We start from the raw sequence: 72089 nt of genomic DNA, 5'->3' as shown, positions 1-72089 counted from the left end.
AATAAAGATAATAAAAGTACTAGTAATAATAATAAAAATAATAATAATAATAATAATAATAATAATAATAATAATAATAATAATAATACTAGCAAAATAATAGTAAAGTACTAATAATATAGGAAAATAATAATAATAATAATAATAAAATAAGAAAATAAGAGGGGACCCCTTGTTCTATTTGGCTAGGGCAAAAATAGGGTGTCTACAAGGTGGTTCATACATCATATATACAATTTATAACGAAAGCACACTAACCTGTTTTCATTCCACCAAACATTTAAGCAATTCCCATATTTTCAAAAACTCATTAATTCATCAACATTACCAGGCATTTACGGCCCTCAGTCTTAAACCGGCATCTCATTTTCCACAATTCCTAAAAACAATTTGGAACTCCAGTTCCCATATTTCATACTAAATATTCCACAAGTTCAATCCATCACCATTTAACATCTCATGTCACATTTATTTGATTAAATATGTTGTAATATAATAAATGGTTTGTAAAACTACAATTTACATAAAACAAGGTTTCAAGCATCTCCAACTGACTCATTTTAAAAAATGAGTAGCTCGAAAGCTATCCCAAATATAGGAATTCTATCGTGTAATATTTAGCCCAAATGCCAGATCGTCTTCTCAAGGAATGCAATTTAATCTCAAATTTTACATAATTCCAATCAAAAAACAAGAAAAAAAAAAAAAAAAAAGCACTGAACACAGTTCAGATTCAGGTTTTCTAGATTTTTGAGATTTCTTTTGATAAATTAAACGAGCATGCAATTTAAATTCTAATTCCTAACACACACTAAATTTAACAACGAGAAACGAAAAACCTATGTTAACATCCGAACAAGAATTGAAACACGCATTGAACTTCGGAATAAAAACTAAAGATGATAACTTTCCTACGTAATTGAAATATGCAATAATAATATTAAAAAAAACTCAATCAAACACAAACGCAAACAAGAAAACCGAACTTTTAACAAAATCAAGAGCTTGAATCAAGATCAAAAATTAAACACAAACGACAACTTGAACAAAAATTAAAGCTTTAACAACTTAAACAATAACTAAATACGATAAAAATGGGAACTTCAATAAGATTAAACCTAAACTAAATCGAACTCCAACAAACAAAATTTAAAATTTAAGAAGAACTACAAATTTAACTTCTAAAAAAAATATTTTTTTTTATTTTTTGTATTTTATTTTTTTTTCAAGAACCAAATCAGAATTTAATCAATTAACTAAATAACTCCAGTAATAATAAAATCTAATGCTGAAATTAATTGAGAAAAAAAAAAGCTTTAATAATGATAATACCCCAAACAACGATTCAAAGTTTAAAACTTTAACTAAAACTCAATTAAAAAAATAACAAGATTCATTTAAATATTTAAAATCAAAAATAAAACAAAAATTAAATAAAAGGAAAGGAAAGAAAAAAAGAGACAGAAGCGAAAGGAGAGAGATCAGCTGGAGGAGTGGAGTGGCCGTAAGTGGCTGTGATGGCAGCAGGGCTTCATGGATCTTTCAGCGCAGTAGACACACAGCAACTTGGGAAGCATCTCGGCACTGGGACAGCAACAGGAAGAAGAAGAAGAAGCAGCTACAGTAGGGGTTCGGTCTCAGCCAACAGCAGCAACCACATAGAGAGAAGGAGAGCTCGGGTTGGTGGACTTCAGCCTTGAGTCTCCAATAACAGTAGGGATGGAGGTCTCGGTTATGGCAGCAGCAGCACAATGACGAAGGAGTTGTGCATGGCCAAGAGAATGAAGACAGTAGTAGTAGCGGCGGCTGTGGATGCTCACGGGTAGAAATAAAGGGGAGTAAACCGAGAAGGAAGAAAGGCGAAGGGAGAGAAGGATGTTGCAAGACAAGAGAGGTAGAAGAGCCTAGAGGGAGAGAGGAAGAGAAAAGGGAGAAGCTTCAGAAGGAGGAATGGAACAGGGGCCGAGAGAGGGGATAGGGAAAGAGAAAGGAAAGGGAAGGAAGAGAGGGGGGCCGAGTGGAGAGGAAAGGAGAAGAGCAATTTAAAAGGGGAAGGGGGAGCTACCCTAGCAGCGCATGGATGGATCCGGACTCAGCTGCATGGTCGGGTCACATCAGGTAAAAAAAAATTTCTTTTTTCTATTTCTCAGTTTTGCTTCTCTTTTATTTTTTCTTTGCGAGCAAGACCAGTTTTGACCCTCCTGGAGCCCGTATCTCTCAAAACTTAAAACACGAAAGTCATAGAACACTTTCTCGGCTTTCCACATAATTTTGAATCGTCTCGATCAGAACTCGAACGAGAAAATTACGCATATTTAGCTTCCAATAATTGTCTTGCGATAAAAAATACCAAAAATCCATAAATTACTCAATAGAACCCAAATATTATAAATAGGACACCGTGCTAAAATATTGAGAGTAATTAGGTATTAAATTAAAAATATAAGTCTCAAAGCATGAATTAAAGCACCTAATTATGTAGTTTAAGTGCGTAATCACCAACCTTTAATATAATAAGAATATATAAGTTTAAAGAAAAATGGAGACCATACCCCAAAACCCTAATTTCCCCGAAATCATAAAATACAGTTTAACCAGTTCAGATTTCAAAAATAACTGATGTAAGACAAATCCCCTTACCTGACTTACAAGAAAGCCCACTCGAAACCCCAAACTCCACGCCTTACGACGTTTGCAGTTCAAAATCCTGAAATCACAATTTTCCTAGATAAATCAACACAAACTCTAGATCAACAACCATTAATCATTTCCTAAGCCTTCCTATAGTTCACAACAACAATAAAGCCTTAAAAACCTACTTACCCTAATTTTGGAGTAACGCCCGAAAGGCTCAAATCTAAGATTTGCTCTACTAGACTTGTAGAGAATCTCCCCTAGATCGTCGTCGTAACTTCCGTTTGCCGAATTTGTCAACGAGTGGCAAGAAATCATAGAGAGAGAGAGAGAGAGAGAGAGAGAGAGAGAGAGAGAGAGAGAGAGAGAATTATGTTTCTTAATGAAGAAGCAAACAAAATTTCTATTTATAGACCCTTTGACCCGGTCAAATTCATCGACAAAAAAAGGACCTCGTCAACGAAAGAAGGACCTCGTCGACGAACCCTAAGCCTAATATTTTCCAAACGTTCTAGATCTCTTCATCGATGATGCTGTGAAATTTGGCGACGAACCATTGAAGGGTCTTCGTCGACGAACACAGTGGACTCGTTGACGAAGCCTAATGAAATCCTCTTTTTATCTTCCTTTTCCTTCTTTTCTCATTCATTTCTTTATTTTTCGAATTCGAGTCTTTGCATAAAAACTCTTAGCAAGATACAAGAAATTATAATGCAATATAAATATAAATCATGCACAAGACATAAAATAAAGAGTGTAAGAAAGAGAAAGAACAACATCGGTATTTTTACGTGGTTTGGCACCAAGCCTACGTCCACACCTTAGCGCCAAGCCAAGGATTCCACAATCTACTAAGGATACTTCTTCACCGTCAGAGAAGCCTTACAACTTGGGAATGAATCCCCACTGCGCTCACCAAGAGCGTTCGCTTTGGTTTACAAAGAACCTTACAAAAATGGTTCACAAAGAACCTTAAAAGAGATTTGAAAAACAAATTAATGCTTCTTAAATGAGCCAATATGAAATACAACCAAATCCTCACTCTATTCTCTCAAGGAATGAATCTTACAAGATAAGTGAGTAAGAGAGGATTGAGCACTTGTGAAGAATAACTAAAATGCAAAGTGCAAAGTGCTTAGGTTTTGGATAAAATGATATTTTTCACAAATATAATCAACAATGCTTAAAACCATGTTAATACAAGTCTAATAACTTGTATTTATAGCCCAAGATCTAAAGGAGCCATTAACTAGCCATTGGGGGGAAGAAAAATTATTTTATTTGGTAAACTAGCCGTTTTCCGCCCGTTGGAGCGATTCTGCTCGTTGGACTCGTCCACGAGTCCCCTGCTCTCATTGACTAGTCACAAACTGCCACGACGAATCAAAAAATGTCATCAACATGAAAGTAATTTTGTCTTAGCTTTTCAAGGACACCAAGTTTGTCCTTTTTGAACTTTTCTAGAAAACTTTATGCCCCAAATACCAAACAGTATTTGGGACTCAAAGCTACACTACGTTAGTGACGATTGCATTGTTTTTCCTTATTAAAAAGCCTTTTAATGACTTAAAACATTCTTGGACAAAAGTATATAAAATATATTAAGTCTAATGAAGATTAAAACTTGTGCAATTGAGTTTCCCCATGAATATAAGATATCTTGTTTTATGAAAACATATTTGAAAACTCGTTTCGATACCTTATATGCTTAGTAACTCCTTTATTGAAAATATACTTTACTTTCTTTGCACCCTTAGGAAATAAGACTCATTTTGACACATTTGGGACCAAGTATGAAAATGTTTGTAAAACCAAGATGTTAAAAATTTGTCCCTTTGAAAACTGTATTTGAGTTTAGGATTCATTTAACAAACTCTTTAAGTTTAATTTTGAAAACCATGAAAGGTGAGTTTGTGTTTATGACTTTAGTGCAATCCTATAAACTCATGTGTTCTAGTATGCATGTACATTGCTCAACCCTTACTCAAAAATCATGCAAAAACAAAACACAAGAGTTACAGACTAAACCTACCACTCACACAACCCTTATTACAAATAATTCAACAATTATAAAACATCCGGTTGTGCTTGGGTCCTTGCGGGTACGTGTCCATTTGATCTTTCCTTCTTGACGCCTACTCAGTCCAATCTTTGCCTCTCCCTCGGTACTTCAAGCATTTTCCACTTGTACCTTCACTAACCATAACTGCAAAGATAGGAGAAATACTAAGAACACACAAATAGGTTAATATCATCAAAACATATTAAATATGATATTGCAGCCAACAAGGCTAACACTCTGGTATTGTATTGTATTTGGTTGGTATTGTATGTTGGGCTCAGTTATGATATGTATTCCGCTGCATGTTTATTGTGATTCTAGATGGACTGATTACCCAAAATTCCATTTTGGGTTGGGTTATGGATGATATATGGTATAAGAGTTGTTTGATAGATAATTGAGTATTGATGTTATAAAAAAATAATAGCATGAAAATCGAGTCGTCACATTACGAATCTTATTTTGATGATAACAAATCAAGGAAACTTAACATGTTTGGTTAAGTGATGATGTTTCATGTAACTCAAGTATCAAGCTCAAGTGACCCAAGTGACTAATATCAAAGTGCTTGACAAAGTCTGTTAAAAGATTGAACTTAATGACACAAAATCTTATGAAGTTAAAGATGAAGCTTAAATCCAAACTCAATATGAAGAATGGAAGTTATACATGAAGACTTAGTGATTAGAAGAGTCATAGTTTTTAAGAAGTCTCATGTAAGTACTTCATACATTTCAATATAAATGAATGAAGCTCTTAGAAATCTTTTATTGACTTAGAAACCACTTTTTGAAAACCCCAAAAAATGTTTTTTTAATTAAGTTATATTGAAGTTTTTCAAAAGTTGAAGGATCAAAGTCTTGAAAATTAAAAATTGTGGAAATTTGCTAGTTCAAGTGACTAACCAAAATAGATCAGTCAACTGACATTTTTATGCTGAATTAATTGAGCAAACAAAATAGGCCCAATAAACTGACCCTCTAAGATCAGGCGACTAATCTTATTCTGAGTTTGAATTTTTTGCTGAAACAGAATAAGCTCAGGGGACTGACCCCGATAAATCAGACGACTGACCTTCGTAAAATTCAAAATAAAACAGTGAGGAAATGTTTCCAAAATATATTGCTTGGCCCCCAAACTTTATGAAAACTTGGGAAACACTCCAAGTAACTTGGGTAATACGAAAATTAAACTTTTTCCATTTATAAATATATACTAAATCTTGGATTGAGTTGGGAAAGACTTAATAAAAAAAGATTTATAAAGAAATTTAAAAAAAAAAAAAAACCCAATTTACCCCCCTTTTGGGAGTACACCTTACTTCTCAATATATATCATGAATGCATACTAACTTAGTGTATATTTTAAAGATCAATTTCAATATTATACCCATATATCAAGATTACTATCAATATCATACTTAATATCGTGTCATATTAGAATTTAGGATCATGCTCAGCAATATCATGCTCAATATCACATCATATCAGAATTTAGGATCATACTTAATGCTTAAACTTAATGCTCAATACGACCAAGTCGTTGATCCAGTGAAGAGTAGTTAACTTGAAGAGATGCAAAATTGTCCTAAAGTGTGCTAAGTACAAAACTCATTTCTCCAGTAAAATTAGTGAATTGTTGATGATAAGCAAGGAACCATGAAGGTGCATCACCAACTTGAGGAGCAGGTTGCGGAGCTGGTTGCTAAATAGGTGGTTATGGATCAGGAACTTGTCTTTGTCTTCTACCCAATTTAGGAAACCATCCTTCCTCATATTTCTCATAACCCAGTTGCTTAAGAGTAGTGGATGAAAAGAGATCACAATAGATTTGCTTAATGAAGAGTTTAGATGGAGAAGTGATGTTTAGATAAGCAAATATGAGATTCTGAATGCCACCATGTGGAAGAATTACTCTACAGGCTTCTGCTCTAGAGATCATCCATTTGAGAATTAAGCTTGGTAAATCAAACTTTTTCCCTTTGAGTAAGCACCACATGACAAAACAATCTAAATATAACATGTAGTCGTGTGATCCTACTTGAGGCAAAATGTAATCAACTTGTATAGGATTTGTGCCTAAAGATTAAGTTATTTGTATAATGAAGGATGACCAAAATAGATAGGTTCTACAGACATGATTAGTGGTAGAAATTCTTCAGGGGTGAAATCTTGTGCCATAATCCAAGATTGTCCAAAATATGGACACTCAAACTCACCTTGTCTAATATTGAAAATTGTTGCTAAGGTTTGTGGTGTAAGGGCAATTGCTTTTCCTATGACTTCGGTAGTGGTTACTGTGTCTCCTTTAACCATATTTGCATAAAAATTTTTGACTAAGTTTGAATATAGTCCTTTAGCCTGATAAGTAATAAACTTTTTCCATCGTAGGGTTCTAAAAATGGGTAAAATATTGGGAAAGTATTCTTCAAAGAAAGTCAGGTCTAAGACCTTACCAAGAATAGATTCAGTTGAACGAAGATGCTCTCTGTATAGCCGCTTCACATTTGGAGCTACAAGCCATTTCTCAATATTGTTGCTGTCATCCTTCCCCGAAGTAGAATGTTTTGCGCTGTATTTTTTGTTCTTGGCATGATGAAATATGAATAATGAAATCCTTTAAAATTTGATGAGAATGAAGTAGGATAATGTTCTTCAGAAATTAAACGGAGGATTTTGAGTGAAGGAGCACTTTTGATCGAAGGAGAATAGGTGTATGAGATGTGAGAAATAGAGTCAGGAGCCTGAAGGATTGAAAAGTTAGGGTTTTGCACACATTTGGTATTTAAACTGCCGTCAGTCAGTCAACTAATATCGAGGGTCAGTCACTTGACAATTTTAGCACATTTAAATTTACCCAGATAGTAGCGAGTCAGCTGATTGAGGCTCAGAGTGTTAGTTGCTTGACCTTACTAATCTTAAAAACTAAGAAAGTCATAGAGAGTTCAGTCGACTGCAACTTATTTTTCAGTCACCTGACCTCACTCTCCTTCCTATAATTTATTGGCTTCACATCCAATTTTCTCTTTAAACAACTTCTCTATTGTGCAATAAGCCTAGTTCAAGTCTTGTAAAGATAAACCTATCCTCTAGATGAGGTTTTGTAAATATATCAGCCCATTAATCCCCTGTATTCACAAATTCAAGTAAGATGTCTTCTTTTTGCACATGATCTCTTAAGAAGTGATGTTTTATGTCTATATGCTTGGTTCTTAAGTGTGATATGGGATTTTTGGAAATATTTATGGCGCTGGTATTATCACACTTTATAGGTATAGCTGAATATTCCAAATTGAAATCTTTTAATTGTTGCTTCATATAGAGAGTTTGTGCACAACAGTCACCTGCTACCACATATTCAGTTTCAACAGTAGATAGGGCTACGAAATTTTGTTTCGTGGAGAACCAAGACACAGGAGATCTTCCTAGAATGTGGCAAGTATCACTTGTGCTTTTTCTATCAATTTTACATCTAGCATAATTAGCATCTGAATAATTGATCACCTCAAAGCTAGTGTCCTTAGGATACCATAGACCCAAGTCAATAGTACCTATTAAATATCTTAAGATTCTTTAGATGGCTATTTGGTGAGATTCCTTAGGGGCTGCCTAAAATCGGGCACATATACATACACTAAACATAATGTTTGGTCTACTATCTGTCAAATATAGTAGACTTCCTATCATGCTTCAGTAATATTTCATATCTACCGGTTTTCCTTTTTCATCCTTACCAAGATTTATAGACGTACTCATTGGGGTTCCTATAGGTTTGCTACCTTCCATATCAAACTTCTTAAGTATATCCCTTATATATTTTGATTGATTTATGAAGGTTCCATTTTTAGCTTGCTTAATCTAAAGTCCTAGGAAGTAAGTCAATTCTCCCATCATACTCATTTCAAATTCATCTTGCATAAACTGTGCAAAGTCTTTACATAGATCTTCATTTGTAGCACCAAAAATGATATCATCCACATAGATTTGAATCATAAGCATATCTTCGTTTTTAGATTTAATAAACAATGTGTTGTCCACTTTTCCTCTAGAAAAAACCATTATCCAATAGAAATCCACTCAACCTTTCATACCAAGCTCTGGGGGCTTGTTTTAGTTTGTATAGAGCTTTTGTTAATCTAAACACAAGATTAGGGTTATGAATATCCTCAAAACTTGGAGGTTGTGCCACATAGACTTTTTCATTTATAAATCCATTTGATAGAGTTTGAATTCTTTGTGAGATGCATAGGATAATAACATTCTTATGACTTCCATTCTAGCTACGGGGGCAAAGGTCTCATTGTAGTCTATTCCTTCTTCTTGATTATATCATTGAGCTACAAGTCTATCTTTATTACGTACCACCATACCGTTTTCATCCTTTTTATTCCTAAATACCCATTTGGTTCCAATTACTAAATGATCAGTGGGTCTATGAACTAAATTCCATACTTTATTTCTTTCAAACTGATTTCATTCTTCTTGCATAGCTACTATCCAAGAATCATCACTTAAGGCTTCTTCTATATTTTTGGGTTCCTCTTGAGATAGAAATGTGTAATGATTATATAGATTTTTCAATGAGGATCTAGTGAACACACCACGTGAAGGTTCACCAATGATTTGGTCTTTTGGATGATTTCTTACAAACTTCCAATCATTAAGTAGTTCAAATTTATATGTTGGTTCATCATTTGAGGTTCATTCATTGTTCTCATTTTTATTTCTTTAATTTCTAAGTTTTCTAGTTTTTGTATTGTTTCAGCTTCCTCAATGTCAATTGTTTTAGTGAATGAATTTGCCTCATCAAAGGCTACATGTATTGATTCTATGATTGTGAGTGTTCTTTTGTTGTAGATTCTGAATTCTTTACTATGTAATGCATACCCTAGGAAGATTCCTCTATCTGTTTTGTATCAAATAAGATATGTTAGGTTGTCTTCCTTTCCATAGTTCATAGGGGGTCTTATCTAGGCGTGATCTTATGGAAACTCAAAATACATAGGTAATTTATGCTCATTAAGCATGGTCTTAGCCATTTCTTGAAGAGACCTATTCTTCCTTTCAACAACTCCGTTTTGTTGAGGAGTTTGAGGTGCTGAAAAATTGTGATTTATTCCATGTTTATTACAAAATTTATCAACTTCTTTATTTTTAAATTCTCTTCCTTGATCACTTGTGATATTTAGAACTCCATACCCTTTTTCATTTTGGAGTCTCTTGCACAAGTTAATTAACATCTTGCAAGCTTCATCTTTGGAGGCTAAGAAGAGTACCCAGGTAAACCTGAAGTAGTCATCAACAATGAAGAAAGCATATTGCTTTCCTCCTAGACTTTGTGTTCTAGTAGGGCCAAATAAATCTAATTGGATAAGTTCTAAGGGCCTACTAGTGGAAATGTGTTTCTTCTTTTTAAAACTTGAAAAGTAAGGTGTACTCCCAAAAGGGGGGTGAATTGGGTTTTTAAAACTTTCTTTGTAAATTCATGTTTTACAAATTCTTTTAGTTTAGTATTAACCCCCTTTTCAATTTAAGTTAATTTGCAATCACACTCTACAACACAACAACTTCACAAGTACAATTGATTTGTAATAACCAACACTCAATCCAAGATTTAGTATTGATTGAAGAATGATGATGATGATCAAAACTTCAATATTCAAATTCTAGCTTTTCATTATCATTCCAATCAATAAGGTAATCAACCAAGCTTCCAAAATTCAAATATTGATATCAAATAAGTATCTTGAATTTAAGTATGTAACCAAACAATATATTAATGAGCTTTGGTATTAATCAATCAACGCACTCCCCTGCAGTTTCCGCAATATAATATTGATCAATCAACGTACTCCCTTACGGTTTCCACAATTCTCAAAAGCAAATTAATTTTCAGCAAATTAAGTACACAACCCCGCAGTTTATATATACAGAAAATTAAAAAGAATAGGGAAGAGAGTGACACCGAGATTTTTACAAGGTTCGGCTATACCTGCCTACGTCCTTGCCTTAAGTTCACCACCCAAGGATTAAACTATACCGCTCCCTTGATCAGGCGGAGCAAACCTCTTACACACTCCTTCAAGTAGGATGTAGCCCTCCTCTCCAAGCAATAGTCCACGCTCGGTAATCCAACAATTTGACAAACCTGAAATGTTAAAAAACAATAAGAATAAGACCAATTCTTGTGTACAAAGACACTCTCAAAATAAGTTGATTAGTAAAAGTTTAAGCAAAGCTAATATACTTCAAATTAAATATCAATAAAGAATGAATTTGAAGCTCACGAAATTAATCCCTGGGTTCTTCCTTTAGATTGAAAATCTCAATAAAAACACAAGAACCGTGTGGTTGTATCAATAGAAACTCAGTAAAACTTCAGCAAGAATGTGAGAGCAAGAGAGCTTTTAAAGAGTATGAGAATTATAGACTTTAATTGCTGATTGTATGTAGTTATCTAAAAATCCTTTGGTTTTCCATGTATTTATAGAGTTCTAAAAGTAATTTCGTGTTGCCCAAGTTTACTTGGAGTATTTCCCAAGTTTATACAAAGTTTGGAGTCTAAGCAATCATTTTTGGAAAGTTTCTCATGCTGCTTTATTTTAAATTTTACGATCACCTGTCAAAAAGGTGTCAGGCGCCTATCCCTTTAAAAATCCAGCGAATTTCAAAGTCAGTACTGTGTTAGATGCCTGAGAGTGTTTAGTCAGTCGCCTGACTCAACCTTAGAAACCTGTCAGTCGCCTGAGAAGGATCTATGAGGCGCCTGTCATGGTTCTGTTTGCGTTTGTTAAAAACCATATAAAAGGTCAGTCACTTGAGAAAACTTAGTCAGGCGCCTGAGCATGCAATTTTACTGTTTTTAAGATTTTGTTTTTGAAAACTCTTTTTACTTTTAATCTTGGAATCTTTGATTTGAAATTTGAAAAATTTATTTTCCAAGGTTTTAAAAATGGGTCTCTAAGTCTATAATCATTCCTAAAGAGTTTCAAAGCATCCGTATTGACTTTCAATTGAAGTACTTACATAAGACTTTCTTAAGAGTTAATCATTCTAAATGTGATGTCTTCATGTATGTCGTTCTTTGAGTCTATCTTGACCTTGAGCTTAATATTCTTTAAGCTTTTATAAAATTTGTCAATCTTTGATCTTTTGAGCTTTCTTTTGATCACTTGTCTTTGGAATGTAAGCTTTCAATAACTCTTTGTGATCCCTTGATCTTGAACTCTAATACTTGATTCCTGAAACATCATCACTTCAACCAAAGTATGTTAAATTCCCTTGATTTTTTATCATCAAAATAAGATTCGTAAACCTTATTAGGCCAACAAAACTTGTCTTAGTTTGCTTTCCAAGATGGCAAGCATCACAAATTTTGTCTTTTACGAACTTTGTGCTAGGTAGACCTTTGACTAAGTTTTTTTTAGCTAATTTAGATAGCAAATCCATACTAGTGTGTCCTAGTCTTCTATGTCATAACCAGCTAGCTTCATTTATGGCTATTAAGCATGTGATTTCTTGAGATATTAGATTTTCAAAGTTTATACAATATTCCTTATCAACCCTATAAGCAGTGAATAAAACATCATGTTTTTCTCGATTTTCAACTATTTAATGATTATGTCAAAGCCTTTATTTACTTAATTGACTTATACTAAGTAAATTATGTTTTAACCCATCTACTAGTAAAACATCATCAATGGTTAAGAAGGGTGGTTCTTTACCTACTTTTCTGATACTGATAATTTTTCCTTTAGCATTATCGTTGAAGGTGACATATCCACCATCTTTTTGCATTAGTGTGGTAAATTTTGATTTGTCTCCGGTCATGCGTCTTGAACACTCGCTGCCAAGTACCATTTATCTTTTGATAGAGTGGTCCTAAAGCACACCTACAAGAAGGGTTCGAGGTGTTACTTTTGGTACCTAAACTTTCTTAGGTCTTTTTATTCCATGTTTATTTTCAATTTTGACTCTCCATACTTTCTTGATTTTAACATTTTTCCTTTTAAATAGACATTCAAACTTTATATGTTCTTTTTTCTTACACAAGAAGCAAGTAGTGTATTCATAAGCATTTGTGGAAGATGTGCTAGCATAATGTTTTGATTCTTTTACGAAATATCCCATATAGAGATTCTTTTAAACTCAAACTCATAATTTGTTCTTTTACTTCAATCAATGAAATATGATTTTCAAAGATTTGATTTTGTAAAACTTTTAGTTGAAATTACCTTTCAATTGTTTATTTTCAAAAATCAGACTTTTATTGAAAATATCCAACCAACCAACAATTTATAGTATGCTGATTTCAAATAATGATCAAAACCAAGATTCCAGCAATTTCCAAAGTTCAACAAGATATAAAAAAAATCATACAAGCATATAATATTCTTGCAGAAAATTAAAGAGAGTAAGGAGAAGAGCTAAGAACCAGATTTTTTACAAGGTTCAGCCCGCAGCCTACATCCTTGCCCCAAGCAACCGCTGTGAGGATTCCAACTTTCTTAATTAGGCAAACTTACAACCTCTCTCCTTCTCAGGTGGAGATCCCTCTCTAACGAGAATACCCCTTCTTGTTAGGCAACGATCCAACAACCCTGAATCATCGAAAAGAACAATACAAAGAAGCAAGCTTTGTGTCGTACAATAAACACTCTCAGTTAGAGCATATCTGTACAAGTTAAAGATCAAAATACTTTAGCAAAATAACAAGATAATGAATGAAGCTCAAGAAGATATCACCAGGGTTTTATCTTAGATTTGAAAATCTCAGTGAAATAGTAAGAATCGTGAGCTTTTAATAAGCAAAAGTATTTAGCAAGATAGCTTTGAATATATATGAATAAGATTGATTGCTGCTTGTTGGTGTCTATAATTCTTAGGTTTAACATGAAATTATAGATAGAAAAAGTAAACTTTTGTATTCCCCAAATTTCTTGCAGCGTTTCCCAAGTTTTCTCAAAGTTTGGGGGCTAGTAATTAATTTTGGAAACTTTGCCTCGCTGTTTTAAATTTGAAAATATAAAGGTCAGTCGACTGTATTCATAAGGTCAGTCGCCTGATTCTTTATAATTCAGAAAATTTTCAAATATAGAATGGGGTCAGTCGCCTGATTCTATTCTGTCTGCTCAATTTTTTCAGCATAAAAATGTCAATCAACTGATCGAATCAGGTTAGTCGTCTAATCTTACAACTTTCCAAAAACTTTGATTTTCAACACTTAAATCTTTAATCTTTAATCTTGGAAAACTTAAATGAGACTTTAAAATATTTTCCGGGTTTTCAAAATCAAGTCTCTAAGTCAATAATGGTTCCTAAGAGTTTCAAACATTTATATCGAAATTTGCGAAGCACTTCCATGAGACTTCTTAAGACTATAATTTTCTAAACACTAAGTCTTCATGTTTTTGCTCCCATTCACTCTATCTTGACTTTTTTCTTCAATAGACTTTAGTTTTATTAGATCTTCTATTTTTGAGTCTAAGCTTTTAATGAACTTTATCAAGCACTTGATATCTTAAATTTTTTAATCAAAAAACACTTGAATCTTGAAACATCACTTAACAAAATATGTTAAGTTTCCTTGATTTGTTATCATCAAAATAAGATTCTTAAGCCTTGTAGGCCAACAAAATCATTTAAAATAGTTTTTTATTTTAAAAAAATTTTAAAATTTGGGGAAAAAATGTGTTTTTATTTTAGGACAATTTTTATTAAATTTTGAAATTTATTTGATATTTATTATTATTTTCTATTTATTTGAATATTTTAATTAAAAACTTGATTTTTTATTTCTTCATTTTTTTATGGCTCTAATTTTGTAAATTGGTATAGGGAAATAATGTTGATTATGACATAAAAATTATAATAAATAAAAGTAAAAGTAATTTATCAATTAAAGTAGTAAAAGTATTTTGTACTGATCTATTTGTAGTAGCATAAAAATTAACGTTTGATTTATAGAATGTCTATTTATAGGAATAAATTAATTTTAATAGTTTATTTACAATTAGTTATTGTTGACTTTTTGAGTCTAATCCTTGTTTTAATGCTGACAAAGTACAATCATCTTATGTGTGTTATTAAGTGATTGAGTAGGATTCTATTTTAACACACACAAAAGAAAATGGAAGATGAAAGTCAGGACGCTTAAAGTTAGACAATCTGACGCATTCCATAAAGACAAGAAGAGCAAAAAGTAGAGGATGCAAACATATTTGTTTTCAATTGTAATGCATTTAAGTTTTATCTTGTGGGTCTGTAATAATGGTGTGTAATATTTGCATCTCATACATGATTTGGATTTAATGCTCAAAAGGCCATAGACTGACCGTAGGGAACCAAACCTGACTTTGGTCAACCGACGCCAGATTTTTGTGCTTAATTTAAAAGCCTAGGTCGTAGACTGACTCTTGGTCTCCAAGTACCTCATGACAAATCCTTTATAACTCAAGAGTTATAAGCATATGAATAAGGGTGACTACTTATCAAAATTAGGACCAAAATTTAAGCTTGAAAGGGATTTGAGCGACCGAACCTTAGCGTTATAAATGCCTCGATCGACCGAACTAGACTAGGTCAAATTGTTGACTATGGTTTAGGCGAATGAACTGAATGTCCACAATCGACCGAAACTTAGAGCTGTCACTTTTTACCTTCCCCAGACGCCTGAACTTGTAGTTCAAAATTGGCTCGGGCGACCGAATTGTAAGGTTTGGCAACCCAAACCATAGATCAACTGCTCGAAACCAAGAAGGTTGGGAAATCGCCCTGGTGTTCAGCCAATCGGCCTTCTCTCAGCCAACCGAACCTAAGAACAGCATTGTGTCTGTTCGGGCAACCAACCCTAAGGACTGGATGACCAAACCTCTCGAGTTCGCTTAATTTAACCGCGATAATTGAGGTTGAAACTTGATAAAACATTTTTAAAATACCAAATAAGTCCCCAATGACTATAATTTGTGGAGTACCTATAAATACTCATTTATTTGCTTTGATTAGGAATGAGATTAGCAAATATATTAGCAAAAATTCTCTCAAATTTTATATACTCCTATTTTCCTACACTTCAAATTTTCAAGCCAAATATTTCATTCTCTCTCTTACATTCTTTGCTAAAAAAAGAGAGTTTCATTTTCTTATACTCCTCTCTTGCAAATTTGATTGCAAGACTGAAGAGTAGTCTCTATATTGCTGCGAGCATTTCTATACACTATTTTTAAGCTTATGATCTCACATTTCTTACTCATTGAAAAAGCTTGCTTGAGAGTTAGCTTGGTGATTTTCCCTTTTTATTTTCGTATTGATTTATATTCTTGTGGGAAAATCTTACTTTAGCTTGTGAGTCTCTTGCATTCTGATTGCAAGACTTGAAAGCTTACATTTATCTTTGATAAATATTTTTGGTAAGCTATAATCTATAACCTCTATTGTGCTTAATTTGTGAAAAATATTATTAAGGTATTTGCTTAAGGTTGTTTAGATTCTATGATTGCTTAGATTGTGAATACATATTCTAGAAACAAAGACCTTACTCACTTATAAGTATACTTTGATACATATCTTGTTGTGAGTAGATACACTGTTTAGAACAAATCTCACTTGAACATTAATTCTCTATCATACGTGAGTGTATTGTTTACTGTGCTGAATTGTAGTACATATCTGCTTGTGTAGAAGCATTTAAATTGTACACAAAAATTCTTATCATTTGTTGTATTCTAGGTGTGGCCTAAAGGGGTGTTGATCTAACCCACAAGGATTAGGTTGTAAAGGTTGGGGTTAGCCCTGCAAATTTTACCTAGGGTTTTCCCTTACCCAATAAGGAAATAGGGTTGTATTCTGTGTCGCTCTACCCGCAAGTGAGCATTAGTAGAATCCTTATAGCTGGTATGGCTTGATGTGGGAACGTAGACACAGTTGGCCAAACCCGATATCATATCTTGTGTCCAGCTTTCTCTTTCCTTACGATATTTAATTTCCGCACTTATATGCTTTTTATTGATTACTGTGAGTGCTTAGGAAACACTGAGTTGCCTTAATTGTTTAAATTTCTGCTTAGTTTAATTTATTGTCGGAATTAGAATCTGTTTAGAAATACCCTAAGTTGTGAAATACTGCTGTTTATATAAATTGACCTAGGAGTGTTTAAATTTCCAATTCACCCCCTCTTGGAAATACACCAATTCCAATAGTTATACAAAAAATTATATTATTACTATAAAGTAAATTGATGTAATTGGTGTATTCCCAAGAGTGGAGGGGTGAATTGGGTATTTAAAAATTTCTTCTTAGGTTAGGTTCAAATTAGCAATCAGTATTTCACAACTTAGAGTCTATCTAAGCAAATGTCAATTACCTAACAATATTTAACTGAGCAAATATGAAAAACGATATATCAGTCTCAGTATTTCTCTACCATTCACAATATTTAAAACCATGCATAACATTCACTATGCATCAACTATAAACATGCATGTGTAGGAAAATGTAATGCGAAAATTAAGAGTGTAAGGAAGAGAAAATGGACATAGTATTTTTATCAAGATTCGGCCAAACCAACCTACATCCCCGCCTCAAGCTAACCAGCACGAGGATTCCATTGGGTGCTTACTTAACAAGTGGAGCGACACTGATTACAATCTCCTCTCCTTATTAGGCGAGAAATACCCCAGGTCACATTACAGGATAGACCCTAACCTAGCCACACCTTATAGGATGGTGCTTCTAGTTCTCCTAACCAGGTCTAAACCAATCTAGGACTTTTTTTAACCGGGTCTAAGTCTATCCAGTGCACGTTATAGGCCAGTGCAATCCTCTTCTGACCACACATCAGGAATACAACAATATCAAATAATATTTTTGTGTACAAACATAATGCTTCTACAACAAGCAAATGTGTACAAATTTAAAGTACAATGCACTCACATATGATATAAAATTAATCTTAGGTGAGTATGAGTATTTTTCACAAAAAATATTTTCCATTAAGATTGAGAGTGTGAAAATAATTTTCCTCAATGATAAAAAATGTGATACCTTTCAAGCAAAGATGTATACGAATATATGCTTAAGGTACTCTTTAACTTACCCAAAGATTTTCCCAAACATAATATTCAAAAATTATAGTTCGAAGGGAAGCAAGGGTTTTTGCTCAAAAATATCTTTGCAATAAAAGTATAATGAGCTTTGGAAATTTTTGCAATATATGTGCAAAGATCCACAAGCTAAATGAGAGTAAATGTTTTACTCTAAAAAATGAGAGTAAAATGAGAGTAAATGTTTTTAAAAATATATGTCCAAACATAAAAATACTTCTCTCAATAATCTCTTAAAACAATTGATTTGAAAACAAGGGAGTGAAAGAACAAACAAATGCTCTCTTAAAAAATGATTTTGAAAAAGAATGGGAGTAAGAGAGTATGAAAAATGATTTTGAAGATGAAAATTAGCAAAAATATTTGAGAGAAAATTTTTGGCTAATCATTTTAGTAATTATGTTTCTAAAGAAGGTATTTATAAAGTCTGGGAAAAATATGACTGTTAGGGACACACTAGTCATTTTAGAAAAGTTTAATTGAAAAATTGATGACGATTAGCGTTATGAAATTAAGTCAGCTCGAGAGGTTCGATCGGCTGACCCTGCATTGGTCGGTTGACCTCACACAATAAGTTTGAATTTCTAAAGGGCTTCGGTCGACCTAGGGAGGTGCCAGTTGGCTAACCAAAAGGTGATTTCGAATTTTCGTAGGTTCGGTCGACTGTGGCAGAAGGTTGGTCGGTTGAGGCGTTTTTGAACTAAAAGGTCGGTCGGCTGGGCGGTCAAAATGTGTCAATAAACAAAGGCCAATAGGCTGAGGCCAAAGGCCGGTCTATCGGTCCAAGAGGTCGGTTGGCTAGCCGTTCCAATAGGAACGTGGTCGGTCGGCTTAGGCTTTTTAATTAAACCTAAAAAATGCAACGTCAATCGACCAAAGTCTTTGTAAAATTAATTTTAACCCTGTTTTTGCCCCAATTTTGACCCTAAAGATATTCCAAAAATCTTTGTTTGATTTTATCATTTTATGAAAAGGATTTTTTGATTAAATTTTAGATGCCCTAAGGTCTGTCTACGGTCATTTGAGATTTATCATCATACCATGCATGAAATGCATTATTACAAACCAAATTATGAAACAAAAATGCATTTACAATTTAAACCAAATGTCTTCTTCTTCTTTTTTGCTCCTCTGATTTCATAGAATGCGCCAAGTGTATGAGCGTTAAGTCCTTCATGGCTTCCATCAATCCTCTTCCATGTGTGTGATCTGAATCACAAGTCTGTTCAAGTACTAGACATACACATTAGATCCAAGTGTTTTGTTAACATCAAAATAGAGACAAAACTCAAAAAGTCAACATAAATAAAAGTATAAAATATTTTATGAGTCCGTAATAAAAAATTGAGAAGCAATAATTTTTCCCAAATTTCATCATGCAAATGCCTATTACTTTTTTATTACATGTTAAATGAAACAATTAGAAATATATAAAGAATAATAATTTTCTTAATTTTTAAAATTTAAACAATATTTCATTTTATTCTAAGGAATAACTACTTTGCTGAACCAAACAAATTGCGTGACAACTTATAAATTAATTAGACCTCAAAATTAGCCTATGGGTGCATTCGAATTGAGTCGAATCAACGCAGTAAAATAATTCGAACTTGACTCAACATGAAAATATTGAATTGGAAACTTGAGTCGAATGTGATCAATTTCCTAATTATTAAACTCGAGTTCGACTTGATTATAACTTCATAAAACTCGAGCTCGACTCGTTTAAGCTTGAATCAATTATAAATTAATATTAAATACATATATAAATATAAATAATGTATATTAAATATTAAATATATTTATAAAATATATATTAAATGATATATATAATATAAAAATAATAAAATTAAAAAGTTCGATTAGGTTTCAAATTTGACTTAAGTACTATTATAAAAATTTAATTCGACTTATTAAAATAGTGAAGTAGCTTGAACTCTATTTGAATTCGAGTAAAATCAAGTTGAATTGAGTTAACGTACGATCGATTTTGAGTAACTTAGGAATAAGCTTACTCACTTACACTACTAATTATACTCCATTTTAGAAAAAAAAGAAAAAAAAAAAACACGACACAAAGTGCCAATTGGTCCAACCTCATCGCAAATTTGGCCTTTCTCTTTTCAGTTAAAAACATATTTGACGTTTCTCTGCTCGGCAAGGAATGGGCGATGTCACTGCTGCCTTGGATTCCTCTTCTTCTTCTTTCAAGACTCCCATCTGCGACAAGCCACTGATTCTTACGATTGAAGGAAAAGGTTCTGGTCAGGCTTTGAAGCTGTCTGTAAGTTTGAGCTCTTCGCGCATTTTCTGGGTGCTGAGAAATTGGTGGGAAGCAAGCCAGGATGGGAAGAACAAAATTTAGTCTTTATATTTCCTTCCAATTTTCTTTTGTTTTCCTACTCTGATCTTTTGATGACGCGAAAGGATTGGGTTTTAACTTTGGAGTTTGTTGCTTTGCCAGTTTGAAGGACTGGAAATTAGTATGACGCTGCTGAAGCAGTCTGCGCCGAGTTTTCAAAAGCTTTCTATCTCTGACGCCTCTGAAAAGGGTATGTTTTTGGCTGTTGATTTTTTTTTTTTAAGTTTACATTTCATGAATTAGGGTTTATGCCCTTATATTGTACTTGTTTAATGAAAATTAAGTTGAAAGATTGAACTACAAATGAGGAGACTAAAAATAGGAGATTTATTTATAAACTTAGAGTACTTGAAATGAAGATGACTTTAAAAAGATAAAAAGTGGAAAATTTATAGGACCAGAAAACTAACCAATTGAAGTTTGGAAATATTTAGGAGGTAAAGGAAGTATATGGTTAACTAATTTATTCAATATTATTTTAAAAATAAAAAAATGCAAAAACAGAGGTGATATTCAAAATTATAATAACTATTGTGGAATTAAGATTATAAGTCATATGATGAACAAAGAATAAGATTAGAAACAAGGGTTTTAGAGAATCAATTTGGTTTTATGTGTTGAAGATAGCTATTTATTTTTTAAAAAGAATAATGGGAAAGTTTAGGAAAAAGAATAGGAACTTGCATATAGTTTTTATTGATTTAGAGAAAGCAAATGATAGAGTATCTAGGGAAATTCTTTGGTTGGTCTTAGAAAAAAAAAAGGGGGGGTATGGTCATTAAGGGTATGTATGATAGAGTAATGACTAACGCTAGGACTGTAGGAGGGGAATTTAGAGATTTTCCAATCACAATAGGTGTACATCAAGGTTCTACTTTGTGTCCTTATTTTCTTACTTTAATGATTGATAAACTTACTAGAAGTATCCAAAACAAGATCCCTTGGTGTATTTTGTTTGCAGATAATATTATCTTGATTGATAAATGTAGGAGTGAAATGGAATCTAAGTTAAAACTTTGGAGAAATGTTTTAGAGTCTAAAATTTTTAGGATAAGTAGGAATAAAATAGAATATATGAAATGTAATTTTAGTAATGTAAGGGGGAGTAATGGAGAGAAGATTAAACTTGATAATTAATAAATTAATAAAACTTATAGATTTTAATATCGTGGATCCATTATGCTAGCAAAAGGGGAAATTGAAGAGGATGTAATACATAGAGTTAAAGCAGGTTGAGTAAAATGAAGGAGTGTGTTAGGTGTTTTGTGTGATTGTAGAATACTCTTAAAATTAAAAGGAAAGTTCTATAGAATGACTCTTAAGGCCAGCTATGCTTTATGGTTTAAAATGTTGGGCAATTAAGAAATAACATATACAAAAAGTAAAAGTTGCTGAAATGTGAATGTTAAGGTGGATGAGTGGTATAACATTAAAAGATAAACTAAGAAGCGAGCATATATGCAATAATTTAGGCGTAGCATTGGTCGAGGACGAGATAAGGGAAGGGTGGTTTAGATGGTGTGGGCATTTGAAACATAAATTTAATAATGCACTTGTGAGGAGGAGTGTGTTAGTTATTGTTTTTTGGCTTGAAAAAAGGTAGGGATAGACTTTAAAAATAACTTGTTATGGGGTGGTGAGGAAGGATTTCTAGTAGAGGAAAATGCTCTTGATAAAGTGAATTGGCGAAAAAAGATTCATATGGCCAACCCCATCTAATGGGACCCAAGGCTTGTTGTTGTTGTTGTTGTTGTTATTTTATGGTTATGGCCTTGAAGTCTTCAGGGGGGTGTCTTTAAACTCTTTTTTAATGTAGGCATTAAGAACCGTTTCATTAGCATGAGGGGAAAACAGGTCATAGTCCCTTACAAGAGTTCAAACCATAGTAAAAGTAACAAATCAAAATTTAATTTTGCATCACATTACACAGACCTTAACTTCCTGAATTGCTTGTCTTGTCATTTGTACCAGATTTCTTGCATCTCCTTTGATTACCACAGTGTTGCACTATTTTTTAATCTCCAAGTATGACAAACTGCTGCAGCCCACACTACTTTAGCCTTAGTATCTACATTTGAATTCCTCAACCTAGATAACCAATTCAAATTTGCCTTCCATCTAAAATCTTTGTGCTGAATATTCAGTTCCATTAAAGCCCCATGAAAACTATGGCTAGCTACCCGACAATCAAAAAATTAATGGTCCTTGGTTTCCATGCCTCCATTACATAATTTGCACTTTGAATCTGTAGTTTTACCTGAGGAAGTTGGTAGCTTCGCCAAGGGTTGAGTCCTTAACTACCAAAGATAAAATTTATAAATCCCTAGCTGCTCCCAAGTTTGGTAGAACAGTAAGTCAGGTGTCAATCCTTAGGGACTCAATGCAGTGGTGCACAAAAATTGATCTAATTTACTACGCTAGAGACAATAAGAAAAGGTTGAATGTTGGATTTTCTATTTAGAACTACGAAAGCAAATTAATCTATTCAACTATACTAAGACAGGCACAAGGTCTTTACGTGAAGTCCTTATGGAAATTAGTTCCCCGGTTATGAATCCACCCTAAGCCGTTAATTCGCAATAAGTAAGGTTCGTTCAATTATCCATAATGGGCTTCAACGGTTCATCCTAATACGAACGCATATGATGAACTCTAAATAAAGACAAGTAATCCGCTCGAGTAGTATAGCGTACTTGGGTTCGCACCAATTGTCCGGAGCATGATCGGGAGAACCGTATATACCCTATCTAGCGAACACGGATTCCTTCCTATTAATCCCGTTGCATGAACATAGATTAGGCTTGGCCCACTCTAATCTTAGTACTTTGATTATGAAAATTAGTTTAGAAAAATCTAAATAAAATCATGCAACCACACCCTATTATGAACAATCAACTAAACCCTAGCTTTGCAAATCTAACTTAGGGTTTCATCACAACCGGAGAATTTGAGAGATTAGCTAGTCATTATGCACGCAATCAAACACAAAGACAAGATGATAAACACCAATGTAAACATAGCTTTTATTGAAATTCAGAATTTTCACATACAAAACCAAAACTACGTTCAAACTTTTCAATCCTAAGAAAACAAAAATCAATACATGGCTTGACGGCCTACTATTATCTCCTAGAAGTTTTTATTTATAACCCTTAGGGTCTACACACGCTCAAATTCAAATCAGGAAACAATCGGCAACAAAATCGCGAAACAAATTTTTGAAGTCAACCAGCGTCGACCTGATCGCACTGCCAAGTTGTGACTCAGTCGACCATGCTAAACCTGTTATGCCTTTAGTGCCCTTGTCGAACTCTTCCTTGGAACCTTCATCGGCGAGCATCTTCTGCTAGGGGTAGCTCATCACACCATTGTCGTGACCACGGCACGCCATGGTCGACACAATCTGGAAGATCTTTAATTATTTCTTCATGTTCAACCAATGGCATCATCGACCAGGTCGCACTTCCAAGGTCTCCTTGTCGTGCCTTGGTCGAGTGTCTCTGTGAACTTGCTGTTTAACTAGCACTCTGGAATCTTCTAGCTCTACCTGGTCGCCCCTTGTGACTTCTTGGTCGCACCACATGGTCGATTAGGGAACTTCTGCTGCAGTTGAATCAAGGCCATGGAGACCTAGTGGAGTTGTGATTTGCACTTGGTCAAGCCTTGTGCTTTCAAATTGCTGCATTAACTCACTGCGTAACTCTTCAATTTAAACTCTGATTTCCTGAAACATCAAATATATCACGTGTAACTCTAGACAATAATAAGAAGTGGTAATTACGGAGTTAATAGGAACATTGCATAGGCAAATGGGGGACTAAATAAGCATATTTAGGAATACATTACAACCCTCAACTTACACTTTTCTAGTCTTCGAGAAAAGAAAACTAAGAAAAACCTACAAAAGAGAAATAAATTCTTAACTACCTCCTCTTTTATGGGAAACACGATTGCATTTACTTTATATAATAAGACTTTAAACCCCTAGGTGGCCCTAGTGGACAATTTGTAGTCTCATGAGGGTTTCCAGAGCGATTCCCACAAACACCTATCCCAGTGAATAACAATCAAGCTCAAGCAAGTAACGCAGACATACTCCTCCACATACAGGCATATAGCACCATCATAAACATGCCCCTTTACCAATACCTCCATTATAAAGACAACTCAAAGAAAGTCATCCATGCATGCCTCAATAAGATATAGCCATTCAGATATCGTAAACCTTAGAGAATCAATCAACAATTCATATCCAGAGTTAATATTATCCTATAGATATTAGCATAAACAAGCATAATCACAAGGCAAGTGTAAAGTGAACGACTCATTTCACTCTGCTAATCCTCATACACCTATAGAATGGTTGTCTTGACTTAGCCTCACCAATATACTCTAAAAGACACTCATGAAAATGGAGTTACTCCTAGATGTGAGGAAAAACATGCATGATCAAACATCTCACATACATCGAAGAAACAACGAAGAAAATGGAGCGAACTAGTCTCAAGAGAACGAAATCCAGCCTAATATCGAGGTGTCGGGTCCTTCAACCTAGCGCCTTCTCACCTACTTGCCACATCTTACCAAGATCACCCTAGATCGATAATTCATAAACCACGCATAAATCCACTCATATGCATCGAAACACCCGAAGAAACTTGATACTTGCAAGAATATTGTGTACATAACTTGACCATTCTCTTTTCATCAACATTTTGTTTTTGGAGCAGGCATCTATATATTTTTTCATCATTTTCTTCTTTTCTTTCTTTTTTGCTCATCAGTTTTTTTTTTTTCTTTGTTTTTCTTTTCATGGCCAGTAGGGACAAATAATACAACTTTTTATTTTCTTCGTGATACCGATAGAGAAATAAATTCGGAAAAAAAATTCATGAATTATTTTCATCTCTAAGGGTGGCTTAATATTCACATCTTGAGTAGGCTACAAGTCCCTAGATTTATATCTCCCCACTGGACATCACTTCTAGGCTAGCAAGTGCAAATACAGAGACCAGCATTAAAAGAGTATGTGAGGAATGGTGTATTCCTAGGAGAGGGGGTGAATTGGGTAATTTAAAAATCTAGGTCAAGTATATCCTATTTTTACAATCTCAATCTGTATTACGCAAGCCTCGAGTTTTTCAGGCAATCTCAAATCCCCCAAATATTATTGTATGCAAATGTTTAAAATAAATATAACAATCACGACCAATTAAATGGAGGCATACAACTTGCGGAAAAATAAAGAGTATAGGGAGAGAAAATGCAAACACAATATTTTTACGAGGTTCGGCTGTACCCGCCTACGTCCTCGCCTCAAGTCAACCCGCTTGAGGATTCCACTATATTGCTCACATAACCGGGCGGAGTAAAGCCGTTTACAAATCTCCTTACAAGGTGGAGTCCCCCTCTTCAGGCGATACCACACCCTTGGCACACTCCTTACAGGATGGAGCCTTCCTCTTCAGGCGATACCCCACGCCTGGACACAGTTCACTACCTGAACCGCAAGGATACAAAGATGATACAAATTTTCGTACAAGTAAATGCTTCTCAAAATAAGCAGAGATGTACCATATGAAATTCTAAACACTCTCACAAGATATGAAGTAAAGCTCAGTAGAGCATGTGCATTTTTGTCAATAATTTTTTTGCAATCTTTGAATAAGATGTATATGATATATACTTCAAAGATTCAACCCTAATAAAAATTTCTCCAAAGAATATTTTTCAAAATGAAAGCAGGAGATCCTAGGGTTTGGCAAAAATAAATGTAGATGATCTTTTCAAGCAAGGTGTATATCAATATATATATGCTCAAAGCTTTCTTGAATAACTCCCAAAATTTCTCCAAAAATGATTTTTAAAGTGAAAGAGAGAGGAGAAATTTGATCTTTAAAATGTATCACAATAAAGTCTTTCAAGCAATATATATGAGTTGGTATATGCTCAAGACTTTTTAAGAATCTCTTTAAAAGGATTTCTCCAAAAATATTTTCAAAATGAAAGTGTAGGAGAAATATGAAATTGCTCTCAAAAATATTTGTAATGAAGAGAGAGTAGGAGAGTAAATAATCTTTTGAGTGAATATATGTATACAAAGGATACTCAAAGATTTCAAATATAATAAATGATTTCTCCACAAAAGGTTTTTCAATAGAATGAGTGGGAGAAACTTATGCTTGGCTCTTCAAAAGGATTTTGCAAAAAGAGAGTAGAAGAAAGCTTTGAATTTTTGAAATAAATGCCCAACAAATGAAAGAATATAAATCAATATGCTCAACAACCATTTTAAAAGCATTGGGCAAGGTATTTATAGTGTTTTTCAAAATATGACCGTTTTTTGACCGTTGGGGAGTAAAATGATTTTTTAATTTCTAAAATTTCGACTGTTGGGAGCTCAATTTGGCCTAAACCCAAGAGGTTCGGTCGACTGAGGCTTGCTCCGGTCGATTGGTCCAAGGCGATTTTCAAAATCGCGAGCTTTGGCATGCCGGCCATATGATCCAGTTGATTGGGTTTTTAGTGCATGAATAGGCCGGTCGGCTGTGCTTTACAAAACTTGACCAAAATGACTAGTTGGTTGATTGGGGATTATAAGGCATGAAAGGGCCGGCCGAGTGGGTCCTTAACAGAATTGAAATTCTGGCCATGTGTTAGGTCCAGTTGACTGGGCCTTAGAGGCCGGTCGACTGAGCTCTTTTGAAAAATAAAGTTTTAGCCTACTTTTTGATCTCAAGACGATTTTAAAACCTTTGAATGATTTTAGCATTTTAGAAAAAGGTTTTTCATGAAAAGTTTGGTTCCCTAAGGTTAATCTATGGTCCATTGAGCTTTAAACATATCATGCAAGACATGCAAATACAATTTATACTAAATGCATTACAATTCAAATACAATATGTCTTCATCTTCTTTGCTCTTCAAATCTCCATGGAATACGCCAGATTGTATAAGTTTTAAGTTCCTCTTGGCTTCTATTTTACCTTTCCCTTATGTGTGTGTTAAGTTATAAACCTGCTCAAGTACTAAATGCACATATAAGATACAAGTGGTTTGTCATTATCAAAACGGGATTGGACTCAAAAAGTCAACAATCTCCCCTTTTTGGATGATGACAAACACACGAGAGCAAAATAGGTTCAGCCTGAAAAGGCTTCCCCTTACGATATACATCATTTAAAAATAACAATGTAGCTCAAGCATATTTAAGAAAGAAGACATTATAATTTAGCATGCATTTAGATTTTGCATTATAGCTCAGACACTCAACCCATCAATTACTAAAAATATAAGAGGTAGGGCGTATAAAAAGTTTTACCATTTTGCTCATAAATTTCTCCCCCTTTTGGCATCAGAAAAAGGGCTAAGCTAAGTATAAAACAATTTGAGCATTGAGAGAATTCCTTAGCTTAAAAAAGAAAACTCCCCCCCTTTTTATTGCAACAATTGTGCAAAGAAAATAGTTTTATAACTATTTTTTTTCTTAAATTGGTAGTTGAGTACACAAATAGTATAACTGGTCATTTGAGATTAAAAACACATGTTAAACATGGTCAGACTAGAAATATCCACAAACCATGGCAGTTCAAATATTACATAAAACCAGTCAAAGATTGGAGTTCAAAGCATACGGCATATGATAGCTAAATGTCGGTTTGAGCATGATTTCAGTCTAACTAGTTAGCATGTATTTCAACCATGCAATGCCCTTTTTCCCAAAAAAATATATATAAACAATGAAGTCCTTAAGTTTTTCAAACTTCATGACAGAAATTTTAAATCCTAATTCCACATACCATGAATGTCTTTAAGTTTCTAAGTTCTTTGCTTGCCGTCGTTTCATTTTCAAAATGATTTTCCATAGTTCAAGCAAGCTTCATTTATTTCTGGGAGGCATATATTGAATCAATTTTCATTGATCAACCAGAAATAACTTCCATATAGATCTAAAATATCAAAGGATTTAAAAACTCGATCATATGGCTATGAGCAACCTATTTTCGTTTAAAATTTACTCTGAGCAAAGATAGTCATTTTGTCTGAACAAGTATGCCACAGTAAGCTTTTAAGGGAATCTAAGCTAAAAGTAGGGTGAGCATTAGAGATGGAATTTTACGAAATCTCCCCCTTTAGATTTGAATGCTAGCTTAGATGAAATGAACTGCTTATATTAACCAAAGACTAATTTCACAAAGTATACCAAGTTGTATAAGCAATCATTTTAAAACTATTATAACAACTATACTGGATAATTATCAAGCCATTTTATCATTTGACCAGTATAATCGTCCCTATAGACCACAAATGCATCAGAAAATAGATATTAAGGCACAATATAGAGCTCACAAATCTGAGAACAATCCATATCTATTCATAGTGCCATAAGAGCCGGATATGATGTTCAGGACTTTCAGAAGAGCCTCGATATTCAAAAAGCGAAACATGATGCATATGAGTCTTTAAGGTAATTAATTTGATGCCTTTTTCTCTAAGGATGGAGCTCAGCTCCCCTGGATGCACATATAAAGGTTTTCAGCTAAGGATTAAGTTAATTTGTCAAATTATTCACATTCAATCATCCTTCAGAGGAATTTTAGCATGCAGTATGTTTTAAACATGTAGCATATAGTTAATTTGTCAACTATACTGGAATTTTAGCATGCAGTATGTATGTCCCTAAAATGTTCCCAACTCTCGAAGAATTGCTCACCCTCCATCTGGGAAAAACTAGTGTTGGCCTTCCTAAGCTGATTAGTCTTCCCGATGGGGAAGTATTTTTTAAGAAATTCATGCTGCATGGTGGCCTAGGTGGTCACCGAGTTCGGCTCTAAAGAAGAGCGGGAATAGCCTAAGGCGAAGGGCATCATCACCAAAATTGGAGATGCGGATAGTTGAACAAATTTCAAGGAATTCATCAAGATGCTTATAAGGATTTTTAGTGGAATTCCCATAGAAGTTGGGATGCATCGAGATGATCGAGGTTTTGATTTTAAATTGTGCTGCCTCGACATCTGGGAACCAGATGCAAGACGGTGATGTGTATGCATCGGGAGTGAAGTAGTCCTGCAGAGGCCGAAGAGGTTGCTCCACCGCCGCAAGTTGACGGGGAGCGGGAGGGTTCGGATTTTGATTTTTATTATTGAGAGCCGGAACTGGTTGGCGTTTGACCATGACTTTAGAGTCGGAGGACTTAGCTAACTCTGGACTCAAAGTGTACTTCCTAACTGATCTACGAGATCTCTCAATCTCAGGGTCAATAGGCACTAATTCAGGTTCTAGAGATCTTAAACCCTACATACAAGTTAGCATAGGATATCAAGACTTCGAATAACAACAAAAAATGAAAGAACAAAGAAAATAAAAATAAAGATCGAGTAATAAACTACACTAATTTTGGCTCACTACCGTAAGTGAGTCCCCGACAACGGCGCCAAAATTTGGTAGCTTTGCCAAGGCTTGGGTCCTTAACTACTAAAGATAAAATTTATAAATCCCTAACTACTCCCAAGCTCGGTAGAACAATGAGTAAGTCGGGTGTCGATCCTTAGGGACTCAATGCAGTGGTGTACCAAAATTGATCTAATTTACTATGCTAGAAACTATAAGAAAAGGTTGAATGTTGGATTTTCTATTTAGAACTACGAAAGCAAATTAATCGATTCAACTATACAAAGACGGGTACAAGGCTTTTATGTGAAGTCCTTATGAAGAGTAATTCCCTGGTTATGAATCCACCCTAGGCTGTTAATTCGCAATAAGTAAGGTTCGGTCAATTATCCATAATGGGGCTTCAACAGTTCATCCTAATACGAACGCATAGGATGAACCTTAAATAAAGACAAGTAATTCGCTTGAGTAGTATAGCGTATCCGGGTTCGCACCATTCGTCTGGAGCATGATTGGGAGAACCGGGTATATCCTATCTAGCGAACATGTATTCCTTCCTATTAGTCCCGTTGCATGAACATAGATTAGGCTTGGTCTGCTCTAATCTAAGTACTTTGATTATGAAAATTAGTTCAGAAAAGTCTAAATAACATCATGCAACCACACCCTAGTATGAACAATAAACTAAACCCTAGCTTTGCAAATCTAACTTAGGGTTTCATCACAACTGGAGAATCTGAGAGATTAGCTAGTCATTATGCACGCAATCAAACACAAAGATAAGATGATAAATACTAATGTAAACATTGCTTTTATTGAAATTCAGAATTTTCACACACAATACCAAAACTACGTTCAAACTTTTCAATCCTAAGAAAACAAAAATCAATACATGGCTTGATGGCCTCCTATTATCTCCTAGAAATTTTTATTTATACCCCTTAGGGTTTACATGCGCTCAAATTCAAATCAGGAAACAATCGGCAACAAAATAAAACAGATTTCTGAAGTCAGCCAGCATCAACCTGGTCACACTGCCAAAGTGCGACTTGGTCGACCATGCTAAACCTATTATGCCTTCAGCGCCGTGGTTGAACTCTTCCTTGGAACCTTCATAGTCGAGCATCTTCTGCCAGGGGCAGCTCGTCGCACCATCGTCGTGACCACGGCGCGCCATGGTTGACACAATCTGGAAGATCTTCAATTATTTCTTCATGTTTAGTCAATGGCATCGTCGACCAAGTCGCACTTCCAAGGTCTCTTGATCGCGCCCTGGTCGAGGGTCTATGTGAACTTACTGTTTAACTAGTACTCTAGAATCTTCTAGCTTGACCTGGTCGCCCCTTGTGACTTCTTGGTCGCACCACATGGTCGATTAGGGACCTTCTGCTGCAGTTGAATCAAGGCCATGGAGATCTAGTCGAGCTGTGATTTGCACTTGGTCGAGCCTTTTGCTTCCAAATTGCTGCATTTATTCCTTCCACTGCGTAACTCTTCGATTTAAACTATGATTTCCTGAAACATCAAATATACCACGTGCAACTGCAAACAATAATAAGAAGTGGTAATTACGGAGTTAATAGGAACATCGCATAGGTAAACGGGGGACTAAATAAACATATTTAGGAACACATCAGAATTCAGCGTATCTAATGTAGGCATTCTATTTTTAACAACTAGCCAACATATAAATGCATGCCTCGGAATAATTTTCCTTTTTCACATAATATCTGCCCATCCTACCTGAGGATTTTCCTCTCTGATGAGCTCTGAAGCATAAGTGAGATCAAATTTGTGAGATTTAGATGCTTTCTAGCAGATCTTATCATCTTTCTCAGCATTAGGTAAGAATGTAATTGAATAGAACAGAATTTGATGTATACTGACTAATTCTTCTTGGCCATCTCCATTGATTTTCAGCAGTAAAAGACTGTAGTGTAGTATACTTCTGAATTCCAGCACTTGCTGAATGTGACTACCAAAATGTTCAATGAAGGGTGACCAGGTTGCCAATTATCATCTAAGAGATCAATTGATTTTCCACTTCCAATCTCTCTAGTGATATTTTAATAGATTTTTTTGTCCAATTCTAAAAATTAATTTGTGGTGATTCATTTTTCAGTGATTCCTGAGTTGTTGACATCTTTTTTTTCTTCTTTATTTGTGTTCTACTGCTCTATGATAATGTTGATTGTTTGGGTTGTAAAACAATGTAATATGGATGCAAAAAATAAAACAAGTCAGGAAATTTATCAAAATGAGGCATGCAATGTACTGCCTTTAGGGTAGATCTCCACCCCACCCTCCCCCCCCACAACAAAGAAGGCAGGTGACCAACAGCCGTTCTTATTGCACATGCATTCACCAATGAGGAAGAGGAAGCAAGAAAAGTTTTGGACTTGATTAGAGACAATGAGGGTTTTCAGTCGTCATATCTTAATAACCCTAAAAAGGAACACAAAATATAGTAAGAATAACAATTATTAATTGAGAGCTAATTTGCAGCACAAATCAACGAGATGATGGTTGAGTAATTGCTAATAGGAGTGAATCAAGATAGAAAATAATTACCTTTAAACAAAGTCAATAAGAAAAGAGCAGTCACAAGTCAAAAATAGAGAATTAAGAGCACATGGTTGTTCAACGTGGATTGGTGTGGAGTTAGTAGTGATAATGCTAAAGAGTACTTCATAGTCCGTGCCCAATTCACTACCCTATATGATACTTCAATACCCAATCTACTACCCCTATATGACGAAGTTCAGTATTGTTTAGTAGTCCTCTAGTACTCATGTCCCACAACAAAATGAAGTTGCAAAGAGGAAAAATAGACATATCCTTGATGCCACTTGTACCTTACTTTATCATATGAATGTTCTTAAAGTGTTTGGGAGTGATGCCATACTCATTGCCTTCTCTCTTATCAACATAATCCATCCTGTGTTCTTGGTCCCTAATCTTCCATTCAAAGTGCTCCTCTATTCTCTTTACCACCTCATACATTCGATTGTCTATCCTTTGTTCATTAGTTAACTCCTGGGGTGTATAAGTTGGATCCTCATGCTATAAAATGTGTGTGTGTGTGTGTGTTTTCTTTTTTTTTTGGGCTAGTCATTTACTTAAGATGGGATATTGCTTTGAATTGCTTTTTCTTTGCCAATGTTACTTTTCTTTGAGAAGTAAGCCTACTTCATACCATTCTGATTCCTTCAGTGCTTCTTACTTCAATGAGTTCCTTCCTTTGCCTAATTTTTTCGAATTTTGGCTTATCCTCTCTGCCAGTCATCCATCTGCATCTTTATCTAGTTTGAGTCCTCATTGCCTCGATCATCCTAATTTGCAGGTGTATACATGATGGTTGCTCAAAGGAGTCTCCTTAGCTTCTATTGGTATGTCTTTGGTTTCAGTGATCCCATTGCCAAGATGTTGATCTTCCTATTGTTGTCCAAAAAGGTATGTGCACCTGTATACAACATCCATTCTCTAATTTTGGATATACTCGGAAGTTGATAGTCAACCCTGGTTGTTGGATCCCTCAAGGATTTATTCCTGCAAATCTTTTTATGAATTCTTGGTTAGCAACGATTTGTCCTTTCCACTTTACAAAACTATTTGGAAGGCCAAAATCCCTCCTAAAATCAAAGCTTTTCTTTGGTTGGTAGTGCTTAATAGGATAAATAGTTAAATACTATTAACTTGCTGCAAGATTATGAGGCCTTTAAAGGCTCTCTCTCTAGATATATGCGTGCTTTGTTTTAGCTGCTCAGAATTTGCTCTGCATCTTTTTTTCCATTGTAATTTTGCATGGAAGGTTTGGAACAAGTTAGTTATGTTGGAGAAAGTTGGGTTTGTGCAGGGACAGTGGAGGAGTTTTTGGCAATATCTTTTGTTGGGTTTGGTAGGAAGAAGGAAGGAAAAGGATTATGGATTTGTGCTTTATTTGCAGTGTTTTGAGGTTTGTGGAAGGAACAAAACTCATGTATATTTTCAGGGAAGAAATTATCATTTTTGTTGGTGCGGGAGAAGATTCATTTTCTGGATTCTCTTTAGTGTGTGGGTAATGGTAACTTCAAGGGGACATGCTCTTTAGATATTCAACGTGATTGGCATTCTCCGTTGACTTTGGGCATGTTGTTTTCCTTGGGCTGTTTTCTTTACACTTTTTGGTTTTTTTTCTTTTGTTTTCTCTAGGATTCCTTAGATTTTGTTAAGGAGATGCCTCTTCTCTTGACTGTACATTGTTACTATATCTAATGATTTTCTTTTGATATCCAAAAAAAAAAAAAAAAAAAAATCATGAACATTCTATATTCCATTTTTTGGATAACAAAAATTCCATTAAAGACTAACAGAGTGCAAAAGATGTTATGTTTTATATTTCTTTATATTTAAGATTTCTTAGTTTAAACTTCACTTATAATCAATAAAGTAGTGAAAAGTGGCAAATGCATGCTTCTTCTCACCAATGGCAACTAAAGCAACCAAGATGACATCAAATACATGTAGTATATGTTATATTTACATTGATTAAATTTACTAAAAATCATTTAAAACATTAATATATAAGATTGTCATATACTTTTTAACAAGGTTGCTAGTGCAAAAAAAGAATTCATGAATGCAGTGTTTGTTACTCGTTATGTAACGTTCTTGATGCCTGCAACCATTACACTGCGACTATGGCTGCAAACGAACCAAACTGCAGACGAATGGCTCAAAAGCTTGACTTAGTAAGAGCTCATTTAAATTCTTTCATTATATAAACAGGCAATTCCCAAGCCCAATTTTGCAGCTTGTTTAGAGCTTGAATATGAATGGGCTCAACTTGTTTCGGCTTGTAAGCGGCTCGATTATAGGGTTAATTTAGGCTTGTTTAATATGCTTGAATTAGAGTCATTCATGGGCTAGTTTAATAAGGTTGAATAGACTTAATAGACTGTAGTGAGCTTAAAAGTAGGGACTATTTGTACATGGAATTATTTAGCTCAAACTCCATAACATGAATTTAGTGACAAAGCTAATGCTCAAGATCAATAGGCTAGCTTGATGAGGCAAAAACTTTTAGTATTAGTAGGAACCACTTTTTACCTTTTTGCCTGACAAAACATCTCCTCTCTCAAAATGAGAGGTTTTAAAAGAACCAAATTGTTAGTGAGCATCTCGGTAGCTTGGCTTGATAAGGGCTCGTAAGCTCATTCATTTACACAATAAACAAGTTTAAGTAAGTATATTAAAGTTCAGTTTGAGCTCGGCTTGAGCTTGAGCTCAGTTAAAAATTTAATGAACAAGCTTGAGCATAGCAAAGCTCAGTTTGGCTCAAGTCATTTACAACCCTAACTGTGACCATTACCATTAGCCTTACTATTGCGCAAACTAATACTATTATTTAAAATAATGTTCTTTGGCAACGGTTGCTAATATACACCTATTTTATAAGCTCCCATGGTTCCACCCAAAAGCCTTGATCTAGCAATTAGGTGCTTCTTTGAATCAAAACCTTTAGGACTAGCTTGTTCTTAACTTGGGATCCTTGAGTGAGGCTTTGTAGGGTTCAAAATGATCTTTTTATCTTTATTCCTAAACACATTAGCGCTTTCCATATTGTGAATGGTCACATCATGGTCATGTAACCACGGGTGCTCTAATAGGACATCGGTCACATTCATTGGGAGTACATCACACTAACCATTATCTTTATAATACATTTGAATGGGTACAAGACACCTCTCAATGACATGTAGATTTGTCTTGCTTACCCAAATCACTCTAAAAGAATGGAGGTTTTGCTCCCTTTTAAGGTTCAATCTATGTAGAGCAACTTTGGAGTTCACATTCATGCTACTACCCCAATCAATAACTAGCATGTCCTATCCCCACATCAAATGAAAGTGTGGAAAATTGTGGTTTGCTTCTACTTCTCATTACCACAGTAGTGGATAAAACACACCTAACCATAGTAACATGGTTATCATCCTCAAAATCATCAACAAGCTCACTTTCATATCCCGAGTACACAACAAGAGCTTCATCTCACAATCAAACATGTCAATAGTCTCACGGTTCGAAGTTTAGGCTTGTTGGGGATAACGAGTAGCTAAGTGATCTATAGCATGACAACTATGACACTGCGCAGATGAGCTACTAGCTTTAGGAATACCAAATCCACTAGAGCAAACAACATGATTGGGACTCTATTTGCTTTGTTAGACTCTCTCTAGCGATAGATTGGGGAATCGTAGAACTAGATTAAGGGTAGGATTTGGAGTGAGGAGACTCACTCAATTGAATGACCTAAAAGGGATACTGTGGTCCTTTTCTGTGGCAATGGATTTCTGTTAAGTTGCCTCTAAAGACAAGTTAAATGCCTATCTGCTAACATCCTCCTTAAGACCATTCACAAACCTAGTGAATGTGTGATCTCTGACCTCAACAATACCACTCTTAAGCTGTAGCTTTTCAAATTGCTCAAATGATTGGCTACATGGTAGTTTGTTGATTGTTTAAGAGGTCACCAAACAACTGGTTCTTGTAGGAAGGAGGGAGGTACTTCTATTTTAGTTTTCTCATCACTTCCCATTGGATAATGGGAGGTTCATCTAATTGCTCAAGGATTTGTTGAATAATTTCCCAATACTTCTTGGCTAGTCCTACGGGCTTCATTTTGGAAGATTGATCCTTTTCCTCTCCTTGTAAATGATACTGCTTAAAGTAATCGTCCGTCTCTTCCACTATATCTTCAAGAATTTAGATTGAATTTCCCATCATAGGTATGCACATCTACCTCTACCCTCTTGATAACATCTCAACAATCATCCTCTTAATGACCCTAAGGGAATCTAGAGTATGCCTAGGGTCAGCCAGATTGTGAAACTCAACAAAACTACCTTTCTCAAAACTAGGCTCTAGGTTAACTTGAGGGTGAAGAGGTTGAATTGGTCTGCTCGGTTGTCTTGGGGCCTAACTCATCTTGTTAGCTGCTATAGGAACTCCTAGAGTGGGAATAATGCCTAAGCTGACTCTATTGAATATGGGGTCTCAGTAGGGTGCCTAACTAATTGTTCTAGACCATCTACTATAGGGCATTTACCTAATAAATTGATGACTTGTGCAAATCATTCAGTGAGCTGCTCTAATTTTTGGTGTATAGAGTTGTGAAGAGTGTCTAGACAAAGATTGGGTATCAATTGGTGCAAGTTTGATGGGGATGGTTTGAGTGGTTTTGTTGGTGGTCATGAATAATGCAAAGATGATAAATTGATGAGAAGAAGACTAAACTTGTGTACAAGTCATACAAATCATGCACATTAAGCTATTGAACATAATGCACATGACTTGACATTGTTCTACATTATATCCACATGGGAGTATGGGTCTGAACAAGGATTCAAGCAATAAACGGACTAGAGGTACTCATATGATAAAGGGCAGATTTTTTTTTTTTAAGATGGTAAAGAAGCTTGCTATTATGCAAATTACTGATTCCCTAATCATGTAAATATTAATCAAGATAAATGGGAGAATTTTGGTTCACAAAATAATCTATAAGCACAAATTGCAACAAGTTTCAAGCTTTCATCATTGTCATGCAAATTTTCAAACTCCCAATTTCTCAAATCCTCGAAGAACAGGCCACAAACAGCAACAAGTAGGTCTAAATTCAATGTTGGTGCTGAAATTATCCTTCAAAACAAGTAGCATACACTCACACTTAAATTTCCTCAATTCAACTTCAAAATCTCAAGAAAAAACCTGAAACTATTGTAGTTGGAACCAATTTCTCATGATTTTGGAGGTTGTAGAGGTGCCAACTGTGTTTCACATGCGCATCGTCATCGAGTGGGCCGTGTGTACTGCCTATCATACACTGAGTCCTCAATTCAACTTTGAAGGGAAAAAAAAAAAACCCAAAATATTGTGGTTGGAATCAGTTTCTGACAAGTATGGGAGTTGTAAAGGTTGCTAATTGTGTTTTTCAATTCACACTCATGCGGCCCTACCGGAGAGGGTCCTCCAATGATGGCCTTTTGGCTCCTAGTTGAGTAAGGGTTATTGAGTCGAAAGGTGGTGGTGGTGTGTCAAAGCAACTTTAGTAAGGGGGGATTTGTAGGGGGCAGTTGGGAAAATTTTCAGTCGACTTGTGGGGTTTTCTGGTGGTCAAGTGACAATGGAACTTCAAGGGATGGTGTTTAGGAGGGTTCTTTCTTTGACAGTGTGGGTGGTGTTGTGGAAATCTTTTGGGAAGAAAAGGTGCTTGAAATTGGTGGCATGATCGTAATTTGGAGAAGTTGCAGATGGACATTGTCCATATGGTGACCGTGGTTTACTTTGCTACCAAATTGATGTAGGATAGAGAAAAAAACATTAATAAAAGCAAGGTCTTAAATTTTGATTTCAACTAAAATTTCAAAGCTTCTAAAGTATGGAAATTTCAATAGAAATTTTCACTTTGATGCCAATTTTGACTTTGATTTTTAAAATGTGATGGGAATTAGTATTGAAGTAAGGAATTCTTTTATGGGACTCTAGAAATAATTAATATACATAATAATGCAAGTTTTAGAACTAATATATTATAAAGTAAATACATTAATGACAGGTAATTGTGTAGCAGTAGATCTAGTAATATTTGTATTTAAAAAAAATTCATAAATCAATTAAATACTTATTTATTATATATATAAAGATAATTCAAATATAAACTGTTGAAGTAAATGTTGTTGCTAACATCTATGTTTAATTTTTCATATAATTTCAAAAGCCTTTGTAATAATCTTTGGTTTTAATAAAAAATAAGATAAATAGGAGAGAAATTTCACTTTGCGTTTAAACCTCACGTTTGAATCCCAAGAAAATTTTATTCTATAGTTAAAATTACTACTAAATTCGCTAAAGTTTTGATATTTTTACAAATTTGGATGATTTGTTGAAATTTCAACAAAAAATTTGTAAAATGGAAATCTACTAATATTTTGATTTTGAGGGTGATGAAAAGCAGAAATTTCGACAGAAGTTTTGACAATTTCATGGAATTTTAAGACCATGATAAATATAGAGAACAATGGGGGGTAACAATGGGGCAGAAGGAAGAAGAGGGAAGGAATCAAGGACAAATTAGAAAAGAATGGGAAAACAGAATACAAAGATCAGAAATAGAGAGAGAAATAGAACCATAGCAGAGAAGAGAAAATACAAGCCATGTGCTTATGCCTACAACTAACTAAAACAAAAATTTCAATAAACCCCTATATAACAGAAATTACACAACAGGAGAAAAAAAAAAATCTAATACAATCATAGTTTCCTAATTCTATGCCTAAAGTAAGTATATTGAATAGGCAGCCTAAAGATGGTCCTTCGTCAGAATGCCTTCTTGAATGTAGATTTGTTGGAAAAGGTATACATGGAACAACCTTCTAAGTATGTTGCTTAGTGGAGGGTTAAGGTATATAGATTGCATAATGCCATTTCTGTCTTAAGCAGTCTCCTCAGGCTTGGTTTGAGTAATTTAGTATGGAGGTCTCTACATTTGCCTTTGTCCAGTTCTACTCTGATTAATCAGTCTTTATCTGCAAAAGGGAGACAGATGTGGTACTTCTTGTAGTTTCCATTGATGATTTGATGAAATCATCATCACTAGCAGTTGTCATAGTGGGATTGATGTTGTCAAGCAGTGGCTTCAAGAAAAATTTCAAATCAAGGACTTTATACTTTGCAGTACTTCCTTGGTGTTGAAATCATATGGTGTAAGAAAGGGTTGAATTTATCTTAACAAAAATATACCTTGGACTTGCTAAGTGAAATTGCTATATTGAGAATTGAACCTGTTGATACTTGGATCTGAATGAGAAGTATCTATGGATATTGGACCAGACATCGAATACAAGCTTCTATATAGGAAGTTCATTGGCAAATTGATCTATTTGATTGTCACTAGACCCGATATATCCTTCACAGCTACACTGGGATGCTGCTTGTAGGGTCCTATGGTGTCTCAATGCTCTCCTGCTTGAGGTTTAGTATGTAAATGTGATAGAAACTGTAGATCATGGGATACTTTGATGTAGACTAGGCTAGCTCTGTTAGTAATCGTAGATCCTACTCGATACTATACATTTGTGAAAGGTAATCTTGTTACCTGGTGTAGCAAGAAACAAATTAGTGTAGCAAGATTTAGTTACAAAAAGGTAATCTTGTCACTTAGAAACAAATTATTGTATCAAGATCTAGTGCTAAAGCGGAATATTGAGCTATGGTGTATACTGTGAGTGGGCTTATATGGATGGGATTCTTGGTTACAAAACTCATAGATATGTTTTGTGATGATGTATACTGCTAGCAACCCGATGCTTGATGCGAAAACACAAAGCACGTTGAAGTTGACTATGGTTTTGTGATGGATGTTCTGATGAAGACGGTTGTGAGGAGTCCGTTTTTGAAATCTGTTACTTAGGCAATGTTTCCAGTCCACAAAGCCTTCTTATTTAAGCATGCTTTGTCTAATGGTTGTAACAAGCTAGGATTGGGTGATTTTTGTTCGGCTCCATCTTGAGGGGGAGTGTTAGAAGAGAATATGCTATTTAGTAATTATGTGGTTTGAGTGGGGGCGTCTTTGTCTTTTGTGTCTTTTTTATAATTAATATGTAAGGGGCAGACCTGGAGTTGTACATCTGCTCCAGGAAACTTCTGCCTCTTGTTTTTTCTTCTTTTCTTCTCTTGGCTTCTTCTCTCTTCCATCTCTAACTTTACAACAATTACCAACCAAATTGTTGAATGCTAGCTGAAAAATATTTTGTGAAAAGTAAGGTGTACTCCCAAGAGGGGGGTGAATTGGGTTTTTAAAACTTTCTTTGTAAATTCTTGTTTTACAAATTCTTTTAGTTAAATATTAACCCCCTTTTCAATTTGAGTTAATTTGCAATCATACTCTACAACACAACAACTTCACAAGTACAATTTATTTGTAATAATCAACACTCAATCCAAGATTTAGTATTGATTGATGAATGACGATGATGATCAAAACTTCAATATTCAAATTCTAGCTTTTCAATATCAATTCAATCAATAAGGTATTCAACCAAGCTTCCAAAATTCAAATATTGATATCAAATAAGTATCTTGAATTTAAGTATGTAACCAACCAATATATGAATGAACTTTGGTATTAATCAATCAACGTACTCCCTCGCGGTTTCCACAATATAATATTGATCAATCAACGTACTTCCTTATGGTTTCCGCAATTCCGAAACGCAAATTAATTTTCAGCACATAAAGTACACAACCACGCAGTTTATATATGCAGAAAATTAAAGAGAATAGGGAAGAGAGTGACACCGAGATTTTTACGAGGTTTGGCTATACCCACCTATGCCCTCGCCTTAGGTTCACCACCCAAGGATTACACTATACTGCTCTCTTGACCGGGCGGAGCAAACCTCTTACACACTCCTTTAAGTAGGATGGAGCCCTCCACTCCAAGCGATACCCCACGCTCGGTAATCCAACGATTCAACAAACCTGAACCGTTAAAAAACTTCAAGAACAAGAACAATTCTTGTGTACAAAGACTCTCAAAACAGAGCTGATGAGTACGAGTTTAAGCACAACTAGTATACGTCAAATTAAATATCAATAAAGAATGAATTTGAAGCTCAAGAAATTAATCACCCGGTTCTTCTTTTAGATTGAAAAATCTTAGTCAGAACACAAGAACCATGTGGTTGTATTAGCAGAAACTCAGTAAAACTTCAGCAAGAATGTGTGAGCAAGAGAGCTTTTGAAGAGTATGAGAATTATAGACTTTGATTGCTGATTGTATGCAGTTGTCTAAAAATTCTTTGGTTTTCCATGAATTTATAGAGTTCTAAAAGTAATTTCGTGTTGCCCAAGTTTACTTGGAGTATTTTCTAAGTTTATACAAAGTTTGGAACCCAAGCAATCATTTTTGGAAAGTTTCCCTCGCTGCTTCGCCTGTCAAAAAGGTGTCAGGCGCCTGTCCCTTTAAAAATCCAGTGAATTTCAAAAGTCAGTGCTATGTCAGGCACCTGAGAGTGTTTAGTCAGTCACCTAAGAAGGATCTGTGAGGCACCTGTCATGGTTTTGTTTGCATTTCTTAAAAAACCATATAAAAGGTCAGTCGCCTGAGAAAACTCAGTCATGCGCTTGAGCATGCAATTTTACTGTTTTTAAGATTTTGTTTCTGGAAACTCTTTTAGCTTTTAATCTTGGAATCTTTGATTTGAAATTTGAAAAATGTATTTTCTAAGATTTTAAAAATGGGTCTCTAATCTATAATCATTCCTAAAGAGCTTCAAAGCATTCGTATTGACTTTCAATTGAAGTACTTACAGAAGACTTTCTTAAGACTGAATCATTCTAAATGTGAAGTCTTCATGTATGTCTTTCTTTGAGTTCATCTTGACATTGAGCTTCAATATTCTTTAAGCTTTCATAAGATGTGTCAATCTTTGATCTTTTGAGCTTTCTTTTGATCACCTGTCTTTGGAATGTAAGCTTTCAATAACTCTTTGTGATCACTTGATCTTGAACTCTAATGCTTGATTCCTGAAACATCATCACTTTAACCAGAACATGTTAAATTCCCTTGATTTGTTATCATCAAAATAAGATTCGTAAGCCTTGTTAGGTTAACATTTTGCACCATGAAATCAATCTTAAGTGAAATCTATCCTAAAAGAGATTTGTTTTATAGAGGAATTCTATTTTTATTCTATACCTGCATAACCATTGTAGCACATTGTTAGTTTTAGCAATCAGTTTGCTAAACCTAATAGCTTATGTTAAGTGCATTGACTTTGAGAATTTAGGTATACTCCCAAGAGGGGGGGTTGAATTGGGATTAAAAATTTTTTTCATTGCTTGCTTTGTTTTACAAATTCCTTAATTGAATTTCAATTTCAGCAATTTTTTCTTTCAGCAATTTATCAAGCTTTACAATCACTATGCTATTGATAATTAATTTTAATTAATATTCAACTCAAATTCAATTCTTTAATATTGAAACCCTGATGATAAATTCAAGAATCAAGTTAGAATAGTTTAGAAACAAATGTCAGGTTTTAAATTCAAACTTAGAATTTATTCCTTCACTTTAATCAATGAAATATAATTTTCAGAGATTTGGTTTTGTAATACTTTCAATTCAGAATACCTTTCAGCTGTTGATATTTAAAAATCAGAACTTTATTTAATATATCAAACCAACCAACAATTTATAGTATGCTGATTTTAAATATGGATCAAAAACCAAGATTCCAGCAATCCCCAAAATTTAGCAAGATGTAAAGATCATACACGCATATAATATTCTTGCAGAAAATTAAAGAGAGTAGGGAGAAAAGCTGAGAACCATATTTTTTTACCAGGTTCAGCTAACAACCTATGTCCTTGCCCCAAGCAACCGCCGTGATTCTCCTTTCCAACCTTTTTAATAGGAAAAGTTACAACCTTTCTCCTTCTCAGGTGGAGATCCTTGTCTAACAAGAATACCCCTTCTTGCTAGGCAACGATCCAATACCCCTAAATCGTCAAAGCAATAAGAAAGAAACAAACTGTATGTCTTACAAGAAAACCCTCTGTTAGAGCAAATTTGTACAAATAAAGAGCAATATGCTTCAGCAAAATTACAATATAACGATTGAAGCTGAAGTAAATATCACCGTGGTTCTATCTTAAGTTGAAAATCTCAGTGAAAGAGCAAGAACCGTGAGCTTTTATTCAGCAAGAACTCAACAAAAACTTTCAGCAAAAGTATTTAGTAAGATAGCTTTGAATGTATAAGAATTTGATTGATTGCTGATTTTTGGTGTTCTTAATTCTTGGGTTTAACATGTATTTATAGATAGAAAAAGTAAATTTTCGTATTCTCCAAGTTACTTGCAGTGTTTCCAAAGTTTTCTCAAAGATTGGGGACCAAGATTCTAAGCCTTGTTACGCCAACAATCTCCTCATTTTTGATGATGACAAATAAGGAGCAAAAATGAGTAAGCCTTTATAAGGCTCCCCCTTAATATAAGCATAGTCTTAACAAGTAAAACATATCATATCATGACTATCATCAGATTCCATCAAACTTAGTTTTAGTTCATCAAATTCAATTCAAGCTCATATATATTTCAGCTCATCAAACTAGCTCATATGCATTTCAGTTCATCAAACTAGCTCATATGCATAGTTTTAACAAGTAAGACATATCATATCATACTTAGTTCAGTTTTTGTCCAAATTATTCTTCCCCTTTTGACATCAATCAAAAAGAGAAGTTTAGTATAAGCACAAAACATATAATACGATTCATTATGAATAAGTAGATAACCAAGAAAATCCAAAATAGCATGAGAATAAAAAGTGTATCTGATGCACAAATTACAACCCAAAATATTGTAGAAGCTAAGTAAAACATCTAATCACCTGCTGCATTATCATCATCTTCTTCTTCTTCTTCATCTACAGCATCACCAGAACTAATATGCATTGGAGCCTTTCCATGGGAAGAAGTTGATCCCATATGTAGTTCAAGACGGCCAAGTCTTTGATCAAGAGAAGTATAATTTTCCTGAAGAGATGCATAATTAGCTTGAAGAGAGCTTAAACCAAATCTCATTTCACCACTAAAATATGTGAATTGCTGCTGATAAGCAAGAAACCATGAAGGTGCATCATCAGCCGGAGGAACAGGTTGCTGAGCTGGTTGTGGAACTTCTTGTTGTTGTTCCTGAGCTTGTAGTCGTCTTTGCTTAGATCAGCAAATGTGAGATTCAGAATGCCACCATATGGAAGAATTACTCTGCGGGCTTCTGCTCTAGAGATCATCCATTTGAGAATCAAGCTTGGTAAATCAAGCTTTTTCCCTTTGAGTAAGCACCACATGACAAAACAATCTAAATATGAAATGTAGTCGTGTGATCCTACGTGAGGTAAAATGTTGTACGTAATCAACTTCTGTGCTTGAAGATTAAGTTATTTGTATAATGGAGGATAACCAAAATCGATAGGTTCCTCAGTCATGACCAGTGGTAGAAATTCTTTAGGGGTGAAATCTTGTGCCATAATCCAAGATTGTCCATAAGATGGACACTTAAACTCACCTTGTCGGATATTAAAAAATGTTGCTAAGGTCTATGGAGTAAGGGCAATTGATTTCCCCATGATATCGGTAGTGGTTACTGTGTCTCCCTTAAACATATATGCATAAATTTTTTCTGATTAAGTTCGGATATAGTCCTTTAGCTTAATGAGTAATAAACTTTTTCCATCCTAAGGTTCTAAACATGGGTAAAATGTTGGGAAAGTCTTCTTCAAAGAAAGTTGTGTCTAAGACCTTACCAAGAATAGGTTCAGTTGAACAAAGATGCTCTCTGTATAGCCGCTTTGCGTGTGGAGCTACAAGCCATTTCTCAATATTGTTGCTGTCATCCTTCCCCGAAGTAGAACCTCTTGTTGCTGTATTTTTCGTTCTTGGCATCATGATTTAAAAAAAAAAAATGAACAGTGAAATCCTTTAAAATCTGATGGGAATGAAGTAGGATAATGTTCTTCAGAGATTAAACGGAGGATTTTGAGTGAAGGAGCACTTGAGATCGAAGGAGAATAGGTGTATGAAATGTGAGAAATAGAGTCAAGAACCTGAACGATTGAAAAGTTAGGGTTTTGCGCATGTTCGGTATTTAAACCACCGCCAGTTAAATTTTCCCAAATAGTAGCGAGCCAGACAACTGAGGCTCAGAGAGTCAGTCGCTTGACCTTATTGATTTTGAAAAAATCAAGTAAGTCAAAAAGGATTCAGTCGACTGCGACTTAGTTGTCAGTCGCCTGTCTTCACTTGTCCTTCAATATTTACTTGGCTACTCATCCAATTTCCTCTTTAAACAACTTCTCTACTATGCAATAAGCCTAGTTCACGTCTTATAGAGATAAACCTATCCTCTGGAAGAGGTTTTGTAAATATATCAGCCCATTGATCACTTGTATTCACGGATTCTAGTGAGATGTCTTCTTTTTTGCACATGATCTCTTAAGAAATGATGCCTTATGTCTATATGGTTGGTTCTTGAGTGAGATATGAGATTTTTGGAGATATTATTTATAGGTACAGCTGAATACTCCAAATTAAAATCCTTTAATTATTGCTTCATGTAGAGAGTTTGTGCACAATAGCTACCCGCTGTCACATACTTAGTTTCCATAGTAGATAGTGCTACCGAATTTTGTTTCTTGGAGAACCAAGATACAAGAGATCTTCCCAGAAAGTGGCAAGTACCACTTGTGCTTTTTCGATCAATTTTACATCCAGCATAGTCCGCATCTGAATAGTTGATCATTTCAAATCCTTTGTCTTTAGGATACCATAGACCTAAGTCGATAGTATCTATCAGATATCTTAAGATTCTTTTGACGGCTATCTGGTGTGATTCCTTAGGGGCTGCTTGAAACCGGGCACACATACATACACTAGACATAATGTCCTATCTACTGGCTGTCAAATAAAACAAACTTCCTATCATACCTTGGTAGAATTTCATATCTATCGACTTTCCTTGTTCATCTTTCTCAAAAATTATTGACGTACTCATAGGAGTCCCTAAAGGTTTTCCACCTTCCATATCGAATTTCTTAAACATGTCACTCATGTATTTTGATTGATTTATGAAAGTTTCATTTTTACTTTGTGTAATTTGAAGTGCTAGGAAGTAAGTCAACTCTCCCATCATACTCATTTCAAATTCATCCTGCATACACTTCGCAAAATTTTTGCATAGATCTTCGTTTGTAGCACCAAAAATGATATCATCCACATAGATTTGAATAATAAGAATATCTTCATTTTTAGATTTGATAAACAATGCGTTGTGCACTTTTCCTCTAGAAAAGTCATTATCCAATAGAAATCCACCAACCGCTCATACCAAACTCTAGGGGCTTGTTTTAGTCCATATAATGCTTTTGTTAATCTGTACACATGATTAGGACAATGATCATCCTCAAATCCTAGAGGTTGTGCTACATAGACTTCTTTATTTATAAATCCATTTAAGAATGCACTCTTTACATCCATTTGATAAAGTTTAAAATCTTTGTGAGAAGCATAAGCTAATAGCATTCTTATGGCTTCCATTCTTGCTACAGGTGCAAAAGTCTCATCAGAGTCTATTCCTTTTTCTTGATTATATCCTTGAGCAACGAGTCTAGCCTTGTTACGCACTACAATTCCGTTTTTATCCTTTTTATTTCTAAATACCCATTTGGTTCCTATTACTGAATGGTCATCGGGTCTAGGAACTAATTTCCATACTTTACTTCTTTCAAACTGATTTAGTTCTTCTTGCATAGCTATTATCCAAGAGTCATTACTTAATGCTTCATCTATGTTCTTGGGTTCCTTCTGAGATAAAAACGCATAGTGATTACACAAATTTTTCAATGAGGATCTGGTAGATACTCCTCGTGAAGGTTCACCAATGATTTGGTTTTTTGGGTGATTTCTCACAAACTTCCATTCTTTAGGTAGTTCTGTTTGGTCTAGAGGTCTATCATCTGAAGTTAAACTCAGTTCTTTGTTCTCATCCTTTACTTCTTGAATTTTTAAGTCATTTAGACCTTCCTTAATTTCATCTTCTTCAATCTCCGGTGGTTCTGAGAATGGATTTGCTTCATCAAAGGCTACATGTATTGATTCTATGATTGTGAGAGTCCTTTTGTTATAGACTCTAAAAGCGTTACTATTTAATGCATAACCTAAGAATATTCCTTCATCTTCTTTTGCATCAAATTTTCCTAAGTCCTCTTTATCATTCAATACAAAACATTTACATCCAAATACGTGAAAGTAAGATATGTTAGGCCTTCTTCCTTTCCATAGTTCATAGGGAGACTTCTCTAGGTTTGATCTAAGAGACACTCTATTCATCACATAACAAGCGGTGTTTACAACTTCAACCCAAAAGTACTTAGGTAAATTTTGTTCATTTAACATAGTCCTAGCCATTTCTTGAAGAGACCTATTCTTTCTTTCAACAACTCCATTTTTTTAAGGAGTTCGAGGTGCTAAAAATTGTGATTTATTCCATATTCATCACAGAATTTATCAACTTCTTTATTTTTGAATTCTTTTCCTTGATCACTTCTTATTTTTAGAATTCCATATCCTTTTTCGTTTTGGAGCTTTTTGCATAAGTTTATTAACATCTTGCAAGCTTCATCTTTGGAGGCTAAGAAGAGTATCCAAGTAAACCTGGAGTAGTCATCAACTATGACGAAAGCATATTGCTTTCCTCCTATGCTTTGTGTTCTAGTAGGGCCAAATAAATCTAGATGGATAAGTTCCAAGGGTCTACTAGTGGAAATATGTTTCTTCTTTTTAAAACTTGTTTTAGTTTGCTTCCCAAGTTGGCAAGCATCACAAATTTTGTCTTTTACGAACTTTGTGCCGGGTAGACCTTTTACTAAGTTCTTTTTAGTTAATTTAGATAATAAATTCATACTAGTGTGTCCTAGTCTTCTATGCCACAGCCAGCTAGTTTCATTCATGGCTGTTAAGCATGTGACTTCTTGAGATATTAGATTTTCAAAGTTTATACAATACACATTATCAACTCTGTTTGCAATGAACAAGATTTTATTCTTTTCTGAGTTTTCAACCATGCATTTGTTTTGTTTAAATATTACATCAAATCCTTTATCACTTAATTGACTAATGCTGAGTTGATTATGTTTCAACCCATCAACTAATAAAACATCATCAATAGTTAAGGAGGGTTCTTTACCTTCTTTTCTGATACAGATTATTCTACCTTTAGCATTGTCTTCGAATGTGACATGTACATCTTTTTGTATTAATGTGGTAAATTTTGATTTGTCTCCGGTCATGTGTCTTGAATATCCACTATCCAAGTACCATTTGTCTTTTGATGGAGTGGTCCTAAAACACACCTACAAGAAGGGTTCAAGGTGTTACTTTTGGTACTCAAGCCTTCTTAAGTCTTTTTAATTCAGTTTTATTTTCAGTTTTGATTCTCCATACTTTCTTGATTTTAATATTTTTCCTTTTAAATGAACAATCAAACTTTATGTGTCCTTTTTTCTTACACAAGAAGCAAGTAGTATGTTCATATGCATTGGTGGAAGATGTACTAGCATAGTTCTTTGATGCCTTACAAAATAACTCATGTATAGATTCTTTTTCTTCTTATTTTCTACTCCATTGAATCCTATTCCTTCTTTATCCAAGGACATTCTTTGTGATCCAATCAGTTTATCAAAATTTTCTTTTCCTCTAGTGAAATTGTAGATGATTCTATCTTTGTCTTCAATTTTGCTCTCAAGATCACTTATCTCTGAGTCTTTGTTACTTTCACCATTTACTTGAAGCTTTACTAAGTCTTGAGATATTTTATTTATTTTACTCATAAGATCATCAATGTGTGAGTCCTTTTCTTTTTCAGCTGATATTGAAGTCTCTAGCTGTTTCTTTAGCATTTCATTTTGTTCTTTCAATGCTATATTTCTTTTGATTACTTTTATAAATCTATTATGCAAAGAGAATAATTTAACTTGCATTTCTCTATATCAAGGCATGCTTTCACATGAGTCACTACATGATTCATCACTAGATTCATCTTCTTGTGAGTTAGAGTAGGAATTTACCTCATTATCTCTTGCCATGAAGTAGAGGTTTGCCATATCTTGATCGCTTGATTCATTCTCTGATTCACTTGAGCTTGAGTCATCCCATGTAGCTTTCATCGCCTTCTTTTTATTCTTCTTGGCATATTTCTTAAGCTGTGGACAATCAGGTTTAATATGTCCAACCTTTTTGTAGTTATAACATGTAGGGGGTTCATTCTTTGTTTCCTTTTTGCTTGTCTCCCCTTTATCAGATTTTAAACCTTTAAATTTTCGAGTGAACTTCTTATTCCTTTTGAAGAATTTTCCAAGTCTTCTAGTAATGAAGGCTATATCATCGTCACCTAATTCGTTGTCTTCTTCTTCACTAGAACTTTCTTTAGCAGCCTTAAGAGCTATTAATTTCTTGTGTTTATTATTTTCATATTTTCTTTCATTTATTGCCATCTCATATGTGAGGAGTGATCCTATTAATTCATCAAGGGAGGTGTTTTTCAAGTTTCTTCCTTCCGTAATTGCAGTGGCTTTAGGTTCCCAAATAGGTGGAAGTCCTTTAAGGATCTTTTGGATCATCTTATATGTAGAGTAGTCTTTCCCAAAGGCATTGAGTGAGTTTATTATGTGGGTGAACCTAGTGTACATACTAGTGATGGTTTCATCAGGGTTCATCTTAAATGCCTTATACTCGCTAGTGAGCATGCCAATTCTACTATCTCTTACATTAACCGTTTCTTCATAGGTTACTTCAAGTTTATCCCATATTTCTTTGACTGATTTGTATCCCATAATTCTATTGAACTCATTCACATCTAGAGCACAATATAGTGCATTCATAGTACTTGAATTTACTTGCAGCATCTTTAGATTGTTATTAGTCATCTCTTTTTCTTTCTTAGGTATTTTTTTATTATCCAATGTTTTAGTGGGGATGAGATTACCATGTGTGACTACTTTCCAAGCTTTCCAATCCATAGTTTGTAAGTATATTCTCATCTGTTGTTTCCAAAAGGTGTAGTTTAACATCGCAAAAAATAGGTGGTATAGATGAGGATTGGCCCTCAGTAAAGGGAGATACACCTAAGTGTGTCATAGGGATCTTTATGTAGCTTCTAGATTAGGATTTACTACAACCTAGGACTCTGATACCAATTGAGAATTTAGATATACTCCCAAGAGAGGGGTGAATTGGGATTAAAAAAAATTTTCTTTGCTTACTCTGTTTTACAAATTCCTTAATTGAATTTCAATTTCAGCAATTTTTTCTTTCGGCAATTTATCAACCTTTACAATCACTATGCTATTGATAATTAATTTTTATTTAATATTCAACTCAAATTCAATTCTTTAATATTAAAACTTTGATGGTAAATTCAAGAATCAAGTTAGAATAGTTTAGAAACAAATGTCAGGTTTTAAATTCAAACTTAGAATTTATTCCTTCACTTTAATCAATGAAATATAATTTTCAGAGATTTGGTTTTTTAATATTTTAAATTCAGAACAACTTTATTTAAAAATCAGAACTTTATTTAATATATCAAACCAACCAACAATTTATAGTATGCTGATTTTAAATATGGATCAAAAATCAAGATTCCAGCAATCCCCAAAATTTAGCAAGATGTAAAGATCATATACGCATATAATATTCTTGCATAAAATTAAAGAGAGTAGGGAGAAGAGCTGAGAATCAGATTTTTTACAAGGTTTGGGCTACTAAGGTTCGGTCAGTAGCCTACGTCCTTGCTCCAAGCAACCGCTATGAGGATTTTTCTTTCCAACCTTTTTAATAGGCAAAGTTACAACCTCTCTCCTTCTTAGGTGGAGATCCCTGTCTAACAAAAATACCCCTTCTTGCTAGGCAACGATCCATACCCCTGAATCGTCAAAGCAATAACAAAGAAACAAACTTTGTGTCGTACAAGAAAAGTCTCTGTTAGAGCAGATTTGTACAAATAAAGAGCAATATACTTCAGCAAAATAACAATATAATGATTGAAGCTCAAGTAAATATCACCGTGGTTCTATCTTAAGTTGAAAATCTCAATGAAAGAGCAATAACCATGAGCTTTTATTCAGCAAGAACTCAGCAAAATCTTTCAGTAAAAGTATTCAGTAAGATAACTTTGAATGTATAAGAATTTGATTGATTGCTGATTGTTGGTGTTTTTAATTCTTGGGTTTAACATGTATTTATTGATAGAAAAAGTAAATTTTTGTATTCCCCAAGTTACTTGCAGTGTTCCCCAAGTTTTCTCAAAGATTGAGGACCAAGCAATCAAATTTGGAAACTTTCCCTCGCAGTTTTAAGTTTGAAAATACGAACATCAGTCCACTGAGATATCGAGGCTAGTCGCCTGTGCCTTTTGAGTTCAGCGTAGTACCCAAGCATAGAATGAGGTCAGTCGCCTAAGCCTACGAGGTCAGTCTCCTGTCTCTATTCTGTATGTTCAGATTTTTAACAGCATAAAAGTATCAGTCACCTGATGAGGTTTCATTAGTCGCCTGTCCTTGCAAAACATATGCTTTCAAAAAAAAAATCGTTGTTTCGAAAACTTTTTAGCTTTTATACTTGGAATATTGAAAGGAGACTTTTTAAAATATTTTTTGGGGTTTTCAAAAATAGGTCTCTAAGTCAATAATAATTCTTAAGAGTTTCAAATGTTTATATTGAAATTTGTGAAGTATTTACATGAGACTTCTTAAGAACTATGACTTTCTAACCACTAAGTTGTCATGCTTTGCTTCCATTTGTTATGTTTGATTTGACTTCGTGCTTCAATAGTCTTTAGCTTCATCATGTCTTCTAGCTTTAAGTTCGAGCTTTCAAAAGTCTTGTCAAGCACTTGATCTTAATCTAAAGTACTTGAATCCTGAAACTTCACTTAACCAAATATGTTAAGTTTCTTTTATTTGTTATCATCAAAATGAGATTCTAAACCTTGTTAGGCCAACAAACTTCCACCTAAAAGCACTATTGGATATATCTAGTGCTTACTGTTTTCTTCATGCTTTATCTGTGGTAATCTGGGTCAAAATACTGATTAATTTAAGCATGGTTAGCTACCCAGCTTTATTTTGGCTTACAAATTATCATTGCTGTCTTATCTAGTGAGGCAATCTGTAGAAATCCCAAATGTCTTCAAATATCTTGGAGTAATTTAGGGAAGTATATATTGCATATTATTGAGAGAGATTTGTTTAGGAGATTATTTCCATATTTAGATCTTACGATTATAAATATTGTAAATTGGTCTGTACAATTTTATTAAAAGAAATACAGAAATTTCATTCTGTTTTCATGGTATTAGAGCTAGGAGATTAAACCTAGCTACCAATGGCGGAAACCCTCGGCCAAAGTAGAGGTTTGATTACCTCTGAATCTCACGAGGTCCTCCAACAGAGTTTCACAAGGTTTGAGAACTCCATGGATTCCTCTTCATCACCTGCGTTGTATTCCTTATCGTCACCGGCGTTGTCGTTGCATCGGGCTACCTCCGTCTCGATCGGTGCCTCCGCCAGAGCATCACCAAGGCCCTCGTCGCCTTCTACCAGAAGAACATCTTGGTTCGCTACGACCGGACCCTCCTTGTTGCCGATCCCCGGCGGTGCGAACCCAAGAAGTTCGGTGGTTGCAGTACTCGCACCATGTTCCAAAAGTCCTATTGCTACAAGGCGCTAGAACCCATCCTCCTGCTCAGCCGTCACCGCTACAATGGAGTTGACATGGGCATCTGCGTCAAGGGCAAAGGCCACACCTCCCAAAGCACTCTCCGAGAAGCAATTGGCCATCAAAGAAGCCCTCCGCAGAGCACTCTTCGAGAAGCAATCAGCCATCAAAGCCCAAGGCGGCGCCGTGAGGACGTTGAAGGCGGTCGGTGCGGCTAAGAAGCTTATTGATTCCCCAGTCGAAGCCTTGAACGCCCTCAAGCTGGAGAAGGCCTCCATCGAGCGTCAGCTTCACGCACTTCTCTCCTCCACGAACCCTAGCAACGGCAGCGGCGATGGCGCTCTCAGCAAGGAAGATTTTCGACAGGCGGTGGTTAACACTCTCGAGCGCCGTCTCTTCTGCATCCCGTCTTTCAAGATTTGTCATGATGTTGCAGGCTCTACGACTATGGACCCCCTAGCCGTGCCGTTAAAGCCAATGTGCTGGCCTTCTAGTCTTAGCATTTTGTTCTTGAGGAGAGCATGTTGGAGGTTGATTGTCCATTTGTAACCCTAGAAGTTGTACTGAAAGCTTCAGGTCGTGTTGAATTTGCCCAAAGAGGTAATTTGCCCAAAGAGGTAACTTCTTTGGGTTCTTTTGCCCAAAGAGGTAATTTTTTGCAAGCCTTGAATATAACCTCTAAATCCAAAACTCCTTGGATTATTGATTCTAGTGCTTCTGACCACATGATCGATGCCTATCATCCTTTCTCATCATATTCACCCTGTGCTGGAAATTTGAAAGTTAAAATTGCAGATGGATCACTCTCGTCTGTCGTAGGCAAAGGGAATATGCGACTCTCTGACTCCATCATACTAAAGTCCGTTCTTCATATTCCTAATTTATGTTGTAACTTACTATCCATTAGCCAATTAACTAAGAACTCCAATTGTTCTGTAAAATTTCTTCCCTCTCATTGTGTTTTTCAGGACCCGTAATCAGGGAAGACGATTGGCAGTGCTAAGGAGTATGAGGGACTCTACTACTTTGAGGAGGCTAATGTGAGTGAATAATGTAAAACTACTATTTGTGATTCTGCATCTGTTTCTAGTGATAGTGAAATTTTGTTATGGCATTCTAGAATGGGTCATCCAAAATTTCAATATCTAAGACGTTTACATCTTTCCATTTTTTCAAATAAAACGTCTTATGAATTTCAGTGTGAGATTTGTGAACTTGCAAAACACTAGCATAATTCCTTTCCAAAATCCACATACAAACCATTCACACCCTTTACTATGATTCATAGTGATTTATGGGAGCCCTCACACTCTCTTAATCGTACTCACACGAGATGGTTTGTTACTTTTATTGATGATCATACTCATATTTGTTAGGTTTACTTGTTGAAAGATAAAACTGAAGTCCGTTCTATTTTTGTCAGTTTCCACTCCATGATTCAAACACAATTTCAAACTCACATTCAAATTTAACATATTGATAATGGTACGGAATATTTCAATGATATCTTAGGACATTATCTTCAAGAAAATGGAATTGTTCATCAAAGTTCCTGTGTGGATACCCCTAAACAAAATAGGGTTGTTGAATGTAAAAATAGGCATATTCTTGAAGTAGCTTGGGCGTTGATGTTCACTACAAATATGAAAAAATATTTTTGGGGCGATGCCATTTTAACAACTACACATCTCATTAATTGAATGCCTAGTCGAGTTCTTTCTTTTGCCATTCCTCTCCGGAAACTCCACGAATGGTTTCCCAACACTCAGCTCCATTCTAATCTCTCTATGAAAATCTTTGGATGTACTGCATTTGTTCATGTTCATGCTCACAATCGGGATAAATTGGAACATTGTGTCATTAAGTTCGTTTTAATTGGTTACTCTCTTACTCAGAAAGGCTACAAATGTTTTGATCCTGTCACAAAAAAATTGTTTGTTAGCCTTGATGTCACGTTCTTTGAAACCATTCCTTACTTCCCAAAGCTCTCTCTTCAGGGAGAGAAATTGAGTGAAGATCGGTTCTTTGATTTCTCTGTTGATGAATTTGTGCCATACACTGAGTCTACCATTGCATCATTTCCTGACCTGTCGTGTACAAAAGATCACTTAACCTCAAGGGGAGATGCAGAAAAAAAAAAACAACACAAAAATACTTGTTTACTCAAGAAAGTCAAACACAAAGAATGGGGAGAATCTCATACCTGAGGTACCAAGAGAGTTGGAATTGGTGATAACTCTGAGCAACCATGAGTGCATGCCCAATCTCGATCAGGTAATAGATGGTCATGAGCTCCCTTCTGATAAGCCTGTACCTGATGACATCAATTTACCCATTGCAGTTAGAAAACAAACCAAGTCATGTACTCAATATCCCTGGTCAAAATACATATTTTATAAAAGCCTGTCTACAAAATATCGTGCTTTTACTTCTAACCTTGACCGGATGAAAATTCCAAAGAATATCCAAGAAGCCTTAGAGATTCCTAAATGGAGGGAAGTTGTCATGGAAGAAATGTGGGCTCTAGAAAAGAATGAAACTTGGGACGTTATGAATTTGCCAAGAGGGAAGAAGCCAGTTGGTTGTAAATGGGTCCTCACAATGAAATATAGAGCTGATGGGACAGTTGAACGATATAAAGTCAGACTCATTGCAAAAGGGTTTACACAGACCTATGACATTGACTACATAGAGACATTTGCACCAGTAATACAGTTTGAGTCCTCCTGTCCTTGGCAACTAACTTAGATTGACCACTACAGCAACTCGACATTAAGAATGCATTTCTAAATGGCTAGTTAGAAGAAGAAGTCTACATGATAATACCACCAGGTTTCAGTAAGAAAGGTGAAGAAAACAAAGTGTGTAAACTCAAGAAGTTCTTGTATGGACTCAAGCAATCTCCCAAAGCATGGTTCGACAAATTTGCGAAAGTGATAAAGAATCAAGGATATCGACAAGGGCAATCAAATCACACTATGTTCTTCCAACAGTCTGAAAGTGGTAAGAAAACAATTCGGGTAGTGTATGTTGATAATATAATCCTAACTGGAAATGATACAATGGAGATAGAAAAATTAAAGAAAGTCCTAGCTGCTGAGTTGAAGTTAAAGATCTGGGACAAATGCAGTACTTCTTGGGAATGGAAGTTGTTAGATCAAAAAAGGGTATCAGTGTCTCTCAGCGAAAGTATATCCTTGATCTCCTAACCAAAGCTAGCATGCTTGGATGCAAACCTAGTGAAACCCCGATTGAAATAGTAAAGAGGGTCGAAGACTGCAGAATACCAGTTGAAAAGGAGAGGTATCAGAGATTGGTTAGTAAACTAATTTACCTATTGCATACTAGACCCGACATTGCATTTGCAGTAAGTGTGGTAAGTCAACACATGCATTCACCAAAGAGGACTCACCTAGATGTTGTGTTTAAGACCCGTATGTATCTCAAGGGTTCTCCGGCAAAGGACTCTTTTTTAAGAAATGTGAAAGCAAGGAAGTGGAAATTTTCACAGATGCGGATTGGGCAGGATCAGCAGAAGATAGAAGGTCTACCACCGGATATTGCACTTTTGTATGGGAAAATTTGGTAATTTGGAGCAGCAAAAAATAGAATGTAGTGGCTCGAAGCAATGCTGAAGTTGAATTTAGGCCAGTTGCATAAGGGATATGTGAAGGACTATGGTTACGGAAACTCTTGGAAGAATTACAAATCTCGGTGAAGTTCCCTATCAAACTCTATTGTGACAACAAAGCAGCCATCAGTATCTTTCTCAATCCAATTCAACATGACAAGACCAAGCATGCAGAAGTGGACCGACATTTTATCAAAGAGAAGGTTGAAGAAGGAACCATCTGTCTGACTTATGTATCTACCAAGGAACAAATTGCGGACATCTTTACTAAAGGGCTAGCTCGTCAGAGTTTTGATGATTTCATTTGCAAGTTGGATATGATCAATATCTATGATCCAACTTGAGGGGGAGTGTAGAAATCCCAAATATCTTGGAGTAAATTAGGGAAGTATATATTGTATATTATTGAGAGAGATTTGTTTAGGAGATTATTTCCATATTTAGATCTTCCGATTGTATTATAAATATTGTAAATTGGTCTGTACAAATTTATTAAAAGAAATACAAAAATTCCATTCGGTTTTCACAATCCTTGTAGCTATGAATTCTGTGCTATTGTTTTTTAATGAATTTTTTAGATGACAAGCATAACACTGCAATTCATAGGAGGGAAGAAGAAGCAAGGTAAAGGAAAAATGTGAAAAAAAAAGAAAAAAAGAATTCTTTTTCCTTCCTTTGGTAGGGTGAAAAGTTAAGGAAAGAAAACGGGCGGAAATAGGATTTTCCTTTCCTTCCAAAACTAATTGCTCCAAAAGTAGGAAGAAATCAATGGAAAGAAACTTAACCATTATATTGAGTGATAATCATTTTCTTTCCTTCCATTTTCCTTTGTTTGATAAAACATAATGAGGGAATGAATAGCTGTCCTTTTTTCCTTCACCTTTTCCTTCCTTCCACTTCCATCAAAAGCTCAAAGCCGTAGATTTGAATCAGCAGACTTGTCACATGGCCCATATGTGATTAATTCATAAAATAAGATGATGTCTTGACCAAGCGAACACTGTACTTTCTTAACTTCTCATTTGAGTTATTTTCGACAATGTGTACTTTATTGATCTATCCTTTTTTATCAGAACATATCACCTGCCGAGTAGCAGCAAATAAGGATATTATTTTCCAGTTAAATTCTTATTGAGAATTTTATTTTTATTGTGGCAGAATTGGTGTTTTGACATGGCGATAGACTTAACTGAACAGACTAGTTCTTTTCCCAACGCCTACAAGGATTACCAAAAGCTTAAATTGCAATTTTTGAATGCCTTCCTCTTAGCTTACCATATCAAGGCATAAATTCATAATTGGGTGTATGTTACTTATTTGCTAGATTTTCTTACATGTATTTCTTGATCAAATGAATTGCTGCATTTGCCTCGTCTACTAACTCTTTATGTCCCTTGCCAGGGGCACTTCCAAGTTCCATGTTCTTCACACTGACATTCTGATAGCGGCAGCACTACTTTTATGCCACCCAGATCTCCATCTATTATACCTCTGACATGTCAAAGAAAAGTTTAGTTCGCTGTCATTCTCCCCAATGATGTTGAAGTGATGGACAGGAAAATCTAGTTCCTTATTGGTTTTTGGTCAGTGCTTCATCCTTTGTGGTACATCTTGGCCTTGTATTTTCAACAATCCTGCATAGCTATCAACCCAGTAAAAAGCAAAAATAAATTGAAAGAAAAAATAAAATAAAAATACTTTGATTTTCGACCAAGATGAAACTTTTTTATAGGAATAAATACATTGAGAAGTGGGGAGGATCTACATCTCCCTCTGAAAATTAAAAATGCAATAAATGTGGTACAAATTTTAGTGCAGCTGACATGTTTGTTGCATGCTGTTATGTTAAAATTTGGTTGACATGTGTCAATATCATTGATATGGAGCATAGAGAACTTGCTAAAAGCGCAGGACTGCATATTTCCAAAACTGAAGGCTGCAGAATCGATCGTGCTTTATAAAGGTTGGCCTAGGTGCTGTGGATTGCCTGCCTTGGTTTTATATGTGGTGGCAATCTGTGTGGGCATTGCACTTTGTAATTTTGTAATGTAATACCTTAATTCTTTTCACAAGGAATAAATTTTCTTTTGGGGATTTTTTTGGAAAGTCATCATCAAACAAGCATCCTCTTGACTATATGAAGTCACCTGCTTGTTAAGTTGGCTGCTTTAGTTCTACTTTGGTTGTTACTTTAAATGGGGTCCCATTTGTTTGAAATGGATCATATTCTGTGTTTTTGAGTTTATGATGTTTTCCTTTTACTAGGAATATTTTCAATTATGGATAATTTAACCTTAATTACTTCAATCCAATTTCATTATGCAACTAGGGAAGCAAACTCTTCCACTATTTGTCTTGTGCTAGATGAATTGAAAATTATCTGTGGAACCAACTTCGTAATTTTTTTAGCTTATTGTATGGTCTCTTGATCTTCCCTATTGCTGTCAAAATTTGTTCGGGAGATTTTGAATCAATCACCTACCAAGAATGAAAGTAAACGGCTTGGAGGATCTAGGGTGTATCCCAAGGGATCACTTTGATGCCTAAGTTAAAGAATTTGAAAGGACTATATGATCGCAACAGTAAAGGAGTGAGTGAGAATGAGATGATATTAGATGCCTTACTTTCCTTAGGGGGTCTTTTTTATAGGGTTTTAGGATACCTCTTTATTGATTTCCCTACTAATGGATCACTGGAGTTATACTTTGGCTATGTATATGTTACTAAGGAGTAAAGATTAGTGTGCTAGCCCCATGCTTTAATTAATGGATGCTACCTCCTTTCCATTGATCCCTTAATGTATTTTCATTTTTTCGTCTCACGTAAGTTAATGCCAAGTTTTAAATTCGAGGTCTCTTTTAGCTTATATCAATTGCCCCCTACTCTTGAGTTTTAGAGTTAGCTCGAGAATATATTGCATTTGCTATAAGTCCTTTTATTATCATGAGATTCAGATTAAGCTATCAGATGACACTTTTGGGTTTCATGAACAGTGCTCATTAGATGGGCTAATGCTCTGCCAAATGGTGCTTGTTTCTTGTTGCCTTATAGCGGTACTCATTAGATGGGTCTATAATTTGCCAAGTAGTGCCTTTCTCTTGTTGCGTCATGAGCAATGCTCATCAGATGAGCCAATTTTTTATTGAGTTGTACCCGTCTCTTGTTGCCTCATTAGAGGTGCTGATCAGATGGATATTTTGAATTTATTAGGTAAAGGGATCTCCATTATTCCCTTGACAAAAGGGGGATCAAAAGATTTAGCTGAGGTTTCCCCTGTTAAGGGTGGAGTACAAATTTCTTTTACCATCTTTTCTAGCTGATTAATTTTCTTGAATTTTTCTTCAAATACTTGGGAACGTTGTTTGTTAATGCTCACACTGTTGGCTCCTTATACTTTCTTTGTCGGATATGAAATTTTCGAGGCAACTTCATGTGGTACCATTACCACTGCCTTACCTTTAGGTGTTGTTTCTGCTTGAACAGCCTTTGATTCATATTCTATAGGACTTTTTTTTTTTCCTATTGTAAGATCATGCTAAACATGTCTTCCACCTCCCTTGGAAGGCTAGAAATTGGACTAAAAGCACAACTTGCGGTGAATTGTCTAGTGGTGGGGAGTGAACCGATTAGGGCAATTGATTCCTAGCAATGGGTTGGGACTCAGACTTGTGTGATGCAGCCATGATTGAGTTTTAGATAGAAATCTGTCAAAGTTTCCCACTGATGACATCAACTGTTACTGCCAAAATTTGTCAAGGAGAATTTGGATCAATCATGACTTCAATTACCTCCCAAGAATAAAAGAAAAACAGCTTGGAAGACCTGAGGTATATTTCAAGGGATCACTTCGATGACTAAGTAAGGGAATTTGGAAGGACTATATGATCGCAATAGTAAGGGAGTGAGTGCGAATGAGATGTCTTTACCTTCTTTCAATAGTCCTTTTTTTTTTTTTATAAGCATTCAGGATACCTCCTTATTCCTATGAATGGATCGCACGAGTTACACTTTGACTATTGATATGTTACTAAGGAGTAAAGACTGTACTAATCCCTTGCTTTAATTAATGGACGTTACCTCCTTTCTATTGATCCCTTGATGATTTTTTTTTTTTGTTCTTTTTTTTTCTTACATAAGTTAATGTTGAGTTTTAATGTCGGGTCTCTTTTAGGTTATATCATTCCCTATTGCCATCCTCCAAAGCCTCATATAATTCTATCTTAAACCATTCAATTACTAAATGCGCACACACATTGACACATAAATGTATTCTACAGTTTGTTTGTCCAATTATGGAGCATGGCTTAGTAATCCTCATGTTGGCCTAGTGTTCATAGGGGGGCAAATAAATAGTATAATGGTTTCTAGGAATATCAATCACATATAGGTTTTAAGGGCATAATGGTATACTAGCATCTAGGGTTTGAGGAATTCAAAAGTTAAATCAAATATCAACTCATCAACAGTTAGAGAGGCGGAGTCAAACCTTCATACAAGACAACCAAAAATAAGAAAGAGAATGAAAAGTGTCTAGTGACTGTTATGGTGGTTAGTTTGGACCCTTGCAACACTGATATTTTTTCCACATTGTAATATTTTGCACTTTGTATTGCCCCTTTGCTTGGGGAAAATAATAGAATTCTCATTTTGATACAAATAATGGGAATTCCCATATTATATTTATAGTTGATTTAAATGTACAGCAGTTGTAGCGCTTGGAGGTATTCTTTGGCGACCGCTCCATTCTTTTCTCTGTTGCTATGCCTTTTCTAACTCCTTAGAGATAACTTTACTGTGCTGGGATAAATTGATAGGGGATATAAGTTGACAAAAATAATTGAAAGTATTCCTTAATCTGAAGCTACAAATTATGTGCTTATTGCTCTCGTCAATTTTTTCTTGGTAAGGTGCATTTTATTTTGAGCACTGGATACCCATAGCCTGTAGGGTATGTTACAAAAAATAAATGAATAAGAAATGAACATTTTTAAGTAGTTTTTTGAGGTAAATTCATTATGGGAAGTAATGGACTTTAATCTTCTCATCATGTCAGGCGCAGGATAAAAATGCTAACTTTCAACAAATACAGTAGAAAAATAGAGGCAAGAGATCATCTATTGCGAGTCACTATTTTTATGACATTGTTCAGCTGATGTTGAGGACATGTCCAATGAAGTGGGAAAGCGATAGTATGATAAATGAAGCAAATGGCAGGAGTGTAATTACTTTATATTGTGTATCATCCTTCATTTTCTTATTGCTGTACAGTTGCTTCTTGTTAATAAAATGATTAGGTTTTTATAATTTGAATGTAGGATTATCTCCTTAGAGGATTGAGAAAAAATCTATGTAAACATCCGTCTCTAATAAAAGAACTTATTTAAAGTGCTGCTGCAGAGATTGAATCAGACATGCATGCTTCCTTCAAGCATGTTCTTTCTTTATATTTTGCTCTCTAGAGGATCTGATCATTATTTCCATTTTTTTGTTCTGCCCTAAATTTCGTCAGTAGTGTTAAATTCTCACAATATTTTTAAAATTTCCATCAAAATCTCCATGAATCAGCTGAAGTGTAACACACATGCAGGCAACAGTTTTTGGCAAGAAATAAGCTCATTGCGTAGTCTTTATCATAGATTTTGTTAGAAAAATCTTTGAATGAACTGTTTAATTTGCTCTTTTTTCTGGGATGAAAGGCCATGTAAGACATTTTGGTTTTATTTTTACTTAATTACATGGTTTTATGTGATTTCAACTTAAGTTTATCCCTGAAATTAACTGTTAAGAAACAAGCTAATGATGTTGGGGCAGTTGGGGCATTGCCATGCTTGCCATGCTGAGGACAGTTTAATTTGAGTTGGAACTGAAGTTTAAAATTTTACCTAGCCCAAACATTGAACAAACTACTTGATATGGTGCTGCTTTTTATTCAAAATTTCTTCTTTTTTCTAGACTCTAAAGCAAATTTTGGATTTGTCATTGCGTTATACTATGGAACCAGTTTATCCTTAATTTTTAATCTACCATATTTATTTGTGTAGTGCTTACTTTTGGTCACTTGATGCACGGCAAAGGCTTGCAAGGATTTGGGAAGGGAAGGGAAGGGGTGGTGGTATCTTTGTAGTTTGATGTCCCTCTGTACAGTGCTGTCCATTGCCCATAAACCTTTTTGTTCACTACTGTGTAGGCAAGGCATAGGAAGAATTTTGAGGAAGACTAATCAAGCTGCAAAAACAATGAATTGATGATCCACTCTTTGCATTTTATTGCAACTATTTAAAGCTTGGTAATGGTGGTACCTTCTTGGACAGCCTTTCAACTCCTGTTGTGTCATTACATCAAGCACTGGGGCCTAACTTTGGGCTTCTACAGATTGGCTCAGCTTCACATGGAACGTGGGCTGTCCAAACCTTATATTCCAAACATACAGATTCATTTAGTTTGTGATTCAGCTTTTCTCGCTGATGAGGCAAATACTTCTTGGTCAAATGTTCTTTATTTCTTGGTGCGGTGGCCTGCATCCTACAGCTCATGGCCTAGCCAGCAAGGCTGGAAAGCGACAGAGAATTGTGTCAGATGGAATGTTCAATCCCTTGTAATGTGTCGTGACAATTTTTTTTAACAATTTGGATATTTACTGCGACCTTTCTTCTTTAAACTCAAGTTGTGCCTTGGTTTAATTTGTTTAATGGAATGCCCCTTCTGTTCCAAAAATGATGAAGGAAACTTCACTTAACCACCTAAAAGATGAACAATTATCATATGATGCTCAAACTCATAATGATGGTGACAATGCCAATGCTAATTTTGATGATGACAGGATATGGTGTTATCACTGCCGTCTGGCATGTCTATACATGATAAGGTTTTTTCTTTTTTTCTCTTTTTGGGGCAGGGTTCAAAAAAATGTATGCCATTTTTATATATATACTTTTCCACTCCACCTTTTCACACAAGACGCTCACATCAAATTTCTATGTTAAGATTTATAAACTGTTCGACATTTTTAATCATAAATTCACATTGAAGAATTGAATGTTGAATCAAGTGGAAACTCAGCTGTTCATATGCAATTGTACACTCCAGCTAACCGAAAAATGAAGAAAAAAGAAAAAAGAATGCAAGTGTGAAACTTCTCTATAATCTCTATGAACGTCAGCCTGTAAGAAACAAACAAAATGCAGTCTCTCTGTAAAGTAGAGCTGGAAACTATGATCTGTCAGGCAGGTCCTTTCTTCTCTTTCTGATTAGATAGAGACCAAGCCCTCCCAAAGCCATAAAAATAATGAAAACATCAGCCACTGCTACCATTATCAACACCCATTTCTTTAGACCAGAACTCTTCCCATGATCACCGCCTGTTCCCTTTGGAACCTTCACCAAATAACTTAACCCTATTCCTGTCCGAACCTGTTTCACCCCTCCGACAAATCCATATAGAAAGCATTCCTGCAATTCTCTGTTCGTACCTTCACCGGAGGAATACAATGCAGCAGTGCAGTTGCAGTTGTCGATGCATAACGCCGTGCAAGCTTCCTTGCTAATATTAACACTGCTCGACACACCCCTCAGCACGCTGCTCACCCCTTCTAGCTCGAGCATCTCCGCCTCGCCTCTCTCGCAGAATCCACTAGGAATTCCCTCACTACAGTTGGAAACCATCCGGCCCTGCCTCGCTGCAATCTGGAGGCACAAACAAGCATCGGAGAAGGTACAGATGCCGTAAGGCTTACAAGCCATTGGGAGGTCACAAGTAGTCTTTAGTGCTTGAAAAGAGGCCTCAAACTTCTCCTTTTCAGTCGAGTAGAAAAAGAGTTCCAAGTTCCCTGTTCTATTCCCCAATGCCAAAAAGCGAACTGGTTCCAGTCGCTGCGATGGAATTAGCGCAAATTTTCGGTTTTTATCATCGAAAAACTCCAACCCTCTCGTGCCCACCTCAACAAAAGTGATGTTTCGGGTGGAAGAAGGCTTGAAATCCCAGTAAGAATATTGCATGTTACCAGAGTTCAAGTACAAGGCAACCTTGTCATTTTGAATCTCAAGAGAGTAGAAAGAAGTTGAGTTGGTAGGGAATGAAGTCAAGCGAGTGGCAACCTCCACACTCTGACCCCACAGCAATACGTCTGTTGGGTAATTGAAGCTCTGCCATTTGATGCGGTTCAGGGAATCAACTAAAACCAGATTTCCATTCTTCAACAACCTCAATCTCTGCATCCAAGTTGGCATAAAATTAACACCACATAGTGCAAAAACAGAACTGACCTAATGCTTTGTCCCTTTTTAGGTACGAACCCTAAAGTAGATAAATCTCAAAAGACCCAAAACATGTATGCGTGAGATTGATGGTGAAGGAAAGAAATTTCACATGTTACAAAATCAATAAGACGGAATGTTCTATTCCTCTTTTACCCTTTTCCTTTTTTTCACACCCCCCCCACCCGCCCCCAGTGTGGGAGTTGTTTTGTGTAAAGCCTGAAAATGATAAATGTCAAAACACACACACACACACACAAATATTTAAATTTTAAATATTTTTCAATTAGTCATTTTTACTTTAGGTCATTGTTTTTTTCAAAAAATAAAATAAAATAAATTTAGATTGGTTATCTAGACAAGTGATTTTTGTTGTGTGAGTGTGTGTGTGTGTGGCGATGGAGGTGTAAAGTTGCGTATGGGAATTGAAACATCAGACAAACAGAGTTGACTTAGAAAGACAAATTGTACCTGCACACCTTGTCCAGAAGTGGCGGTTCGCCATCCAAGCCTCTCCTGGGGGCCCTTCAGCCTCAAATCCCCCTTCTCCGTCAGCTCCACGACGCACTTCTCCGCCGTGTAGAACCTGGACAGATGGCCGGAGCTCCATACCCTGACATCCCCCAGGAACACCTCCAGTGAGCACGCGTACCTGTTCCCCTCCACACCCTCCACGCTCAATGCCGCCCTGAACTTGGGCTCCGCCGCCTGCTTCGCCTCCATCAGGTACGCCCTCCCCACGAATCCATACCTGTACTCCTCCGGCACCTCCATCATAACCCTGTACCCTACTTCAATGTGATTCTCAGATTTTACGATGCTCCGGCCGGCGATCGATAACCAGATGATGAGAAGAAACCCATAAAGAGGCTGAATGTTCATGGGTTTAAATTTATTCGACGGGACCGAAGACCCTTGATTCCTGTTTTTTTATCTTAATTTTCTGGTAGGTGGGTTTGGGTTCGGGATGATCATTGGGATTTTCCCGGGAATATGGGGTAGGGAAAGTAAGAGAAAATGTTGGAATGGAACTAGCTCGAGGGGGCAAAGAGGTGGGAGGGAGGAAGAGGTTTGTCAGTGAAAATGTGGGTAGTGTTTTGTAGTGGGAGAAAATGTTGGATGGTATGGTGGGATTGGCATCATGCCAGGTGAGAGATTGTGACCTTTTCAGTAGTGCAAGCCAAGACACTAATAAATAGTAATCAAGTTTAATCAACGCCTACCCCTAAAAAAAGTAAAAAATTAATGACCATATGTTCTTTTACAAATCCAACCAAACCCAAAAATTAAAAAGTTAAAATTGCATAGTCTGTTAGATTGGGGACATTCATACTGCTTTCGAAAATTTTAGTTTGTAAATCTTGATCCAATTTTGAAAGAATTAAAGATGGATATGATATTCCAAATTGTGGTACAGTTCGAGTTCAATTTTAGATTTTTTTTTAATTAATTAAATTTTAAAAATGATTTAAAAATTATTATTGACCTAATAGAATGCAATTGTTGGCTGGAAACATTGTAACTATTTTTCATTTTTGAAACTTTTATGTTGAAATTCTTGATCTAATATTGAGAGAATTGGAGATGGACATGAGTTCCAAGATCACTGTATGGTACACTAAATTTTTAATAAATTAAAAAAATAATAATTTAGGATCTTTGGTACTTAAGTGAGATCAAATTAATAATATTCCTAGATGGAGTTTTAATGGAAATGCTCTCGAAAAGAAATGTGCATTTTATTGATATGGGTAATAATTTAGGTCTTTTTTTCACAAGGTATCACATTTTCCCCCATTTACAGGACGCAACGTTCTCGTTGCGAACCCACATTTTCAAATCCAAGCGATATGAATAATACATAAATAATAAATTTTTTTATTACAAAATTTTATAAAAAAATATATATTAAATTAAATTCATATCCTAAAATTTTCAAAAATCATAAATAATAATCCATTAATTAAAATAATGGAGGGCAATATGATTTTAAAATTTCAACTATTATGTTATATAATTATAACATAACAATATTTCTATTTTTATTATAAAAATTTATTGGTATAAATACAATATTATGTAATATAAAGTTATGTTTAGTTTTTCTACTTTGGAGCTTAAGAGTTTAGAAATAGAAACAAATCTATTTTTATTTTATTTTTATTGTTTTATTCAACAACATGCCATGTAAGAATATCACAACTTGGGTCCCCACGACATAGCTCGGTGGAAAGACATCAGCAAGTAAGAAGAAGTATCGGAAGTTCAATTTCAGGTAGATACACTCACGGAACCAGCGGTACCTGTGGATGACCAGCGGTACCTGTGGATGGTGAGAGTTTACTCTGTAAGTCAGCGGGAATCGTGAATGGTGAAAGTTCGCTCTGTGAGCCAACGGGGACCATGGATAGTGATACTTCTCTATGAGCCGACGAGGACCATGGATGATAATGAAGATGCGTCCCGGGGGTCGGGTTGGCCAAACGTCCAACTGATGCACAGAAGTTGTATCCGTATTCAGACTTTACCCTGATCAGTGAGACCTGAGGGCGGAGGACACTGATCCGTAAGTTTAGTGCCGTGTCAGGGGATCCGAAAGGCTCGTTAGTGGCTGGAGTTTCTATGTAATAAAAAAAAAGAAATCACAAGTTGGGATGGGTATTCTTTTTCTATTCTTTTAATGAATTTTTTTTTAAAAAAAAATTACATTATTATTTGTTGTATAATAGCAATATTGTTGATATAATTAATTTTTTAACTATAATTAATTTACTAGGGATTGTATAACAGAAGGCAACCGTCGCAACAGTAGATTTCTGTGTCCTCTTCAGCATACGCTGTACCAATCAAGTATTGAGTCAGGGGTGGGGCCCACTGTCTCTAATATAGTTGGGCTAATGAGTGCAGTGTTTGGGAGTGGGGCGTGGGCCCAGTTGCCATTCCCTGACACTGCTCTAACGCTTCTGTGATGTATGCAATTTTGTAATTAAGATATTTCCAATTACATGTAATTTTTAAATTTCCACTTCTCCAACTTTAGAATTTCTTAATCCAATGCTTAAGTTTATATAAATTTAGATAAATTTTATATAATTTAGTCTCATTTGAATTTTTTTTTTTTTAAACAGAGTAAAAAACGTTGACTTTTCCTAACCTTTCAAAAATTTTAAGTATTGTCTTTCCAATTTTGTCAATTTTATGCATTTTCCTTGAGATTGGCTAAAAAGATAAAGACTCGTTTTATATTTGGCAAAATAACAAATTTTTAAGGGTATAAGTGTCTAAAAAGTCAATTATCAAGAAAAAACTATGAGATTTTCAAAAATCTCAAGGAAAATTTGTGAAATTTTGAAACCTCGACAGAGGCCTTTATCATCTTATCTTATCAAACTTGAGGAAAGGTGTGACGCCTCGATTTTCGTACAATTATTTTTCAATAATAAATAAATAATCACGTCATAAATCCACAATATCCACAAATCGGTCACGTCAACAATCCTACTACCATTCATACAACTCGACCCGCATTGGGTATCGGGTAAAAAATATTTTATTATATTCAACCTAATAGCGGAAGACAATATACACATATCAGTCATAATACAATACCCAGAGTAGCAACATACATACAAATATTCACACTACCTTCCCATACTAAAAATAACTATTCAACTCTAGGGGAATTACATCTCCCCTAGTCCAAAAACTCACCCTGTGTATCAGGATCTCAGATCCCTACTATCACGGAGCTCTATCACCCGGCCGATCTCTGTTTCCTGAAAAATTTAGATAAATTGGCTGAAACACATCTCAGTAAGGAGGAATAAATTATTTATAGTATGTGGTCAAATGAGTACAATTATAATACACTTTACTTTTCAAATCACCATTTCATCTGAGAAAATATATTGATATTCACATACACATAATCATATAAATATACAACACAAGCTTTAAATCATTTATCAAATTCAATGATTCCCAACACATATTTACCCGCGAAGTTTCTGAGAATAGGGAAGATTACTCGCCCATACAGGTAGCTTCCCTCTACTCTAACACGTTATGCAGCCGGGTATGGCCACATCTGATACCCATCAGGACACTCACCTTAAGCCGGGTATGGCCACATCTGATATCCATCAGGACACTCACCTTACTCAGTAAGCCCTTAGGCGGAGAGTTTCATTTCGCCTTAATTATTTATATTATTAACTCCCACTGTTCCATTTCTCAATTTTATCATTCTTTATTTTCTCAATTTCCATTCTTTCTTTCATTTCTCATTTTAGCCAATTTTATCATTCTTTCACTTTTCATTTCCACTTTACTTTCCGACTCATGAGTATCCTCGGTATCAAATACCAACATTGCGTATGTAACTCATGGCCACCATGAGGATCTTTCTATACACACCATGCTTCCCCCCATGGTTAAGGTTGTGCGGCCCGAAGGCTGGATCTAACCGCGGTTGGCCGACCCAGTTAGATCAAATATCATATCACATATCGCGTCTGTAGTACGACTGACCGGCCTAATACCCTGATCCGGACTCAGGGGGCCCAACAACCCTACACAATGGCACAGTCGACTGTCATGCTACACGCTCCAAGAGTCCGTATGGTTGCACTAACACCACTCGCAACGGTACCATGCTCAATATCATAACCATTCAACAGGATTTACCACCACATACCCGCAATCATTATGCGGTAATGACATTTCATCAATTATATTCTAGTATATCATAATTCAGTTCAATATAAATATTCTCATCATTTTCTGTGCACATTTCATCATCTCGTAATATCATATATCATATTTCACGTATTTTTCACATTTTCCCAAAATACTCATATCAGTAATTTGTACAAACTCATTTCCCATGCAAATAATTTTCACTCATAAATAAATACCACATTTCATTATTTTCCAATATCAATAATTCACAAAATCTCATTTTTCAGGCAAAACATTTCTACTCATATAATACCATATTACATTATTTTTCACTAATCACATCAGTAATTCTCATCTCAATATTTTCTTAGAAATTACTCATCGTTATATTTTACACTCCAAAATACCACAATTTAACATCACTCAAATGCCACACAGTTTACCTGATATTTATATCATAATAATTTTCAGTCAAAATATCATATGCTCATTTTCATATATTAATTCAAATAATAATTCTAAAAATACTGTTATAATTTATTCCCCTTACTTGGCTTACTAAGAGTCGCTAGAATCCCAAAATCTCACGCCTTTAGCGCCCGAAATTAACTCCTGCAATTTACATTGTTTCGAGATTAATTAATCTATTTCTTCAAAATGATACTCATTTAGTCTTCCCTATGCTCCATATACCTCAAATTAATATTTAAACTATTATTTAACACCCCCACTTAATTTCTGAATTTTGCGTGTGGGTCCCAAAATTACATCCGCGACGCTCACCCGGGTCCTAAATTTCAGAAATTCTAATTCAGCCCCAGATGCTCAATATTTTAGCATTTCTAAATAAACTCTAATTAATTAAAAATAAGCCCCATAATAACCCCTGCACCCTAAATTTGGGGTTTTGGTCCGACACTCTCATGAGAATTCCATCCCACTAGACTTGTAGAGAATCATCCCTAAATTCTCGTGGTTGTATCCATTCGTCAATTGGACTTATATTTTGCAAGAAATTAAAGAAAAAGAGGAAAATGGCTTACCCCAAGGAATACACCTACGCCGCTTCTACCACCAATCCGCTCCAGTAGAAATGACGGCAGCAGCGAATGGAGTCCAGTGGTATCTTCGGATTTTTGATCGAGCGAAAATCCATCACGAAATAGAGGAGAGAGGGAGAGAGAATGAAGAGAGAGAGAGAGAGTTCAGAGATGCGTGAAAAGAAAAGAAAAGAAATGAAATGAAGAAGAAGAAGAAGAAGAATCCTGAAGCTGAAAGCTTTAGGATAACTATTAATAATAATAATAATAATATATTTTATTAATAAAATAAAAATAAATTTTAATTAATTTTTTTCTTTTTCTTTTAAATCTGATTAATTAATTAGTTAATTAATTAATTATTTTATTTTAAATATTTTTTTTTGAAATCACTCCACTAATTTTCTATAACCCTTTTTAGGGTTATTACAAAAGGTCTTTGGGAGATTAATGTTTTTTATCCTAAAAAATAAGTACTTTTTAAGAAAAAGATTTTTTTTTTTTTTTACAAGTACTTATATGTAGTATTTGGATTACACTTAAATAAGTACTTTTTTAAAAAAAATAGAAATACTTTTCCAAACTATTTCATTTTAGGAATAAGCATTTTCTAAAAAAATAAATAAATAAATAAATATATATATATATATTTTAAAAAAGTACTCATAATAAATAATCCTAAACTATTTTCACATTAGTACTCTTTTAAATAAGTATTTTTTTTTCCAAAAAAAATATTTTTTATTAGTGCTTCCAAACAATCAAGTATTTTCTACAAAAGAATGCACTTTTGAAAAAAAAATACTTATCTACAAAATGTACTTGTAAAAAACCCCAAACTATTTCATATAAATACTTTCAGGCAAGTATTTTTCTAAAAAAAAAGTTATTTTTTTATAAGTGATTCTAAACGATCCATATTGTATTGAGTTTCATTTAAGTCTATACCAACTTGAGTGCATAGTTCATGTCTCCCTAAAATTATATTTTTAATTTTTTAAAAAATAATTATGGAGATAATAGGTTTGATGTAAAAAATATTTACTTCGATTTCCATGCTCATAGAATATTGATGATCATCTTAACTAAGGAAACAAAAGAACTTCGAATAATTATTTTTGGACGTCTTCTATATTGCTCATGCCAAAGTTAATATAGAATATACTAATCAAAATAATTCTTAGAGAGCTTTAACTCTTGCAGTGTCCATAAAGTCCCTTACCTTCTTTCCTATGCATTTTTATAGGCTTTCCTAAGGGGTAGAAGGCCCCATTAGACTATACCCTTAAAACTATTTATCTCCCTTATTAAATAACCTTCAATCCATTTGAGAGCATAAGGTATTTTTCACTAACATTAATGTGCCCTCAATCCTAAATTTAAAAGAAAGCCTTATAGGTTTAGTAGGAAATAAATTTTTATTAAAACCCTAAAATCAGAACACTCCATTCTTTCTCATGCTATTATTATTATTATTATTATTATTTTTATTATTATTACATAGAAACTCTAGCCACCGACAAGCCTTTCGGACCCCCTAGTGCGACATCAAACCTACGGATCAGTATCCTCTCCCTAGGTCTCACTGATTAGGTAAAGCTAAGGTGCTCCAACTTTTACTTTTT

At 35.0% G+C, this 72089-nt stretch overlaps 3 protein-coding genes across 13 annotated transcripts; 2 read left to right on the top strand and 1 right to left on the bottom strand.

Moving 5' to 3' along the window:
• The first annotated feature begins 19899 nt into the window (after positions 1 to 19899).
• Positions 19900 to 63205, top strand: LOC131159537 (uncharacterized). Of its 11 annotated transcripts, none has more exons than XM_058114543.1 (6): positions 19906 to 20079; positions 20260 to 20347; positions 32890 to 32999; positions 51431 to 51612; positions 57893 to 58074; positions 62533 to 63205. In XM_058114543.1, exons 1-4 carry the CDS (start codon positions 19960 to 19962, stop codon positions 51455 to 51457), a joined length of 345 nt encoding a protein of 114 aa, XP_057970526.1. In that variant the 5' UTR covers positions 19906 to 19959; the 3' UTR covers positions 51458 to 51612; positions 57893 to 58074; positions 62533 to 63205. The 11 variants fall into 11 exon arrangements, with proteins under 11 accessions (XP_057970524.1, XP_057970526.1, XP_057970522.1 ...); XM_058114539.1 differs by having other exon boundaries at positions 51421 to 51612; XM_058114540.1 differs by lacking the exon at positions 62533 to 63205 and adding an exon at positions 57650 to 57795 and having other exon boundaries at positions 57893 to 58734.
• Positions 52528 to 53517, top strand: LOC131160921 (small ribosomal subunit protein uS9-like). The gene is made up of 2 exons (XM_058116794.1): positions 52528 to 52555; positions 52612 to 53517. The coding sequence occupies exons 1-2, from the start codon at positions 52528 to 52530 to the stop codon at positions 53076 to 53078; spliced, it is 495 nt and encodes a 164-aa protein (XP_057972777.1). The 3' UTR covers positions 53079 to 53517.
• A 188-nt stretch (positions 63206 to 63393) lies between the features above and the next one.
• LOC131159536 (G-type lectin S-receptor-like serine/threonine-protein kinase SD2-5) lies at positions 63394 to 65813 on the bottom strand. Its single transcript, XM_058114534.1, has 2 exons — positions 65216 to 65813; positions 63394 to 64699 (listed from the first exon to the last, which is right to left on the bottom strand). The coding sequence occupies exons 1-2, from the start codon at positions 65624 to 65626 to the stop codon at positions 63701 to 63703; spliced, it is 1410 nt and encodes a 469-aa protein (XP_057970517.1). The 5' UTR covers positions 65627 to 65813; the 3' UTR covers positions 63394 to 63700.
• Positions 65814 to 72089: the final 6276 nt, after the last annotated feature.

Source organism: Malania oleifera, chromosome 7 (assembly GCF_029873635.1).
Source record: "Malania oleifera isolate guangnan ecotype guangnan chromosome 7, ASM2987363v1, whole genome shotgun sequence".
NCBI classification, from domain to species: domain Eukaryota; kingdom Viridiplantae; phylum Streptophyta; class Magnoliopsida; order Santalales; family Ximeniaceae; genus Malania; species Malania oleifera.
The sequence above is the reverse complement of the archived record's forward strand: the minus strand, read 5'-3'. Positions and strand labels throughout refer to the sequence as shown.

What these genes read in the sequence shown, in the direction of transcription:
- LOC131159537 (XM_058114539.1), top strand. Translation starts at nt 19,960, where the DNA reads ATGGGCGATGTCACTGCTGCCTTGGATTCCTCTTCTTCTTCTTTCAAG. An exon ending in CTCTGACGCCTCTGAAAAGG is followed by an intron (nt 20,348 to 32,889) that starts GTATGTTTTTGG and finishes CCTAATTTGCAG; the next exon opens with GTGTATACATGATGGTTGCT. An exon ending in TCCTATTGTTGTCCAAAAAG is followed by an intron (nt 33,000 to 51,420) that starts GTATGTGCACCT and finishes GTATTCCCCAAG; the next exon opens with TTACTTGCAGTGTTCCCCAA.
- LOC131160921 (XM_058116794.1), top strand. Translation starts at nt 52,528, where the DNA reads ATGGCGGAAACCCTCGGCCAAAGTAGAG. An exon ending in AACCCTCGGCCAAAGTAGAG is followed by an intron (nt 52,556 to 52,611) that starts GTTTGATTACCT and finishes ACAAGGTTTGAG; the next exon opens with AACTCCATGGATTCCTCTTC.
- LOC131159536 (XM_058114534.1), bottom strand. Translation starts at nt 65,626, where the DNA reads ATGAACATTCAGCCTCTTTATGGGTTTCTTCTCATCATCTGGTTATCG. An exon ending in CTTCTGGACAAGGTGTGCAG is followed by an intron (nt 64,700 to 65,215) that starts GTACAATTTGTC and finishes ACTTGGATGCAG; the next exon opens with AGATTGAGGTTGTTGAAGAA.